At 45.9% G+C, this 72089-nt stretch overlaps 3 protein-coding genes across 3 annotated transcripts; 2 read left to right on the top strand and 1 right to left on the bottom strand.

Moving 5' to 3' along the window:
• The first annotated feature begins 32608 nt into the window (after nt 1-32608).
• LOC109778950 (late embryogenesis abundant protein D-34) lies at nt 32609-33810 on the top strand. Its single transcript, XM_020337533.4, has 2 exons — nt 32609-33332; nt 33431-33810. The coding sequence occupies exons 1-2, from the start codon at nt 32694-32696 to the stop codon at nt 33590-33592; spliced, it is 801 nt and encodes a 266-aa protein (XP_020193122.1). The 5' UTR covers nt 32609-32693; the 3' UTR covers nt 33593-33810.
• Nucleotides 33811-36525: 2715 nt separating this feature from the next.
• LOC109778954 (uncharacterized) lies at nt 36526-40952 on the bottom strand. Its single transcript, XM_020337534.3, has 10 exons — nt 40773-40952; nt 40549-40608; nt 40409-40448; nt 38967-39145; nt 38226-38264; nt 38066-38155; nt 37873-37933; nt 37295-37425; nt 37090-37181; nt 36526-36998 (listed from the first exon to the last, which is right to left on the bottom strand). Exons 1-10 carry the CDS (start codon nt 40818-40820, stop codon nt 36881-36883), a joined length of 858 nt encoding a protein of 285 aa, XP_020193123.1. The 5' UTR covers nt 40821-40952; the 3' UTR covers nt 36526-36880.
• LOC109778945 (uncharacterized) lies at nt 39152-55952 on the top strand. The gene is made up of 6 exons (XM_040390877.3): nt 39152-39683; nt 51719-51936; nt 52149-52318; nt 54347-54849; nt 54960-55032; nt 55478-55952. The coding sequence occupies exons 1-6, from the start codon at nt 39663-39665 to the stop codon at nt 55600-55602; spliced, it is 1110 nt and encodes a 369-aa protein (XP_040246811.1). The 5' UTR covers nt 39152-39662; the 3' UTR covers nt 55603-55952.
• The last annotated feature ends 16137 nt before the right edge of the window (nt 55953-72089 follow it).

Raw genomic sequence — 72089 nt, 5'->3', positions numbered from 1 at the left:
TTTTGTTGCATTGTGTGCTTATTTTAATGAATCTATGGATTGTATCGGGGGGTATAATCCATGGCACAGTTAGAATATAGTAGGTATAATGCAATTATAAAATATGAATGGGTTTGCAATAGTACTTAAAGTGGTGATTTGCTTTGTTATACTAACGTATCTCATGAAGGTTTTTTTAAGTTATGTGTGATTGAAGTTTTCATGTTTTGGGTGAGATCACGATGGATGAAGGAATAAGGAGAGAAAAGAGCCTAAGCTTGGGGATGCCCATGGCACCCCAATGTAATATTCAAGGAGTAGCAAGCAACTAAGCTTGGGGATGCCCCGGAAGGCATCCCCTCTTTCTTCTAACGACCATCGGTAATTTTACTTGGAGCTATATTTTTATTCGTCACATATCATGAGTTTTGCTTGGAGCATCTTGTATTATATGAGTATTTTCTTGTTTTTCTATTTAGTTTGTCACAATCATCCTTGCTGGACACACTTATTTGAGAGAGCCATAATGATGCTATGATTTGTTAGAATTGCTCTAGTACTTCACTTATATCTTTTTGAGCACGGTGGTGGTTTAATTTTTGAAGAAATTCTCTCATGCTTCACTTATATTATTTTGAGAGTAGAATTTTTTGAAGGAAACACTCTCATGATTCACTTAGATTAATTCGAGAGTTAGAATTTTTTTGAAGAAATATGCTCTCATGCCTCACTTATATTATTTTGAGAGTTGAAAATTTTGAAGAAATATTATGCTCTTTGCTTCACTTAAATTTGTTTGAGAGCTTGAAAGTAGCAATGGTAATATATGAAATTAGTCCCAAAGTGATAGATATCCAAGGGGGATATAATAAAAACTTTCATGAAGATCATTGGATATTATAAACTTGATTCTTGTAATAGTTTTGAGATATGGAGATAGTAATATGTGAGTCGTGTTGGTGAGTAATTATGCTTTAGTAAGAATATTGGTGTTAAGGTTTGTGATTCCCTATGCAAGCACGAAAGTCAGCAGTTATGCAATGAAGTTACATCATACTTGTGGTGCACTATTCAGTGTTAGTTATGTTTAATGCTCGTTTATGATCGTTTTTGTTTCTTGGTTGGTCGCTTCTCAATCTATTTGCTAGCCTTCACTTGTACTAAGAGGGAATAATTCTTGTGCATCCAACTCCTTAAACCCAAAGTTGTCCCAAATGAGTCCACCGTACCTACCTATATGCGGTATTTCAATGTCGTTCCAAGTAATTTGTATGTGCCAACTCTAATTTTCAAAATGAATTTTCCTTTTGTGTTCCCGTACCGCTCATGAAGCGGCAGGGGGTGACCAATATTTTCCGTGCTAGATATGTTATTCTCAAGATGAGTGGTTATTCACTTGTGATTGCACGAGAGTGTGGTAGGTAATAGGGATGCCCAGTCCCGAAATGAAAAAAATTATATGTTGTCAATAATAAATTCCTTGGAAAGTGTTGGTATGGAAGGCACCCATGGATACGGCTAGCCATGGATTGTGAAATAATGGTGGAACAAGGAATAAACTTTATTTTATGTTTGGGAACCGCCTATGATTTATCTAGCATGAAAAATATTGGAATTCTCGATTGTTTTCGTTGACAGGAAAAGCATGCCTCTCAAAACAATTTTATCTCTCAATTTAAACTATGAGCTCTGGCACCTCTACAAATCTCTGCTTCCCTCTGCGAAGGGCCTATCTATTTACTTTTATGCAAAAAAATATTGAGTCCCCATCTTCTCGTATAAAGCACCAACTAGGGAACACTATTATCATACTTGTGCATTGGATATAGCTAATATTTGAGTGTGTTTCATGAATGGATCAATGATTGAGCATAATGGGCTAGGGATAGCTTTCTTTAGTGTTGATATTTTGAAAGAAATGGTTGCTTGTTGATATGCTTGAGTATTGATGTCCTCATGTCAATTACAGACTATTGCTTTGAATCATCTAAAGTCCAAATGTCCATGCTACAAAAGAAAATAATATGTGATGAACATGTTAGGCAGCATTCCACATTAAAAATTCAGTTTTTATCATTTACCAACTACAGGACGAGCAGGAATTAAGTTTGGGGATGCTGATACGTCTCCAACGTATCTATAATTTTTTATTGTTCCATGCTGCCATATTATCAATCTTGGATGTTTTATATACATTTACTAGCATCTTTATATAATTTTTTGGGACTAACATATTGACATAGTGCCCAGAGCTAGTTGCTATTTTTGCTTGTTTTTTCTTTGCAGAATATCAATACCAAACGAAGTCCAAATGCCACGAAACTTTTTGGAGATTTTTTCTGCCCAGAAGACACCCAAGGAGCCAAAGGAGCACAGGGGAGGAGGCCCGTGGGGCCCACTAGCCACCAGGGCGCGCCAGGGGCCCCAGGCACGCCCTGGTGGGTAGTGGAGCCCACGGGAACCTTCTCGACCGACTTCCACCTCTACAAATACTCTAAAATCCCAAAAACCCTAGGGGAGTCGAGGAAATACAGTTTCCTCCCCCGCAAGTTCCAAAACCACGAGATCCAATCTAGAGGCCTTTTCTGGCACTCCGACAAAGGGGGCAACGATCACGGAGGGGTTCTTTATCACCCTTGTTGCCCCTCCGATGATGCGTGAGTAGTTTACCACAGACCTACGGGTCCGTAGCTAGTAGCTAGATGGTTTCTTCTCTCTTTTTGATCCTCAATACAATGTTCTCCTCGATGTTCTTGGAGATCTATTTGATGTGACTCTTTTTTGCAGTGTGTTTGTTGGGACCCGATGAATTGTGAGTTTATGGTCAGATCTATCTATGAATATTATTTAAGTGTTCTTTGAACTCTTATATGCATGATTGTTATAGCCTCGTATTTCTTCTCCGAAATTTTTGTTTGGTTTGGCCAACTAGATTGATTTTTCTTGCCATGGGAAGAGGTGCTTTGTGATGGGTTCGATCTTGCGGTGCTCAATCTCAGTGACAGAAAGAGACATGACACGCATGTATCGTTTCTATTAAGGGTAACAAGATGGGGTTTATTCATACGTGAGTTTATCTTGTCTACATCATGTCATCGTTCTTATTGCATTACTCTGTTTTTTCATGAACTTAATACACTAGATGCATGCTGGATAGCGGTCGATGTGTGGAGTAATAGTAGTAGATGCAGGTAGGAGTCGGTCTACTAATCTTGGACATGATGCCTATATACATGATCATTGCCTTGGATATCAACATAATTATTTGCTTTTTTGTCAATTGCCCAACAGTAATTTATTTACCCGCTGTATGCTATTTTCTTGAGAGAAGCCTCTAGTGAAAACTACGGCCCTCGGGTCTATTTTCCTATCATATTAAACCAAAAATACCTTGCTATTTTATGTTTTTCTAGATCTATTTACCAAAACCTATACAATTTAACTTATCTCAATACCGAGGAGGGATTGACAACCCCTCTTACGCGTTGTGTTGCAAGTTTTTGTTGTGTGTGTGCAGGTGTTGTTTACATAGTGTTGCTTGGTTCTCCTACTGGATTGATAACCTTGGTTTCATAACTGAGGGAAACACTTACCTTTGTTGTGCTACATCATCCTCTCCTCTTCGGGGAAATACCAACGCAGATACAAGCAATGAGAGTCCTGTTCAATTCTTTTAGGGTGACCTTCAGGATAAAGTGGCTCCTAAGTCATTTTACCTCCTCTAGTCATTACTCTAACAATATGATCATTTATGTTGCTATTCATTTCATTGAGCAATTCACTTTGAGATTTAGCCACTTGTTCTAACTGGGTTTGGACCATAGATGCATGTTTACTTACACCTTTAACATCATTAACAATTCTAAACAGTAAGTCACTCAAACGATCAATCATGTCAGCATTTCATTTCAATTGTTTCGTAACATTTGCATTGAAATGATCTTACTTAATACTAAGTTGTAAAATTCATACAAGCATTAACTAGGAGATTTATTATAGGGAATATCACCTCAAACTTTATAAGAGAATTTACCTCTACCAGCTGTGGTGGTGTGTCAAGACCATGTATTTCTTCAATAGGTGGTAAATTCTTAACATCTTCAGCTTTAATACCTTTTTCCTTCATGCATTTCTTTGCTTCTTGCATATCTTCAGGACTGAGAAATAAGATACCCCTCTTCTTCGGGGTGGGTTTAGGCGGTGGTTCAGGAAGTGTCCAATCATTATCATTCTTCAATATATTATTCAATAATTCCTCCGCTTGTTTAATAGTTCGTTCCCTGAAAACACAACCATCACAACTATCTAGGTAGTGCCTATAAACATCGGTTAGTCCATTATAGAAGATATCAAGTATTTCATTTTTTAAGAGGATGATCAGGCAAAGGATTAAGTTGATGAAGAAGTCACCCCCAAGCTTGTGGGAGACTCTCTTCTTCAGTTTGCACAAAACCTGTAAGGCGGCTTGTTTCTTATGAGCAGGAAAATATTTTTTCAAAGTAATAAATCATATCCTGGGGACTACGCACACAACCAAGAGCAAGAGTATTATACCAAGTCTTAGCGTCACCCTTTAATGAGAAAGGAAATAACTTGAGAATATAGTAATATCGAATTTTTTCCTCATGAGCAAATAGGGTGGCTATATCAATTAATTTAGTGAGATGTGCCACAACAGTTTCAGTTTCATAGCCATGGAAAGGATCAGATTCAACCAAAGTTATTAACTCAGTGTCGACATAGAATTCATAATCCTTATGAGTAATAAAAATAGGTGAAGTAGCAAACTTAGGATCATATTTCATTCTAGCATTCAAAGATTTTTCTTTCAACTTGCATAGTAATTTCTTAATATCATCTCTATCCTTACAAGCAAGAAAATCTCTAGCTGCCTCCTGATACGTCTCCGTCGTATCTATAATTTTTGATTGTTCCATGCCAATATTATTCAACTTTCATATACTTTTGGCAACTTTTTATACTATTTTTGGGACTAACATATTGATCCAGTGCCTAGTGCCAGTTCCTATTTGTTGCATGTTTTATGTTTCGCAGAAACCCCATATCAAACGGAATCCAAACGGGATAAAAATGGACGGAGAATTATTTTGGAATATTTATGATTTTTGGGAAGTAAAATCAACGCGAGACGGTGCCCGAGGGGGCCACGAGCCAGAGGCGCGCCCTGGACCCTTGTGGGCACCCCGTAAGGCGGTTGACGCTCTTCTTTTGCCGCAAGAAAGCTAATTTTATGAGAAAGATCTGGGCGAAAGATTCACCCCAATCGGAGTTACGGATCTCCGGATATAAAAGAAACGGTGCCAGGGCGGAATCCAAGAGCGCAGAAATAGAGAGAGACAGATCCACTCTCGGAGGGGCTCTCGCCCCTCCCACGCCATGGAGACCATGGACCAGAGGGGAAACCCTTCTCCCATCTAGGGAGAAGGTCAAGGAAGAAGAAGAAGAAGGGGGGCTCTCTCCCCCTCGCTTCCGGTGGCGCCGGAACGCCGCCGGGGGCCATCATCATCACCACAATCTACACCAACACCTCCGCCATCTTCACCAACATCTCCATCACCTTCCCCCCTCTATCTATAGTGGTCCACTCTCCCGCAACCCGCTGTACCCTCTACTTGAACATGGTGATTTATGCTTCGTATTATTATCCAATGATGTGTTGCCATCCTATGATGTCTGAGTAGATTTTCGTTGTCCTATCGATGGTTGATGAATTGCTATGATTGATTTAATTTGCTTGTGGTTATGTTGTTGTCCTTTGGTGCCCATCATATGAGCGCGCGCGTGGATCACACCATAGGGCTAGTTGTATGTTGATAGGATTATGTATTGGAGGGAAAGAGTGACAGAAGCTTCAACCTAGCATAGAAATTGATGCATACGGGATTGAAGGGGGATCAATATATCTTAATGCTATGGTTGGGTTTTACCTTAATGAATGTTAGTAGTTGCAGATGCTTGCTAATAGTTCCAATCATAAGTGCATAGAATTCCAAGTCAGGGATGACATGCTAGCAATGGCCTCTCCACATAAAACTTGCTATCGGTCTAGTAAAGTAGTCAATTGCTTAGGGACAATTTCGCAACTCCTACCACCACTTTTCCACACTCGCTATATTTACTTTATTGTGTCTTTACTTAAACAGCCCCTACTTTTTATTTACATGATCTTTATTATCTTGCAAACCTATCCAAAAACACCTACAAAGTACTTCTAGTTTCATACTTGTTTTAGGTAAAGCGAACGTCAAGCGTGCGTAGAGTTGTATCGGTGGTCGATAGAACTTGAGGGAATATTTGTTCTACCTTTAGCTCCTCGTTGGGTTCGATACTCTTACTTATCGAAAGAGGCTACAATTGATCCCCTATACTTGTGGGTTATCACCTCCCCATCCATAACATAACCTTCAGGTTTCTCAGGCAATTCATATCTAGGAGCACTAGCTCCAATAGGTGAATCATAGTCTTCAGTTTCAATAATTTCATCAGTTGTAGCATTCTCAATTTCTTTAGCTTTAGCAATTTGTTCATCAAGAAATTCACCTAGTAGCACAGTATTAACAAGCAAAGTACTAGGATCTTCAATAGCATCATTCCTAGCATCATGCATAGCAGAAGTGGCATCATCAATTACTTGCGACATATCAGGAATAATAGCAGGTTGTGGTGTTGCAAGCTTCCTTATAACAGAAGGTGAATCAACTGTAGAGCTAGATGGTAGTTCCTTACCTTCCCTTGTCTTAGAGGGAACTATCTTGGTTCTATCATCCTTAAGATTCTTCATAGTGATCAATAGATATAATTCCCAAGTGACTCAACAAATATAGCTATGCTCCCCAGCAACGGCGCCAGAAAAAGGTCTTGATAACCCACAAGTATAAGGGATCGCAACAATTTTTGAGGGTAGAGTATTCAATCCAAATTTATTGATTCGGCATAAGGGGAGCCAAAGAATATTTGCAAGTATTAGCAGTTGAATTGTCAATTCAAACACACCTGGAGAACTAAATATGTGCAGTAGAGTGATCAGTAACACAATAGTATGGTAAATTGGTAGCGGCAATAGCAATAGCAATAGTAGCAGTAACGGTACCAGTAGTAATTTGGTAGTAGTTGTGACAGCAGCAACAACAGTAGTAACTTATCAAAGATCAATATATGAAAAGCTCGTAGGCATTGGATCAATGATGGATAATTATGTTGGATGACATTCATCATATAACAATTATAACCTAGGGCGACACAGAACTAGCTCCAATTCATGAATGTAATCTAGGCATGTATTCCGTATATAGTCATGCGTGCTTATGGAAAAGAACTTGCATGACATCTTCTCCCGTGGCAGCGGGGTCCATAAGGAAACTAAGGTATATTAAGGCTGAGGGAGTCCTGGAATAAGGGGTCCTCGGGCGTCTGGCCTGTTATCCACGGGCCGGACCGATGGGCTGTGAAGACACGAAGACCGAAGACTGTACCCATGTCCGGATTGGACTCTCCTTGGCATGGAAGGCAAGCTTGGTGACCGACTATGAATATTCCTTCTTATGTAACCGACTCTATGTAACCCTAGATCCCTCCGGTGTCTATATAAACCGGAGGGCGTAGTCCGGATAGGATATATAGACATTACCATAGTCATACAGGCTAGACTTCTAGGGTTTAGCCATTACGATCTCGTGGTAGATCAACTCTTGTAACACTCATATTCATCAAGATCAATCAAACAGGAAGTAGGGTATTACCTCCATAGAGAGGGCCTGAACCTGGGTAAACATCGTGTCCCCCGTCTCCTGTTACCATCGATCCTAGACGCACAGTTCGGGACCCCCTACCCGAGATCCGCCGGTTTTGACACCGACATTGGTGCTTTCATTGAGAGTTCCACTGTGCCGTCGACAAAAGGCTCGATGGCTCGCCTTGTCCTTAAAGACAACGTCACCTCCGGGGGAGCTCTGGCCCCAAGCCAAACCCTCCAGCTGGGCGGCTTTACTATGATCGCCCGTTCGGCCGTTGAGCCGATGATGACCTCTCGGGCCATCGAAAACCCTCTTCGCATCAACTCCGAGCACTCCAAGCAGATGGATCCAGCGGAGTTTTTTGTCTTTGAATGAACTCCTAGATCGCATCGCCGCTTTAGGAATCACCACAGACTACGATCGGATCGGGCCTAAAACCGATCAAGGAGAAATCAAGGCTCCACCGGTCACCCACCAGATTGCGGTAGTCGTGGAGCGGGACGGCGAGTCTTCTTCTATATCGAAGACAGACTATGTTCAGATCGCCGTTCAGGAAGAGCCAGATACTCACCCGCGAAAGGATGCGACCAGCCCTCCGAACATAGCATCGGACGGCGGTCCAAAACAATCAAAAGATATTCTGGAACCGAGACTGTTAAGCCCGGAAGGTCGTCAGACTCCCAATAATCGGTCAGGTCGGGGTTCGGATTTAATACCACCCACCCACCCGGACATAGACGCTCTCATGAGCATAAAACAGCAGTCTCAGGAAACGGTCCACCACTTCCGGGCCAGATTCCTCCTTGTCAAGGACAAGGTAAAAGATTGCCGTGACGAGGACGCAATATCAGCGTTATGCAACAATTGCGCGGACGAAGGAATCCTCAACGCCATCAATCGCCGCTGCATACTAAAATTCGCCAACAATCAACGCCATCAATCGCCGCTGCATAGTACAAAAGTACAGCGCGATGGAGAGCGCCTGGAAAACTCAGGCAGCTCGCTGGGAACCGTCAGTCCCAACTCAACTCCCCCTACAGGAGAAAAGGGCGCACCCTCGTGGCACGCCCAGTCCAACAGTCAAGAAACACAAAACCGCTATGCGGCACGACACCGTTCTGGAGGGATGGCTCGATGGCCCATGCAAAATACATACAACACCAGATACCGTGGCAACCCACAGCCTTAGAGCATGCTAGATACTACGACAGGTAGCCAAGAGCGGCGAGGACATCCTTATCAAGGACGACCTAGAACGGCATCCCCCAGAAGACGACAACTCAAGAGTATTGACGGTCTTTGAGACATTCGCTTCAAACAACAAGCGCAAAAGGGCACTTCGCGAGCTCGCCGAAGTCTGCCACATTGCTGCAATAAACCCCTGGAACGACACGGCTATAACATTCAACGCCGGTGACGAACCAAAGTACAGAACAGTACGAGCGCCAGCCACGTTAGGCCTCAGCCCCATCGTGGATGGGTTTCGACTTACCAAGGTCCTCATGGACGGCGGCAGCGGACTAAACCTCATTTATGAGGACACACTCCATAAAATGGAAATAGACAGGAGCCGCATCAAGCAAAGTAACACAACCTTCCGAGGAATTATTCCTAGTCGGGAGGCGCGGTGCGCGGGCAAAATCACACTTGACGTAGTATTCGGCACGCCGGAGAACTAACTATCGGTCTGAAGAAATAACTTTCCAAGTGGCCCCTTTCAGCAGCGGATATCACGCCCTGTTGGGGCGGGATGCTTTTACACGCTTCCAGGCCATACCCCATTACGGGTATATGAAGCTCAAAATGCCCGGACCAAACGGTATAATCACTCTCGTCAGCGATCCGGACACAGCACTCTGCGCTGAAAACAAAACCGCATCCTTGGCCCTGGAGGCGCTATCCGAAGCCCTCACGGCCGAAGAATTAACCGCACTACGCTCCACGGTGGACAGGGACGACGTGATCCTCGACAAACGCCCTAAATCCACCTCCTTCAAACCAGCAGAAGAAATAGTCAAATTCCAGGTCCACCCAACGGACCCCAAGAAGACAGCATCTATCGGAGCTCAACTAAACCCAACAGTTGACACCGCACTACGAGAATTCCTGTGCGAAAACTGGAACATATTAGCCTGGCACCCTTCAGATATGTCAGGGATCCCACGTGAGTTGGCCGAACATAGCCTCAATATATTAAAGGGATTTAAACCGGTTAAGAAAACACTGCGGCGCTTTTCCAAACCCAAGCGACAAGCCATGGGGGAGGAGCTGGCCAAACTCATCAAGGCCAGATTCATTAGAGAAATCAAACATCCGGACTGGCTGGCAAACCTGGTGATGGTACCAAAGAAGGACAAATCCTGGCGCCTGTGTGTCGATTTCAAAGACCTCAACAAGGCTTGCCCTAAGGATCCCTTCCCCCTCCCCCGGATTGGTCAAATCATCGACGCCACCGCAGGACACGACTCACTGTGTTTCCTCGATGCATACTCCGGATACCATCAAATCAAAATGAAGGAGTCCGATCAAGCCGCAACAGCATTTATCACCCCATCTGGGCCATTCTGCTTCAACACCATGCCCTTTGGACTCAAGAACGTCGGCGCCACATACCAACGCATGATTCAAACATGCCTGGAGAAATAGACCGGCAAAAGGGTAGAAGCTTACGTCGATGACGTCGTCATCAAAAGTAGGCACGTCGAAACACTAATAGACGACTTACGTCTTACATTCGACAACCTCCGGGCGTATGACATTAAGCTCAACCCGGAAAAATGTGTCTTCGGCGTCCCCGCTGGAAAACTGCTGGGCTTCATCGTTTCCAATAGAGGAATCGAAGCAAATACAGCTAAAATCCGAGCTCTGCCATAGTTGGCTACACCAACAGACCTCAAACAAGTCCAAAAACTAGCTGGATGCATGGCAGCGCTAAGCCGCTTTATCTCCAGACTAGGAGAAAAGGCACTACCACTCTATCGCCTCTTACGGCGCACTGATAACTTCGAATGGACAGATGCAGCGACTGCTGGACTGGAGGAAATAAAGGCCCTCCTAGCGAGCAACCCAATCCTGGCCGCACCAAACACTGGCGAGCCCATGTTGTTGTACATATCGGCAACACATCAGGTGGTGAGCGTCGTGCTCGTCGTCGAACGAGAACAGGACGGACACAAATTTCCGCTCCAAAAACCAATATACTACGTATCAACTGTCCTCACACCGTGCAAATCCCGGTACCCCCACTACCAAAAGATAGCATACGCGGTCTTCATGGCATCCCGCAAGCTACGACACTACTTCCAGGAGTGCTCAATCACGGTGGCTTCTGAGGTCCCACTCAATGATATAATAAACAACCGCGATGCCACGGGACGGATCCCCAAATGGGCCATAGAGCTACTTCCATTCGACATGACATACAAGCCACGTCGAGCCATCAAATCTCAAGTACTGGCTGACTTCATCGCCGAATGGACAGAGGCCGAACTCCCTAAAGAGTACGGCGCATATTCCAATTGGGTTACGTATTTTGACAGCTCCAAAATGCTGGCGAGGCTAGGAGCGGGACTCGTGTTAACATCCCCCACTGGAGATGTCATCCAGTATGTACTCCAGATACTATACACAGACTCCAACAATGCAGCCGAATACGAGGCCCTATTGCATGGTCTTCGGATGGCCGTAACCATGGGCATACAACGCCTAGAGGTGCGCGGGGATTCAAACCTCGCAATATCTCAAATAAACGGAGACTTTGACGCCAAGGATCCAAAGATGGCAGCTTATCATGATGTCGTCTTAAAAATATCGGCTCGGTTCGAAGGGCTCAAATTTCATCATGTCTCCCGGGAAAGCAATCAAGCCGCGGGCGTCCTTGCTCGCATCGGCGCCAAGCGCGACCCTGTCCCACCCAACATTTTCCTGGAAAGGCTTTTCAAGCCATCCGTGGTATGGCAAGGGGAGGGCGGCAACAACAGTCCAGATCCGAACACAACCTCAAATCCCGAATATACAGACAGTACCGGGGGCTCAGCCACCGAAACAACACCGTCGGCCCATCTCATTATGGCAGTCATTGCCCCATGGACCGAACCCTTCTTGGCCTACATTAATAGGAAGGAGCTTCCAAAAGACCAGAATGAGGCTCGCCGCATTGTCCGGTGTTCGAAGGCCTACAAGGTTCACGACGGAGAGCTCTACAAGAAAAGTACTACCGAAGTACTTCAAAGATGTATCTCCGAGGAAGAGGGGCGGCAGCTTTTAGCAGAAATTCACGCTGGTCTCGGCGGACACCATGCCGCAGCTCGGGCCCTTGTTAGCAAGGCCTTCCGCACTGGGTTTTATTGGCCGACAGCCCGAGCAGATGCGCAGGACCTCATCCAACGCTGCGTCGGATGCCAACTATTCGCCAACCAAAGCCACATGCCCCCAACTGCTTTGCAAACTATCCCCATTACTTGGCCTTTCACGGTCTAGCGACTGGATATGGTCGGACCTCTTAAAGGGGGAAGCCATAAGAAAAAATATTTGCTGGTCATGGTGGACAAATTCACTAAGTGGATAGAGGCTAAACCAGTCAAAATGGCTGAGTCCGCCCTGGTGATAGAATTCATATCTGGTGTTGTGCATCGTTATGGTGTCCCACACAGCATCATCACCGACAACGGCTCTAATTTCATGACCGACGAGGTAAAAACCTGGTGCACTAATCTCGGCATTAAACTCGATTACGCCTCCGTCTACCACCCGCAAACCAATGGTTAGGTTGAACGAGCCAATGGTCTTATTATGAGCGGCATCAAGCCCAGACTAGTGCGGTCTTTGAAAGAATCAGACAAGCACTGGGTTGAGGAGCTCGACTCCGTACTCTGGGGGCTGCGGACCACGCCCAACCGTACTACCGGATACACATCTTTCTTCATGGTGTATGGCGCAGAGGCTGTTTTGCCCTGCGATATTATTCATGACTCACCTCGAGTGCGTATGTACGAAGAGAGAGAAGCCGAGCTAGATCGGCAGGACAGCCTTGATGCCCTGGAGGAGGAGCGCGACGTCGCAAAGGCCCGTTCAGCATTTTACCAATAGCAGGCTCGAAGATATCAAAGCAGAGAAGTACGGGCCAAGACTTACAACGTTGGCGAACTCGTTCTACGCCTGCCGGAGAAGAAAAAGGACAAACTCAAGCCCAAATGGGAGGGTCCCTTCATAATTGATGAAGTTCTCACCGGAGGAGCGTACCATCTTCGTGATGCATCAGACAATCGCCTCGAGCCGAACCCCTGGAACGCGGCCAGACTCCAAAGGTTCTATGCCTAGCGTCGAACTCCTTGTTCGTCTCCTTCTCCCCTGTAGTTTCCATTATTTTTTCTCTCTTTTCCGATTACTTTTTTCCTTCCCCACTTTAAAGTGTTGGTACGGCTAGACCGCACACCCCTGCCACATACATATTTAAAATATGTATGTCCATTATACCTGGGGGCTTCTTGGACAGAAGTTTTTTATTATTATTCCTCGAGCATCAAGCTCTTCACATATGAGTTCTTCCATATGTACCTTTTCTTCGCCACTATATGCATCGATATGACTTAAGTTTTGGCCAAGCTGGGTTGCCTGGCTCCTGTGCTTATGCCCTACGTTCCCGTTAGTTCGGCTAGGGCATAAAGGGAGCACCTCTGCGATTGTTACTGCCGGGTCATCTGGATGTGTACCTCAGACTGGGTGAAGCCGAAAGCTAGCGTTCTTAAGGGAATATTCGGTCGGTGAATTAAAGACGTTTTTGCAATTACTCCATTGCGAACCCCCAAAAGTTACATACACTGTGATTTTTTCCATCACAATTCGGACATGTACATTAATACATGCACACCCAGGGAAAGGAACCCTTAACGGAACTATTCTCTCTGGAAGATGTTTCTTACGATCTCAATGTAATATAACATAACTAGCAGAATACAACTTGTCTGTTCAAGCAACTATGACCCCTACGCCTAGTTTTCCAGTCATACCCCGGTCTATTCGGCCGCAAGGGTATTCGGAAACACTCCGCACCCTCGGGTCCGGAGGTTGAAGCGAAAAGGTCTGCCATGACAAATGCTATACAATTCAGCTAGAATTACATAGGGTAAGGAAAGTACATAGTCACTTGGACTCAAACACTTCCTCCTCTATACCGTCCAACAGGCGGTCCAACATACAATCCTGTTGGGAATATTTGGCGGCCACCTCTACTTGGTCATATACTAAACTAACGGGAATTTCTTCGCCATTTGACCCTAGCGGTCCAACCCGGGCCATGTGATTAGGATCCAGCATGGTATATCGCGTTTTCACCATGGCCCAGGCCTTTCGTGCACCCTCTCGGCATGCCGATATCTTCCATAGTCGGATACGCCGCCGCCCTCCCTTGAACAGCTCTACAAGCTCCTCCATACTTCCTGGAGGGGAGGTGGATGGCCATAAGGCCTTGGCAACACTCCGCATGGCTAGCCGAGCATGCTCGTGCACTTGCGACAGCCTTTGCAGCAGATCACTTGATGGTCCGGACACCTCCTCTTCAGGACGACCCGTCAATACGCCTGCAATCATAAATATATCAGTTCCATTTATCGCCGAACTGCTTTAAAAATAGTTCAGATACATACTGAATATGCCGCCCCGCAACTTCTTGTTCTCCTTTACGGAATCGGCTAGCTGGGCCCGCACATCCTTCAACTCTTCGCCCAGCTGGGTCTTGCAATCCTGGAGTTGGTTTTTCTCAACAATGACCTGCTTCAGCACACGTTCGCCCGTAGCATGTAGCCTTTTGGCTTCTTGTTCATTCGCTTGCGCGACTTCCAGCGCCTCCTTGAGTTCCACTGACAATTATGTCATGGTATAGGCAACACTGTTAGCATTAATGGCATTCAATCATATTTTCTCGATGGAGGGGAATATTACCAGGTGACGCCTTCTTGGATTTCTCCAGTTCGGCAGCGACAGCAGTTAGCTATGTCTGACACCTTTTTAGCTCTTGGGCTAACAGGATGTTCTTCTCCGTAAGAGCCTGGTTATACTACGATCCTCAAATCAGTTGTGCCAACTACTTTAAGTCTCGGGGGCTACTTGCATATGGTTATCATATTTTGGGCACAGTAAACTTACCTGCACATCTGTTAAATGCTGCTTTGTGGCTCTGCTAAGCCCGTTTCGAGCAGCTCGGATGTATGCATCAGCCGAGCTGAAGGCATTGAATGCCTCTTCCGAGAACTCGGGGTCTCGTAAAACAGCCCTGCAGCGCCGATGGTTCATGGCGCTCTCTACCTCCGAGTTGGTAACGGACATTTTTTCCGAACCCTCGGCCGAAGGATAGTCTCTGGTCCCGTACCGGCTCCCTTTTCTTGGAACTAGACAAACGCACAAAGTCACATTCGGGTGCGGGCGCTGAAAAACATATTTATGGATCCGTACCTCTTCGATGAAAGCCTGGCTATGTCTTCACCAGCCTTCCTCTTCGAAGGCTGGCCCGGTGTAGGAGCCGATCTCCTCGGAATCGCCGAACGCCTCCTCTTTGGAGCACAAGATAGTACGGTGGGTAAGATAGAATAAGAGCACTCTTTTAGAGGAGGTGTCTCTTGATTACTTACACGTGAAACAGGAAGAAGGCCAGGGTAGTCAGCGGTGATGGCCACTTCTGTGCCATCATAGCTCGTCTGGTAAAACACAACCTCCGCGAGCACCACGAATATATCCGGATCCTCCTCAAACCCAGGATCAAGCTCCCGGTTGTGGTTCTCTTGCTGTGGGGCGGGACTATGAAGTCCTTCGGTGACCTTTCGCCAGTGCTGTCATAACAACGGATTTGAAATTTATCAAAAGTGATCCGGAAGTGGAATGAGTAAAACAAAGGGGTTGAGCCTTACCCAGCTGGGGGGGTCATACATAGAATACCCATCTCTGCACTTAATGCAAAGAAATTCCTCTTCCCCCCCTTTAAACAGCTCGGCCAATATCTTGGCCAGGGCGGCGGGGGTATCCGGACCTTTCCGGCCACAACGGAAGGCGTCATCCTGTCCATTATAGTGCCACATTGGCAGCCCTCTGTATTGAAGCGGCTGAACCCCTCGCACTATGGAGGTCGCCATTACCTCGATTATTGTGAGTCCGGACTCAGCGAGCGTCTTTACCTTGCTCATGAGTTGATGAACTTCTGCGCTGTCATCCTCTTCAAGACTCCGGGGACGCCAACTGTGGCGTTTCTTCAGCGGAACACTTGCAAATTCAGGAAGACCCTTTCGAACTGGGTCGGGAAGCGCGACATCCTCAATTTAGAACCATTCAGAAGGCCATTCTTCAGATGCCTTCCTGGGCGTGCCGAACAGATATCCGGTATCGGCGATACACTATACTTCGGCTCCGCCCACTTCAAATATTGACCCCTCATGATTGCGTGGGACAAGATAGAACAACTTCCTCCATAGCTCAAAATGGGCCTCAATTCCTAGAAATAGTTCGCATAAGGCAACGTAACCTGCGATGTGTAGAATAGAGGCAGGGGTGAAGTTGTGCAGCTGGAGGCCATAATATTCCAGAAGCCCTCGGAGGAACGGATGGATTGAAAATCCGACGCCTCTTAGCAGGTAGGGGACGAAACACACCCGCTCTCCCCCGGATGGATTGGGGAAGCCCTCTGCCTGAGTCTCACCATTGAAGGAAGCTAGCCCCGCTCGAACAGGGACTAGATCTGCAGGAGGAAGAAATCCCTGCGTCTGCAGCTTCGTCAATTGGCTGTGGGACACAGAACACCTCTCCCACCCGCCTTTCTCTAGGCCGGAACGGGAGGAAGAGCTGAGAACGCTAGCCATGTTGGAATGGTTTCTCCTACCAGTCTCCGAGGATTTTTCTCTGCAGGGTGCCGAATGGATCTAGGATCCAATCTCTTTAAATAGGCGCTCTTCCTTGCCGGGGTGGGGTGCTATTTGCAAAAATACCCCGACCTTCTGCATTCGCTCGACACGTGGAAGACGAAGTTATTTGACGCGCAGAAGCCGAGGGGAGCGACATTGATCAACGGCCGAATACATTACTTGGAGGTCATCGGAGGAGGAACCCGCCTTGCAATGCCGAAGACAATTTGTGTGCCGAACACTTCATTATTGAAGACTGGTTCGGGGGCTACTGAGGGAATCCTGGACTAAGGGGTCCTCGGGTGTCCGGACTGTACCCGTGTCCGGATTGGACTCTCCTTGGCGTGGAAGGCAAGCTTGGCGACCGACTATGAAGATTCCTTCTTATGTAACCGACTCTATGTAACCCTAGATCCCTCCGGTGTCTATATAAACCGGAGGGCGTAGTCCGGATAGGATATATAGACATTACCATAGTCATACAGGCTAGACTTCTAGGGTTTAGCCATTACGATCTCGTGGTAGATCAACTCTTGTAACACTCATATTCATCAAGATCAATCAAACAGGAAGTAGGGTATTACCTCCATAGAGAGGGCCCGAACCTGGGTAAACATCGTGTCCCCCGTCTCCTGTTACCATCGATCCTAGACGCACAGTTCGGGACCCCCTACCCGAGATCCGCCGGTTTTGACACCGACAAAGGCCTCCTTTTAATAGCGAACCGGAAGAAAGCATTAACACATATTGAATACATGAACTCCTCAAATTACGGTAATCACCGGAAATAATCCCAATTATTGTCACCTTGGGGTATGCAGATCATAACACGTAACAGGTGCATATAACTTGCATGGTAGGACCAAGAACACAAATATATTGGTGAAAACATAAACGGTTCGGATCTGAAATCATGGCACTCGGGCCCTAGTGACAAGCATAGCAAAGTCATAGCAACATCAATCTCGGAACATACTGGATACTAGGGATCAAGCCCTAACAAAACTAACTCGATTACATGATAAATCTCATCCAACCCATCATCGTCCAGCAAGCCTATGAAGGAATTACTCACTCCCGGCGGTGAGCATCATGAAATTGATGATGGAGGATGGTTGATGATAACGAAGACGGAAGACCCCCCTCTCCGGAGCCCAGAACGAACTCCGGGTCTGGCCTCCCGATAAAGAACGGGAGGTGGCGGCGTCTGTGTATCGTGAAACGCAATGAAACTTTCTCTTCTATTTTTTCTCTTTGGAAATAGGAATTTGCAGTATCCAGATTTAGGGTCAACAGAGCCTCGTGGGCCCCACTAACAACCAGGGCGCGCCAGAGGGGGTGGCACGCCCTGGTGCCTAGTGGGCAAGAGGGGCCCCCTCTCTAGTGGTTCTTGGCTCCAGTATTTTTTTATTCCAAAATAATTCTCCAAAAAGTTTTGTCCAATTCTGAGAACTTTTATTTCTGCACAAAAACAACACAATAGTAGTTCTGCTGAAAACAACGTTAGTCCAGGTTAGTTTCATTCAAATCATGCAAATTATAGTCCAAAACAAGAGCAAAAGTATTTGGAAAAGTAGATAAGACGAAGATGTATCAGGGGTCAGATGAAGCACGTTGCTCAAGCATATCACGGTTCATGTTGCAAAACTCGAGTGCACACTAGTAGAAAAAGGGCCTATTGTCCCGGTTGGTAAGGGCCTTTTGTCCCGGTTTTTGAACCAGGACTAAAGGGTCGTTACTAATGCCCTAACCCTTTAGTCCCGGTTCTTACACGAACCAGGACAGATGGGCCTCCACGTGGCCGGTGCAGCGAGCCCAGGCAGGAGGGCCTTTGGTCCCGGTTGGTGCCACTAACCGGGACCAATAGGCATCCACGCGTCAGCATTTCAGTGGCTGGGGTTTTTGTTTTTTTTAAAGGGGGGTTGGGGGTTTTGGGGGGTTAATTTAGGTGTTTCATATATTGTGTTAGCTAGCTAATTAATAGAGAGAAGTGTCCTATCTTATCTCCGTGCTTGGTCGACGCTACGTACTATATACATATGGAGAGGACTAGACACGCTAGCTAGTAATCAAATGAAGGAAACAGAAGATCGTCATGAACATATGCATACAGAGAGAAGTGATATCGACCACCTCTCCTTCTCCGAGAGATTGGTCAAACAACAAGTTCTCGTATATCTATCCGACACTACCGACTACATATATACAATAATTATCTCTTACAATATAATCTCCTAATTAAATTGTAAGAACACAGGGTCCACATAGTATTGTTCGTTTTCAGCGATCACGTGGTCAAGGAAGAATGCCGCCAATTCCTCTTGAATTGCTCGCATACGATCCGGTGCTAGGAGTTCATCCCGCATCTGAAAGATCTAATTTGAAGAAGGGGTCAATAAATATATATATGAATAAATGAAACTCAACACAAATGATGGTAATAAAATAAAATTGTGAATATTATTGCTTACGCACTTCATATTGTTCGTCAGAGTAGCCCCGCTCACAGGTTGTGTAGCGGATGGACTCGCAAACGTAGTATCCACAGTAATTATTCTCGGGTTCCTGCCACAACCACTTTACAAGAAATAGAGGTCAATCAAACTGATAAGCAAGCATGCTAAATGGTATTGATGAAACTAGCGCTTGAATCACTAGGAGATGCGCGGAACATGCTACTATAGTACTTACTTTTGGGTGTTTAAATTGCAGCTTCTTCGGCAGTCCCGGAGCTTTTTTGGTGAATTTTCTCCAAACCCTGCCAGACAAAGAAAACAATTACTTGATATCAGGAAATGAACAAAGTTGCTGATAGTTTGGATAATGATCGATTTAACTTACTTCTCGAGCATTTGAGTCATGTCCGCATAGTCCTGGGGATCTTTTCGTCTCGAGTCTAAGACGGTTACTACTCCCTGCTCAAGCTTAATCTCTAGGAGAATATAGTGGAAGCTGCGCACGCATGCATAAGTCATCAATTACATTACTATAACCTGGACTAATAAGGGAAACCGAATATGCACAAGACAGTAACACTCACTTGAAGTTGTAAGGAAAGAGTATTATATCTTTGTTTTCATTTATTACCAACGATCGTAGCAAGTTGGCCTCGGTATTTTCGGCATGATATTTAACCTGAGTTGCATCTATGAGATTTGTGTTAATGAACCCAATATCACCGATTTGTCTTTTCTTCAATTCGGCGATCTTCAATCTGCATAATATAGTGAGGATAGTTATAAATACATGCAATGAAAGAGCTGACCTATATAGAGAGACTTAATGACCGAAGTAGTACTACTTACAGACAGTAGCAAGTGATCGTTGATTTATCGAGGGCCTTTTGATTGAAAAACTGGAAGAACTCCTCAAATGGAACATTCAACAGTTCAATTCCAATGAGGTCATGCTCCGGTTTAACTCTCAGCGTCAAAGTATCCCTTCCCCCAGACTCTCAGCTGGTTTTCATGTACCAATCATGTAATCTTCGCATCATCGTTGTTAGAGATCTCTCATCTTTGACGAGAGGCTTACCGTAATGGTACTTGTGTTCATCCACCTCCAAGATATCATAATGTACATCGCCGGGCAGGTAATCTCCAAGATTGCTATAACCGGGCACCATCCTCGGATCATTAGCGATGATGTCGCTAGACACCTTGAGCGGGGGGCACGATTGGTTTGCTTGTTCGCCGAGCTGGGCAATTTTTTCCCAGCTCGTCGTTCTTTTAACCTTTGATCACTGACAGTACTTCCCGACCGCTCCGCTTTGGCAAATGTCTTTGCAAGAATGCGCTCATAGTTGCCTTTCGGCAGAGACTTTGGTGGTTTTGTCAGGGCAACCAGAGTGCGCTTCGCTTTCACCGGATCTACCTTCTCCTCCGGAGGTGGATGTTTATTTGCTTTCACCCCTTCAAAGAAGTTCGTCACTTCGGCTCGCATGATCTTCGTGGTTTCCTCCTCGGTCCTCTCGTATGGTAACTTCTCTGGAGTCTTCAGAGAAGGACCGAATCTGTATTGCCTCCCGCCTGTGGCTGTACTGCTAGACGCCGGCAGAGCAGACGGAGCGGCTGCGGCTGTCTTCTTTCCTTGCTTACGAGGCGGAGGAGAAGGACTACGACGCGCCGGAGCAGCCGGAGCGGCGGCGGGTCTCTTCCGCCCTTGCTGACGAGGCGGAGAAGGAGGAGGCTGGCTGCTCTGGCGCGCCGGCGCAGGCGGAGAAGGAGGTGGAGTGCCGCCACGCGCCGGAGAAGGACGCTGAGTGCCCTAATCACTCGCCGGAGGAGGAGGCGGAGGAGGAGGTGGAGTGCCGCCACGCGCCGGAGAAGGAGGCTGAGTGCCCTGATCACTCGCCGGAGGAGGAGGCTGAGTGCCCTTACTCGCCGAAGGCGTCCAGTTTGGAAGGATGATGAGCTCCTTCCGCCATAGGCATGGAGTCTTCAGAGCAGAACCTAGCCGAGTCTCCCCTTCACCGATAGGGTGGTCAAGCCGGAGGTCCTCAAATCCCTCTGTTATTTCATCCACCATCACCCTAGCATATCCTTCTGGAATCGGCCGGCAGTGGTAGGTTGCGCCGGGTTCAGGAGGTAAAACAGAGCCAACAGCCGCCTTGACTTTGAAGTTCTGCCATTGCGTCATAAGGTGGCAATGTTGAGACTCCGTGATAGCATCCACGGGGTAGCTAGCAGGAGCCGTCAAGACATGCTCCGGCTGAAGCGGCTCGGTGGAAGCCACGCTGCTTCTCCGCTGAGATGGCGGGGTAGCTTCGGGGGTAGTTTCAGCATGTCGATTGCCGTCTCGTTCCTCTAGCGCTTGAACCCTTTCGTGCAGCTTCTGAATTTGGATCTGCTCCACTTTTTTCCTCCTCTCCTGGCTTTTGTAACCGCCTGCGTCCGGAAAACCAGCCTTCCACGGAACGGAGCCTGGCGTGCCTCGTGTCCGTCCAGGGTGCTCAGGATTCCCGAGGGCCATTGTGAGCTCGTCATTCTCTCTGTCTGGAACGAACGTCCCTTCCTGCGCTGCATCGATATACTGCTGAAGCCTCTTGACTGGTATTCTCAAAAGCTCGTCCGTCCAAACGCACCTCCCTGATACTGGGTCCAATTTTCCGCCAGCCCCGAAGAACCAAGTCCGGCAACGGTCTGGCCAGTTCATTGTCTGTGGTTCGATCCCTTTATCAAGCAGATCATTCTCAGCCTTGGCCCACTTAGGCCGGGCTTTGAGGTAGCCACCTGACCCCGTGCGATGGTGAAGCTTCTTCTTCGCAGCATTCTTCTTGTTTGTCGCTGACATCTTCTTACTCTTTTCAGATGTCTTGTGGGCCACAAATGCGGGCCAGTGATCTCTGATCTTCTCATACCGGCCGATGAATTCTGGTGTCTCTTCTTTGTCAACAAACATTTTCAGCTCATTCTTCCACCTCCTGAATAGGTCTGCCATCTTCTTAAGAGCATGAGACTTGATTAATTGCTCTTTAACTGGCTTCTCCGGATCCTCCTCTGGCGGTAGGGTGAAATTTGCCTTCAGCTCAGTCCAAAGATCATCTTTCTGCATATCATTGACATAAGACACCTCAGGGTCTTCCTTCTTAGGCTTATACCATTGGTGGATGCTGATCGGGATCTTGTCCCTAACTAGAACCCCGCACTGAGCAGCAAATGCATCCTTTGTCTGGATGGGTTCAATCGGTTGGCCGTCGCGCGCGATTGCTGTGATCTCAAACCTTTCATCCGAGCGCAACTTTCTCTTCGGGCCTCGTCTCTTTACCGAAGTTGTGCTCGATCCGGAGGGCTAGAAAAAAGAAGAAAGACGAGAGTTAATTAATATGTGTACATACCAAAACAATGAATGCATCAATTAGCTAGTCAGCACAGGCTTAACTAATATATTTACCTGGCCGGACTCTGTTCGGTCATCGGAGCCGTCACCACGGGATCCTTCTTGCACCAGCATTGGGTCACCGGAGCCATCATAATCATGTCTTTCCTCCTCCACTCTTCGATCACCGTAGCCTGCTTCTTCACCCTGTTCTTCCAGACCATCATTGCCGTTAAGATACGACAAGATATCACCTCCGGCTAAGATTATGTCCCCCAACACCTCTTCTGCTTGCTCGTCTCGTCCGTGCTCCATTGTTTCTGCAAATATTACAACATAGCAATTATTATACAAACATGACAACAGGTGGATATATTAGTGCAAACGTAGACCTAGCTTATTCCGGGTTTGGGGTGGCCTCGGCAACGCTTCAAGGGTAGGGGCGCGGCGGGAGGGGGTAGGAGACCGACTCGTTTTTTCTAGGGTTTGGGTGTCCTCGAGAGTTTTGGTCGAGCGAGAGGGCCGGGGGGTGCTCCCGTGGTATAAGTTATAACGGTCGAGAGGGGGTATAAATATCGACCGTCCATCATGTCGAAGTTATCTGGGAGGGAGTTATATATATCGATAACGACGACATACATACATGGGAAAATAATGTTATCGGGGAGGGGGTATATCGACAACGACATACCCGATAAAAAATAAGAAGACGAAGAAGAAATAAAAAGAGGAGAAGAAGAAAGGAATAGAGGAGAAGATCAAAGAAAAAAAAAGGACAAAAAGAAGACGAGAAGAAGAAAGGAATAGAGGAGAAGAAGAAAAAATAGATATATTCTTCTTCTCCTCTTCTTTTTCTTCTTTTTTCCTCTTCTTATTTATTTCTCCTCTTCTTCCTCTCCTCTCCTTCTCCTTTCTTCCTCTTCTTATTTTCGTTTTTCCTCTCCTTCTTTTTCTTCTTCTTCCTTTCCTAGCGAGATACATAAAACTTTTCTAAAAATGTAACTTTTGCATATACAAAACTTTTCCTAACTCTTTTACAACCACAAAAATTACTCCAACTTCATGACAGTACCCACACTCCATTTCACCAAAAACCTTCTGATCCATAGTTCAAAATTTTCAAATTTCATTCAAATGAAATTTGAACCAGATTCAAATTCCTTGCTGAAAACCTATTCAAATTCCTTTCTAAAAATCTAACTTTTGCATATATGTATTTTTAAAACATCATTACAGTTGAAAAAATACATACATACATACAAAAAACATGTAAAAAATACATACATACATATATAAACATACATAAAAAAATACATATATCTAAAAAATATATTTAAAACATCATTACAGTCGGCGACGGCGAGGGCGCGGGCGACGGCGACGCGCGAGGGCGCGGGGCAGGGGCGGCGCGCATCAGGGCATGGACGGCGCGCGGCGACGACGTCAGGCGAGGGCGCGGCGACGGCGAGGGCGCGGGCAACGGCGACGACGGGCGCGGGCGACGGCGACGGGCGAGGGCGCGGGGCAGGGGCGGCGCGCGTCGGGGCAGGGACGGCGCGCGGCGATGACGTCGGGCGAGGGCGTGGCGACGGCGAGGGCGCGGGCGACGGCGATGACGGGCGCGGGCGACGGCGATGACGGGCGCGGGCGGCGTCGGGGCAGCCTGGCGGCGTCGATGTCGTCGAGGGGTCGTCAGGGGCAACTGTGAGATGAAGATGAAAATTTTCACAAGTGTTGGTTATATACCAAGAGCTTTGGTCCCGGTTCGTGGCACCAACCGGGACCAATGCACCCTTTAGTCCCGGTTGGTGCCACCAACCGGGACCAAAGGTCTCTTTTCAGCAGCCCAAAGGGCGGGAAGCGGCGGCCTTTGGTCCCGGTTGGTGGCACCAACCGGGACTAAAGGGGGGCATTGGTTCCGGTTGGTGCCATGAACCGGGACCAATACACCCCTTTAGTCCCGGTTGGTGCCACCAACCGGGACCAAAGGACATGTGCTGCCCGCGTCGCGGCCAAAGTTTAGTCCCACCTCGCTAGTTGAGAGAGCTCGAGAGTGGTTTATAAGCGCTGCTGCGCCAACCCTCTCGAGCTCCTCTCCATTGCAGGCTTACGGGCCTAATCTTGCACTGCTATGCCTGTGGGCCTGCTGGGCCTTCTGCGGGCCTGAATCCTGGCCCATTGATGGGTTTCTAGTCGTATTCAGGCCGTGGTGGCCCAGTAGGTGGCATTTTTTATTTTTTTCCCAGTTTTTTGTTTTCTTTTTTGCTTTATTTATTTTATTTTGTTTCTACTTACAACAAAATACTTATTTATTTTATTTTATTTTGTTTCTAATTACTTATTTATTTTACTTTATGATAATTCTTTTTGCTATTAAAGTTTCTATCAAAAAAAGTTTTATGAAAATTCTTTTTGCTTTTAATGATTTTGAACAGAAAATACTTATATATTTTGTTTCTACTTATATATTTTAATAAAGTTTATATTATTTTGTTTCTAATTACTTATTTATTTTATTTGTTATTTTTCATGCACCATTTTTCATGCATTTACTAATTATTTTGAGTTATAAGACCCTAAAATTGAAAAGCATTTCAAATGAACTCTGAAAAGGTTGAAAGTTGGCATGGTATCATCATTTCATCCACATAGCATGTGCAAGAAAGTTGAGAGGGTTACGGCAAAAACTAGATGCACTTCGTGTACAAAACGGACAATGGTATCATACTCGTCTGTTACAAAGTTGGCATGGTATCATCATAATAGTTGCGGGAGAAAGTCTTCACTTTTTCTTCGCTTGTGTCATTTGCTTATTGCGCCGTAACCATGGATAATCTTCATCGTTATCAGGATGCTTGGGTCAGCCTTGACTTTGAAGGGAGGAATTTCATGAAACTTTTCATAATCTTCAGACATGTCTGTCTTGCCCTCCACTTCCACAATGTCCCTTTTTCCTGAAAGAACTATGTGGCGCTTTGGCTCATCGTATGATGTATTCGCTTCCTTATCTTTTCTTTTTCTCGGTCTGGTAGACATGTCCTTCACATAGATAACCTGTGCCACATCATTGGCTAGGACGAACGGTTCGTCAGTGTACCCAAGAGTGTTCAGATCCACTGTTGTCATTCCGTACTGTGGGTCTACCTGTACCCCGCCTCCTGACAGATTGACCCATTTGCACTTAAACAAAGGGACCTTAAAATCATGTCCGTAGTCAAGTTCCCATATGTACATTATGTAACCATAATACGTGTCCTTCCCCCTCTCGGATGCTGCATCAAAGCGGAAACCGCTGTTTTGGTTGGTGCTCTTTTGATCTTGGGCGATCGTGTAAAATGTATTCCCATTTATCTCGTATCCTTTATAAGTTAATACAGTTGAAGATGGTCCCCTGGACAACGAGTACAACTCATCACAAACAGTGGTGTCACCTCTGAGACGTGTTTCCAACCAACTGCTGAAAGTCCTGATGTGTTCACATGTAATCCAGTCGTCACACTGCTCCGGGTGTTTGGAGCGTAGACTGTTCTTGTGTTCATCGACATACGGGGTCACCAAGGTAGAGTTCTGTAGAACTGTGTAGTGTGCTTGAGACCAAGAATGCCCGTCCCTGCATATTATTGAGTCCGCTCCTAGCGTGCCTTTTCCAGTCAGTCTCCCCTCATACCGCTATTTAGGGAGACCTATCTTCTTAAGGCCAGGAATGAAGTCAACACAAAACCCAATGACATCCTCTGTTTGATGGCCCATGGAGATGCTTCCTTCTGGCCTAGCGCGGTTACGAACATATTTCTTTAGGACTCCCATGAACCTCTCAAAGGGGAACATATTGTGTAGAAATACGGGCCCCAGAATGACAATCTCGTCGACTAGATGAACTAGGACGTGCGTCATGATATTGAAGAAGGATGGTGGGAACACCAGCTCGAAACTGACAAGACATTGCGCCACATCACTCCTTAGCCTTGGTATGATTTCTGGATCGATCACCTTCTGAGAGATTGCATTGAGGAATGCACATAGCTTCACAATGGCTAATCGGACGTTTTCCGGTAGAAGCCCCCTCAATGCAACCGGAAGCAGTTGCGTCGTAATCACGTGGCAGTCATGAGACTTTAGGTTCTGGAACTTTTTCTCTGGCATATTTATTATTCCCTTTATATTCGACGAGAAGCCAGTCGGGACCTTCATACTGAGCAGGCATTCAAAGAAGATTTATTTCTCTTCTTTCGTAAGAGCGTAGCTGGCAGGACCTTGATACTGCTTCGGAGGCATGCCGTCTTTTTCGTGCAAACGTTGCAGGTCCTCCCGTGCCTCAGGTGTATCTTTTTTCTTCCCATACACGCCCAAGAAGCCTAGCAGGTTCACGCAAAGGTTCTTCGTCACATGCATCACGTCGATTGAAGAGCGGACCTCTAGGTCTTTCCAGTAGGGTAGGTCCCAAAATATAGATTTCTTCTTCCACATGGGTGCGTGTCCCTCAGCGTCATTCGGAACAGCTAGTCCGTCGGGACCCTTTCCAAAGATTACATGTAAATCATTGACCATAGCAAGTACTTCCGGTGATCTGCCTCGCCTTTGAAATGCTTGCCTTTCTTTCGACATTGATGGTTGGTCGGAAGAAATCGACGATGGCCCAGGTACACATTCTTCCTGCATTTGTGTAGGTATATACTTTCAATGTCATCTAAACAGTGCGTGCATGCGTGGTATCCCTTGTTTGTCTGTCCTGAAAGGTTACTGAGAACGGGCCAATCGTTGATGGTTACAAACAGTAACGCGTGCATGTTAAATTCCTCCTGTTTGTGCTCATCCCACGTACGTACACCGTTTCCATTCCACAGCTGTAAAAGTTCTTCAACTAATGGCCTTAGGTACACATCAATGTCGTTGCCGGGTTGCTTAGGGCCTTGGATGAGAACTGGCATCATAATGAACTTCCGCTTCATGCACATCCAAGGAGGAAGGTTATACATACATAGAGTCACGGGCCAGGTGCTGTGATTGCTGCTCTGCTCCCCGAAAGGATTAAAGCCATCCGCGCTTAAACCAAACCATACGTTCCTTGGGTCAGCTGCAAACTCAGCCCAGTACTTTCTCTCGATTTTTCTCCACTGCGACCCGTCAGCGGGTGCTCTCAACTTCCCGACTTTCTTACGGTCCTCACTGTGCCATCGCATCAACTTGGCATGCTCTTCGTTTCTGAACAGACGTTTCAACCGTGGTATTATAGGAGCATACCACATCACCTTCGCAGGAACCCTCTTCCTGGGGGGCTCGCCGTCAACATCACCAGGGTCATCTCGTCTGATCTTATACCGCAATGCACCACATACCGGGCATGCGTTCAGATCCTTGTACGCACCGCGGTAGAGGATGCAGTCATTAGGGCATGCATGTATCTTCTGCACCTCCAATCCTAGAGGGCATACGACCTTCTTTGCTGCGTATGTACTGTCGGGCAATTCGTTATCCTTTGGAAGCTTCTTCTTCAATATTTTTAATAGCTTCTCAAATCCTTTGTCAGGCACAGCATTCTCTGCCTTCCACTACAGCAATTCCAGTATGGTACCGAGCTTTGTGTTGCCATCTTCGCAATTGGGGTACAACCCTTTTTGTGATCCTCTAACATGTGATCGAACTTCAGCTTCTCCTTTTGACTTTCGCATTGCGTCCTTGCATCGACAATGACCCGGCGGAGATCATCATCATCGGGCACTGGTTCCTCTTGATCTTCAGCAGCTTCCCCCCTTGCAGCATCATTGGGCACATCGTCTGGTTCCTCTTGATCTTCAGCAGCTTCCCCCGTTGCAGCATCACCGTATTCAGGGGGCACATAGTTGTCATCGTCCTCTTCTTCTTCGCCGTCTTCCATCATAACCCCTATTTCTCCGTGTCTCGTCCAAACATTATAGTGTGGCATGAAACCCTTGTAAAGCAGGTGGGTGTGAAGGATTTTCCGGTCAGAGTAAGACTTCGTATTCCCACATGTAGGGCATGGACAACACATAAAACCATTCTGCTTGTTTGCCTCAGCCACTTCGAGAAAATCATGCACGCCCTTAATGTACTCGGAGGTGTGTCTGTCACCGTACATCCATTGCAGGTTCATCTGCGTGCATTATATATAATTAAGTGTGTCAAAAACCATTACAGAACATCATGAATAGATAATTAAGTGACCAAATTAATAGAAGTTCATCATCACATTAAAACCAAAGTACATACATAGTTCTCATCTAACAACATATATCTCTCCAGAGCATCTAATTAATTAAACCATACATTGAAACTATGTAAAACATTTCAATGCGAAAACAAATGCGATCATAATCGCAACCAAGGTAACAATTGATCCAACGGCATAATGATACCAAGCCTCGGTATGAATGGCATATTTTCTAATCTTTCTAATCTTCAAGCGCATTGCATCCATCTTGATCTTGTGATCATCGACGACATCCGCAACATGCAACTCCAATATCATCTTCTCCTCCTCAATTTTTTTTATTTTTTCCTTCAAGTAATTGTTTTCTTCTTCAACTAAATTTAACCTCTCGACAATAGGGTCGGTTGGAATTTCCGGTTCAACCACCTCCTAGATAAATAAAATCTATGTCACGTTGGTCGGCATATTTGTCATAAACAATAAATGAACCAAATAGTTATAAAAAGATAATATATATACCACATCCGAATCATAGACAGGACGAGGGCCGACGGGGGCGGATACCAAAACCATCGCACTATGTAATAAGAAGGAATAATAAAAGTAACAAAATTAGACAAGTATCTATCTAAAGTAAGAATTTTTTTCTTTCAGAAAGAAGATAAGAACAAGAGGCTCACCATGGTGGTGCTGGCGACGAGATCGGCGCGGGCGATCGACGGCGGTGAAGACGGGGACGGGACGTGACGGACCGCTAAACCTAGACAAATCTCGGGGAAATGGAGCTCGGAGGTCGAGTTTCGAGAGGAGAAAGATTAACTAGTGTGGCTCAGACATTTCATCGAACACCTCATGTGCATAGGAGGTGAGCTAGAGCACTCAAATGCCCTCCCCTCGCCGGCCAGAAAAAACAGAGCACTGTGGAGTGCTCTGCTGTGGCGATGGGGTATATATAGGCAACACATTTGTCCCGGTTCGTGGTAGAAACCGGGACTAAAGCTCAGCCTTCTGTCCCGGTTCGAGCCACGAACCGGGACCAATGGTTGTGGGCCAGGAGCGAGGACCATTGGTCCCGGTTCGTGCCTAGAACCGGGACCAATGCCCACGAGGCCCCGGCCGGCCCCCTGGGCTCACGAACCGGGACGAATGCCCCCATGGGTCCCGGTTCGTGACTGAACCGGGACTAATGGGCTTGCCATGCCCGAACGAAAGCCCTGTTTTCTACTAGTGGCAACATGAGTTATGTCGAAAATCCTCGAGCGCAACATGAGTTATGTTGCAAACGATAGGTCGCAGCTGAGGCGCATTGCATCGCAAGCACAACATGGTTCATGTTGCAAACCCCGAGCGCAACATGAGTCATGTTGCAAAACCTCTAGTGCAACATGGATAATATGTGTGATGCAAGGACAGTTGGCAATGTCGCAAGTCATATGTGTGATGCTACAAAGGTTGACCGGCTTCAAGGCCAACCCATGCTGCTGCAAAGCCAAATCTGTGATGTTGCTAAGTCGGACCGCCATAGTAGAAAAGTCGGAGGACGCTGCGAGTCTAGCAACTGCTATATGTTGTTCTTGTTGCGAAGTCGTGTTGTCGTGTTTCAAAAATCAGGTGATGCTCCGGACCCGTGATGTTGTGAGTCTAACTGCTACTATTTTTTCTATTGCGAAGTCATACCACCGTGTCGTAAAAATTGGGCGACGCTGCAAGCCGGACCGTGATGATGTGAGTCTGGCCATTGCAATTTTTCTCTACTGCAAAGCCTTTCTGTCGTGCTGCAAGGTCGGCCGCATGGTCCTGCAAAATTAGTCGTGCACACAGCAACCTGAGCCGCCGCAGCTGGACTCATGGGATTGTGATTCCTGGTGCAACTATTTTTTTTTCTACAACAAGATCGTACTGTCGTGCTACAAGGCCGGGCCTGAGATGTGGCAAGATTAGCCGTCTCTGTTGCAAGCCGGCCGCTAATCTCATTTTCTCTAGCAAAACCCGGATCATCTGTTGCAAAGCTAGTCGCGCAACATTACAAAACTTCTCTCGTCCTAGCCAAACTATCGTTTCCCAACATGTTTTGATCTTTTTATTGCTCCATCCGGTCAATTTTTTCTTTTTTAGTGATTCTTTTTTAGTTTGTTGCTAAAGATCAAGTTAAATGCTATCTGTGGGAAAATCAACGTGCAGTTTTCATGTTGCAACACGAGGTGAGTAAGCAGTGGCATGGGAGAGATACTCCAGCGGTGACGACACTACAGTAGAAAGTGTCGGCTTTGTTCTATTTCATTTGAGAGAGGTGTACGTCAGCAATGCTACTGGTCATGGTGGGCTGCGGTATTCATGTTGCAGAGTAATACAGAAATACAGAGGGTGGGTGAGTCCCTACTTTAATAAATGGACTAAGTAAAAGATGAAATAGAGCAGATGGACGTGGTACAACTCAGAGGGACTAATCAAACGGCTGTTAGACCGGCGGACCCATGCTTAAGATCAGCCGGCTGACGCCTAGCATCCCCTATAATCAAAGTAGGCCGTAGGATTTTACATCATGGCCCACTCCTGATAAACACGATGCCTCCTCTTACCATCATGATAAAATTATCACATCAAGACCCACTACCCGAAATTTGCCGGATTTAGCTCGAACAACTAGAACGGCATGTCCACGTCTACCGTAGACCTCAGCCCAACATGGCAATGGGTACCCGCAATCCGCGAACCCGGCGAATAAAAACCTTATTAGGGTAAGGGTTTCGGACTAATAAATACCAATGGGCTTATAAATGGGAAAAACTTGTACCCATCGGGTAAGCTGGGTATGGGTATGGGAATGCAATACCCATACCTATGCACCCACGCACCCGCATACCCATATACTTATTTCTTCTAACAGTAGGCTCCATGTGCCATTCACTAAAAGAACCTAGCCATTGTATCCTAGGCTAACGGAACTGCTAACCTTGACCCAAAATCCTCTCCCCTTGCGCATGTGCATGATTTTGTTTAAATGCGTTGATCTTGTTGTGTGAACTCACGGTTTTGTTGATCTTATTATATAGTCTCCTTCGGTTGATTATTTCGAAATAGGGGATGTAGAAGTACCTTCAATAAAAGAAAATTAGAGAAAATTGTGTCCATCCTGTTTGTCTTGTAATTGAAAAAAAAGAATAGGTGTGAATGTTTCTCTAGAAGTTCACGTACAGCCTACTCACCCATGTATATAACTGGACATTGCTTAGTGCATCTATTTCGTGCTTATTGCTATCCATTTCTAAAAATTAGTATCATTCTTTCTATTCCATCGTGCAACAAATCATCATCTATATATGCTAAAATGCCGTATATATGTACTGAAATGTTGAAGTGTGCATGCTAAAATGTTGGGTAAATATGTGTAAATATTGAGAAATACGTGATGAAGTGTGAAATTGGGTAAGATGATCGAGATGGGTATTTAAACCCGTGGGTATTACCCGCACCCGACCGGGTACAAGTATGAGAACAATTTAAAACCCAAGGTGCGGGTAGGGGTATGGGCAAAAAATAGTGAGACGGGTATGGATTTGGCGGCCATTACCCGCCCCCGAACCCGGTGGGTGCCATGTTGAGCTCGACCGGCGGCGTGCACGACCAGGCAACTGACCCCCGCGAGGAACCCACCGCCATCAATGAGCATTGAGCACGAGTGCGCTCCCGCCGCTGAGCGGCGAAAGACGATGCGAGCAGGACACGCCGGAGCCGAATTCCCCACCGCGAGAACTACGTGACGCGCGGTTCTTTTCCCATCGCAGCGGCCATCTTCTCACTGTCCCCCGGCTGCGCGCACAGTGACCCGATAAGCATCAGCTGACGCGCGTCGATCTGAATCACAACATGCAGCCGCCACGGACGCGCACGCTCGAGTGCAACTCGGCCACGACTCCACGTACCACCTCTCGTCAACCTTACGTGTCCCCTCCTCCGCCGCCGCGCCGCCCCACGCAGTCCGGATAAAAGGCCACACGCACAGGCCACAGAGCGCCGCCGGATCATCACACAGTCAGTCCGAGAGAGCAGCAACTTCCCCGTGACCAATCGAGTAACACCCACACAGACATGAGCCAGGGCCAGCCTCGGAGGCCCGAGGGCGGGGAGGCCATGCAGGCCGACCGGCCAATCAAGTACGGCGACGTGTTCGACGTCTCCGGGGAGCTGGCGGCGCAGCCCGTGGCGCCCAGGGACGCGGCGATGCTGCAGTCCGCCGAGAACGAGGTGCTGGGGCTGGGGCAGACGCAGAAGGGCGGGCCCGCGGCCGTCATGCAGTCGGCCGCCACGCTCAACGCGCGCGCCGGCCACGTCGGCCGCGGCCAGCTCACGGGCCCCGTCGCTGACGCGGGCGTCACCGTCACCGAGGCCGACCTGCCCGGCCGCCGCGTCATCACCGAGTCCGTCGCCGGGCAGGTCGTGGGCCGGTTCGTCGCGCCCGCGCCGGTGACGGCCACCGAGCCATCGGGCGCGCTGGACCAGGACGCCGTGACCATCGGGCGCGCGCTGGAGGCCGTCGCGGCGGCCGGCGCGGGGGCGAAGCCGGTGGACCAGAGTGACTCGGCGGCCGTCCAGGCGGCCGAGATGCGCGCCACGGGGTCCAACCTCACCGTCCCGGGGGGCATCGCCGCGGCTGTGCAGGCGGCCGCCGACCAGAACGAGCGCGCCGCGCGCGAGGAGGACAAGGTCAAGCTCCGGGACGTCCTCTCGGTGCGCTCCGCCGAACTCTACTGCTCATTGTTATACTCGTTTTCTCCTCCATGATTGATTCGTTTATCCATGACTCCATGGCAACCAACTGACGACAGGACGCGAGGAGCAAGCTGCCGGCGGACAAGGGGGCGACGAGGGAGGACGCGGAGAGGGTCGTGTCGGCGGAGATGCGGAACAAGCTGGACCTGACGACCACGCCGGGCGGCGTGGCGGAGGCGGTGACCACGGCGGCGCGGCTCAACCAGGAGCGCCCGTAGGCGTAGCGCCTCTCCTCCCTCCATCTAGAGTTGTACCGCGAGCGTACGCCCGAGGTGGCGCGCAGCGGTGCGGTGCAGGGTTCTGGGTTTGTACCGTACTTTGTACGAATAAAATGGTGTGTGCTCGTCTAGTCGTTTCTTGTATAGAATGTTAGTACGTGTAAGATCAGCAGTGTCAATGTGCAAAACAATAACACGGGCGTTAAACTTCAAACAAACTCTTCGGAACACGCTTATTTGTCTTTCCGAGACTGAGACGCCAAGACTGATGCTGATACATCGCTGGACATTGCTGAAGTTATGTGCAACTGTGGTCTGGAAATGCACATTTTGGGACGGCCTGATGATTTTCCTTTTGAAGTTCTAGTCAAATCCCGTGATGTGCACTGTTAATCATCATCCTCTCACATTCTTCCTCCACTGCCCTTTAACCTCTCACATTCTTCTCCAAAAAGGCCCCACGTCCTTCTTGTCCAAGGCGACACAGGCGGAAACCTAGCCCGGGCCGCCCTCCCACCCCCCTTCCTTTCCTCGCCGTCGCCGGAGGAGGCCGCCGGGCTAAGCCTGAGCGGCGGCGGGGTCGTCTTCCTCTTGTTTGGCAGCAGAAGCTTAGGGTGGGAAGGCTCGACCCCCTTCTTCTGCATAGTCCTCGCCGTCATCGGAGGAGGCCGTCGGGCTAAGCCTGAGCGGCGGCGGGGTCGTCTTCCTTTTGTTTGGTAGCAGAAGCTTAGGGTGGGAAGGCTCGACCCCCTTCTTCTGCATAGCATGACGGATTTAGGTAGGTTGACTGCATCGCTGGCAGGCCTCTGGGCTCTATCTTGTCTGCTCTTCTGCGGCGCGACGATTCCCTAGCAATGTCTCTCGCGAGTGACAGCCACGGCAACTTCAGTCAACTCTTCTCTGACGAATAGGGGCGGGTGTGCCCCCTCCCCTCTTGCTCCATGGGCCCGTATCCTGGTGGCGTAGCTTTGGTGGGATGCCAGATCTGGTTGAATCTCATTCGTCGGCGTTTGGTCAGAGGGGAGGTGTGCTGCTTGGTGACTCTCCGGTGTGACAACGTGGGGGCTCTATGAGAGGTTGGCGAGCCAACAGGGTGTTGTGCATGGGGTGGTTGGTGGTGTTAGGTTGCTCTGGACGAAACCTTGCCCAGTCTTGATGATCGACGGTATCGATGTCTGTGGGTGTCGGTTCACCTCCCTGGATGCATCATCGTGGAGTCCCGTGTCCTCCCATACCCTCGGATCTTGATCTTCGGGTGAAAGCCTAAGGCCCGCCTGGGTCGGACAATGGCGTCAACATCATCACTTCCCTCTTTGGGGTGTCGCCTTGAAGAGCTTCGGATCCCGTTTGCGCCATGGGCTAGACATTCACGACATTGTTGTCGGCAGGTGGCCGTAAGGTGATGTGGATGCCAATTTCCTGTATGCGGCAACGAATGCGGCTTCGGGTGGAGGCAGGCTTGCAGCTGTGCTCTGGTAGTTGGTCTCTTCCGGCGTGTTCGATGGGTCGCCGTGCCTCACTTTGTATGTATGAAGTCGGAGCTGCTGAGGTGGACCTTGCGGGGACGATGACCCGAGGTGGGTGGTCGGCTTTGGTGCTGGCCTGGCTCAGGCCCAGCGCATTTCTCCTTCAATGCTCCTCGATAGAGTCGGAGCTGCCCGGTCGTCGATGCGTGCAGTCGACTATTTGGCTTCGGCATGCACATGCCTCGGCGTTTGTTTTGTGGTGCGAGTTAGTTGGTGGCCGTCGATGATTTAGTCAAGTCACCCTCTCGGAGGTGTGCTGACGATGACACCGGGTTGCAACATCGACGACACTTTTCTCCTCAATGGCGTGTGTTTCTTGCGTGGGCTGCCAGGTTGCCCGAAGTGCCTTGCTTTTATGAGTGTGTTATGACGGTGTTTGCCCAGTTTTCTGTTAATTAACTGGACAACTTTCTTCTTGCTTAACGAATTTGAGATCCTTTGGGACCGATTTAAAGAAAGACATTCTTCCACCACTGGCCTCTGCCCAAGGTCGAATTGCCTCCCACGGCCAACAACACACATTGTTCCTCCACCGTCCTGAAGCACCTCCCACACCCAACGGCACCGCCACCCCGACTAACCCTCTAAAGCCTCAAACCCCACTATCACTCTCGAGCACCAGCAGTCAACCCTGAGTCCCCACCTTAACCTTTGATGAGATCAATCTTTTAGAAGACTCAAAACATGTTCAAAAATTCTCAAAATGTTTGTAGACACACAACAATATTTGATGTACAACCTCAAAAAATTTCAGCTCCTAATTGAACTACACTTAAGAGAACACAAAAAAGGCAAAAATCGGATGTGAATAGTGTCAAATACTATTCATGCAAAGCTGACACCATTCATAGTTGAATTTGTCTTTTTTGAATCTCTTATTGTAGATCAAGTTTTGAGCTAATTTTCTTGGAGTTGTACACATACATGCAAGGTCAAATATGAAATTCTAGGTTTGATTCTACAAGCTCATCTAAAGGTCAAATTATAGTCTCCCCCTCTTTTTGCGCCCCTAAGACGCCACGCTTTTTCCACCCTCTCTGGCTGCGACGCAGCGGTGAGGCCGTGGCTCGCTTCTTTCTCATGCAAAACAGTGCATGAGACTTTCATCTTGCACGACTCGAAGTGATAAAAGAAAGAGGAACAGTCTTCTCTCTTTTTTATTACCTTCCTCGCGTATGTATAGGACTAAATGCATTCTTTTTCGAAAACAATTTTGAAAAAGAACTACTAATCCTTAAATTCTTGAGGAATCCTTAGTTCTTATTGTCGCGATGGCCTCCCTGAAACCGAGAAAGATTTCGGTTGCATGAGGCATAGCAAAACCGGCACATTTTAGATTGGTACTCCGCTTTTTTCTTGCGACCGCTTCTCCCTGCCTTGGTCGCCATCCTCTTTCCAGACAGTGGATTCAGATATACGAGCTTGCAGATTGATAAGATATGGAGCACAGAAATACATCAACAACTTTATCGACCGAACGGCTCAATGGGATCTAAGTCGATGTCAATGGTAATATTCACCCTATGCTGTGCAACTTGAGCTTGCTGTCTACACACGAACAAGGGCTGCTCGTCGCAAACCATAATACAAAAGAAATCTGACAAACTTTCCACTATGTTTTCTAACAACAGCTATGCGATTTCTTCTCAGGCTTACTCACGCCCGCGACACGGCATCTACAAAGGAGGGGGGGACTTTGACTCTTCCAACTTCCAGGCAACATCCTAAGAGGATTACACCAAGATGCTCGTCGCGGCATCGCCTAAACATCCGTCAGAATTATTGACGACACAATCATGACATAGGCCAGGAAGAAGAACATGACGATCTGGATGAAGAACCTGGGGTTGTCTCTCAAGCTTGGGGCCCCCACCGATCTACTGCTTGAGAATACATGAATGAACTTCAAGTCAGTGACAAGCAAGAGGGCTGAGTGAACTGGGAAGAGATGTGTTGTCGCAGCATTCTTACCTTGCGATGCGCTGTGAGAGCCGATTGAAGGGCAGGCTCTGAATGAAAACGACGCCAGGTCCTGTGAGAGATGCTTTTAGCTGGTTGACACCCTGCATAAGATGATGCTTCTCAGTGCAACGAAACAAAGGAAATCTCAACACAAAGGAACATGCTGCTCTTCTTGAACAAAGTAATAGGAAAAGGAGAATCAGGATATACTCACCCCGAATACAAGGACTGCTCTTCTATGTGGGGTAGGGTTCTGTAACTGAAAGTTAATGGTGGTTGTCATAGCCACAATACAAGCACAATCAACAGTAATCACCTCCCGGGGAGCAAGAATTTTCTGCATTACTAACAAAGGTAGAGAGCAAAGCTCCCAAAGTTAGGACCCTGTCGAATTTACCAAAGTTGCAATATTTTGCTAGTGCCAAAACCAAATTAGCATCAGACAACAGGTTTCATGCTTGTGTGAAATAAAATAGAGATTTGGTGCTCCCAGAAAATCGTTTAACACAAAATACTGCAAGTATACTGAATCAGATGCTGTACTAAGTACTCCCATGTCAACAACATCCATATTTGAGCAAAAAGTAAAGTTTGCCGTGACATATTTCAGGTTTCAGCAATATATCGCATCAACATGTCCTAGAGCTTTTACAGAATCACAGATTTGTAATATTTAAGACCTAAAATATTCAGATCTAAACTTAACCAACATAAATAGCATTGCAGCTTTAAGCCTTTAATTACTAATATCTACATTAACACTCAACACTGCGATGTAAGGGTGAAGTGTACCTGATCCACCGCCGACAAGGAAGGCCATTCCTTGACCCCTAAGCTTCTGTTTGAGGATCATCTGTAGAAGAAAAATGTGCATCTTTCATTTCCTGGCAAACAGTTACCCAGAAGCATGCCAAATGAACTGAACACAAACTTGCAGGATCCACATGACCTCATAATCAATAAGGTAGCTCAACAATTACCCTACCTCTGCAGCAATTTCAATGTTGCGCGGCCGCTGATCAACTGTACTACTTGTGACTGACACATCATTGACCGAGCAGAGGAAAGAATCTGCCTGCAATTTGGTACATTAAGAGGTTCATGCGAATGTTTCAAAGCAGATTACAGTCTTCAAGATAATTTACCTGGCAAAGTAGTTCTCCACCAAAGTTCGCTAGATCTATCTGTAACAAAAGCAAGTAATTATGGTGAGACTAAGACAACAGCTTCGGTTGACAATATAAGTAATGTGTTTTAAGATACCATGACCACTAAAATGAGATATACATATTCGCAATGAGTGTACTAGTTTGACAAGATAAAACTGCAGCTACCTCTTTTTTAACTCAACAAAGACATTCTTAAAGCCAACATAGGCAAATAGGATAAACAAATTCATACTTAAATGTAACTTTAATGTTAATGCATCCTATTACCACCAAGAATTTATCTCGTCATTACTTCTAAAGGACGAAAATTCAATGTCTGCAGCCAAGGATATTTGGTAACTACACAGCTAGTAACACAAACAAGTGACATAATTCTATTTTGGTAACAAAGGATTTGTAAATTTTTAATGATGAGCAGAAATAATGATGTACTCCCTCCGTTCCTAAATACTTGTCTTTCTAGGCATTTCAACAAATGACTACATACGGACTAAAATGAGTGAATCTACACTCTAAAATATGTCTACATACATCCGTATGTGATATTCATTTGAAATGTCTAGAAAGACAAGTATTTAGGAACGGAGGGAGTAATTGGCATGAGCAACCTATGGCTTTGCATGGAAAGTATAGAAACAACTCAGAGCTAAGCTGAAAAATAGAAGATGAAGCTAAGACTTAAACAATGTAATGACTTCACAGAAAAGATATACTAACAGGCAGTATCCTCCCAGGAAATGGCGCAGAAATCCCCACATATCCATCATCAGGGCCAGGATTGAAGAAAACAGTGCTGGTTATGCTTTTTCCAAATATCCACTGCCACACGCCTCCATCGTTTTCAGGCAAGTAATTGTTGTCCATCTGAATGTTCCCGGACATGTAACACATTGTACCTAAAAAGGTAAAAAGTACAGCAATCAATGTTAAAAAATATCATGATTAGTTAACTGCTGCACGGCACCCTTCCGAACCGAATACCCCCTATTCGGCCCATTAACTGGGCCGGCTGATTTATCAGTCTGATAGCCAATAAAAGGCCAAATTATCGGGTGGGCGGACTAATTGCCCAAAATATAGCCTGTTTCCAACCCTTCTCCCAGCCGCATGTATCCCTCCCTTCTCCCGATCTAGGTTTAGGGCTCCCGCTCCTCCAGAGGAGCCGCCACCGCCGCTGCCACCGCCTCTGCCCCAAGCAGCCGCCAGCAACATCAGGCAGCCAGCGCCTCCCCTCCTCCAAGAGCCTCCCTCATCCGCTCGCCTCCCCTCATCCAGCAACAAGGAGCAGCTAGTGCCCCCGCCCCCGAGCTCGCCGCCTCCTCACCGACCAGCCAACGGCGCCGTCTTCCAGATTGCTTCCCCAAGCTTGCTACTCCTTCCTGCTTCGTCGCCTGCTCCTCCGCTCCTCTGTCCATGGCTTCCTCAAGCACCAAGGTAATCTCCCTTCTCCTATGTCATCTATGAAGATTGGTGTGTATGTAACTATGTAGCCCAGGATTGCATATTCCAATATTTAGTACTCCCTCCGTTCGGAATTACTTGTCTCGGAAATGGATGTATCTAGAACTAAAATACGTCTAGATACACCCATTTCTGTGACAAGTAATTCCGAACGGAGGGAGTACATTGTATGTTGCCATGTCGCCTAGGACATATCGATACGGCCCTAGTTAATCTACCAAGAAATGGGTTATCGATAATTCAGTTAATTGGCCGATTCGCCGATTAATCCCTACTCAGCTACCAGTCCAAAATCCTGAGGAAAAAAAACACACAAACAACCTCTATGAGCGTCACATCATACAACCTCTATGAGCGTCACATCATACATAGAAATAAAATAAGCGGCGCGATAAAGCACCTTGCAGTAACAACTATCAACACACGCTGATGCACAATGATTTTTCAAGGCGCTATTGAACAAAATCATAGTGGACATGCCAAATAGGTATACAAAACATTAAGATGGTTTAAGAATAATATACAATTGAAACTATGGATGTAACTTTTTAATAATTTCTGGCAAGTGCCACATGAATACCAGGCTAGCAGACCCGAGTAACTAAAAAAATGTATTCGGCATGTCACCCAAACTATACTTGTTGAGCTTGCAAGCTGCAAATTTCAGCCGCAGAACAGAAACGAGTCGGTTCAATTACCTGGTTTCGCAGTCAACTTGTCCTGCGACTTCACCATCACCTAAAAAGCATTTTGTTTCCCCACAAGTAATTAGAAATGATGACAACTCGATCCATCTGAATAAAGAACAGGCGAGTGAGAATTAGGCACCGGAAACTACCTGCAGGACCTGCACATCCCCACCGGATATCTGAAACGCCGTCACAGATCCCTGTTGGCTCTGAAAAAGGGAACCACGCAATTCAAACCGAATCAGATCATGAGAGGGGGTCCAATCGGGAGCAGGGCGCCACGGATCGTGCGGATCCAGCCCCGCGACCTCGAATCCAGACCTAGAATCTACGCGGGGACGAGAAACGTGCGAGATGAGGGAGCGGCACCGACCTGGTAGACGTAGGGCTGGAAGGGGGTGGAGAAGAAGGGCGCGGCCATGGCGGCGGGCCGGAGCTTTCTGGAAGCTTCTAGAAGCGATCAGTGGGAGCCGACTCGGAGCGTCGTCTTCGGGATCGGGGGAGTTGCCATTTGAGGAGGGGTTGCTTCGTGCTGACCTTTAATTACGAGAGGTTTTATTTATTTTGTGGTTTCCTACGTGGGGTTATCTGTGCCGTCGGTTGCGCGATGATCGGCGGCTGATGCGCGAGAGGCCACGTAGACTTTCTGCGCGCGTGGCCCTGTCCAATAGTTTGCCGTGGCTTGGGATGATGTGTCCTTGGCTGCAGACACTGACACTACCTGCGCGTGGCGGTGTCCACGTATACGGCACAAGCGGGACTGAATGCACTATGAGCAACAACAGCAGCTCTATAATAGGGCATGAAAACATGGTGGAGTAAAAAAAAATTAGGACACAAAAACCTTCTTTTCTTTTTGCACGAGCAAACGCCGTCTCCAACAGCAGCCCTATAATAGAGGAAAAAAATACCTTTTTTCATGAAATAAGACAAAACTGCTCCAATAGATGCTCTAAAATAAGACGGGAGCAGCGACAAGCCGACGGGGTTGGAGGGGCTGGCCACGCGGCCGCCGGTCGGTGGATGGATCCAAGGGTTTCTGGTCGCATGAAGGCGTCCGAAAGTAGCCTCACGTTTTTGGGCAGCCGCCGAAGTGCCCCAAATTTGTCGCACGAGGAGCCTTTTTTTGGGGCTGCCCAAAAAAGATTTTGCAAAAAAAACTAGGATCGGGCATCTGTTGGAGGCCCTTTTTTGGCTCTTTGCGCCCTAAACCCCTAAAAACGACTCGCGCCTATTATAGGATGACTGTTGGCGATGCTCTAAGATTGAAACTGCTAGTGTCTTCTACTCAGATGGAAAATAACTCTCCAACCAGTTAGACCTGGTCTGATAGAAATTTGTTTCTTGCAAGAGCGCATTGCCATGTAAAAAGAGTGGAAATATATAAGACTTTCGAATATAATCCACCTCGAGGAAATAATAAGGACATCAAAACCGGGCCCCTCCAGTCCTATCAGGCCATCAACACTTGCTCCCCTTCCGCGGCAATGCGGTGCAAGATGCAGATCCTTCCTCGGGTCTTTCTCATGCATATGCCCCTCGAGATGCCTCCCGTGGTCAATCACGAAGCAAAATCCAATGGAGCCAATCACAAGCGAGATGCCTCCGACACCTTCTCCCCCGCGACGTCATCTCTTTGGCCACCTCGCATATCCCTCGAGTGTGTGTAGGTATTCTTCTTCGTCAACATCTAGATCTGGTAGTGTTGCGCACAATCGCTTAGTCATTCGTGCTTAGGTGCAAAAGTATGATTCGCCATTTAGTTTATCCCACCTATAGTAGGGTGGTAAATCAGTATTAACCTCCAAGCTCCTCTCAATCCTTGAGATTTTATTTTATTTTGTTGCGTACACCTAGTCGGCGGTGGATGCGCGAGGGGTTGTGGCTGGTCCACATAGACTTCCTGCACGCGCGGGAGGTGTTCTACTGGTTGTAGTGGCATGGGGTGACATGTCCTAGGTAGATGTGACTACCTAGGCAGATTATGGGAGAATCGGTCAAAAGAATCGATAATCAAACTACACGACGTGCATGTACCCTTCCATCTTCGCGAGGAACCCCAGTCATCGTCGCCGCTATCATGGTCTCATTCTTCCACCTTCATTGCCGCCTTGGTTTCGTACAACCTGCCCCTTTAATCCGCTTAACACCACCACTCTCATCCCATTATCCTTCCTTCCTCTTCACATCATCGCGATCTCCCTCCCTGATTGCATATCATTTTGCTTTCAAATTCAACAGGAGGAGGGAGGGACAAAGAGATCGTTCACGCATTGTCGTCGTCCTCGGCAAAGGCGCACCACGTGCAGAGACGACTGTCTGTAGTGCCACATTATTCCCCTGAGTCGGGCTCCAAAATCCAGGTTATGCCCATCCATTTTCGTCTCATTTTTTGTGGGAAATCCATCATAGCATGCTTTGTTGATTAGGCAAAATAGTTACAACATTTATCAGGACGTTTACAAGAAAATCCGGGTGTTCATCAACCCAATTACAGAGAGTATCATGATCGTATGCATGCTTAGTTATGGTAAGCGATGAGTTCTTGGCCTTCCTCGGGTAATGCAAGAACTCCATGGTTGCTATCATGATGGCCAAAGTGCTCGACGTTAGACCATGGCATGGGTAGCCTGACCCAAAAACCCATGTCATGCCGAGTTAGGATTCGCATTCATGCCAAGCTCGAGCATCATTTTCTAGCCCAGATGATAGTTCAGGTTGGGCTCGGGCTTCTCTTTTTTAGGATTTCGAGGGCTTTCTGGCTTCAAGTCGAGCTTGCGCATGGAGGTAATGAAAAGTGTCATTCAGACTGGGCTTTCGGGCTTCAGACTTGCATTTTGGTTGGGCTCGGGCTTGCGAAGGTAGTGATTTTCAGGCTTCAGGAAGAGCTCGGGCTTGGAGTTTGAAGGTCAGGCCCGACCAATGATCAGGTTTACTGGGCATACACCGTCGTTGCCTCAGCTCAAAGTTTGTCCTGGCCGACAAAAGCATTGACCTCTTCGACTGCACGTGTCTCTCCAAATTTTGTCCTAGCCAAGGCAAACGGTTGGGCCCAAAGGGAAAAGGGCATAATCATCCTGTAGTAAAAGTTGCCCCAATGTGTCAACTCAATACCTCCGCTTGTAGTCAAAAAGCACTGGCGGAGGAACCGAAGGAGCTTAACAAGGCTCTTTTCTCATCAAGGGGGGTGGGGGTAGGTATTCGAAGTTGCACCAAGCAACTCCTCGCTATGGATGTGAAATCAAATAGTAGACCACCAAGGGAGAAAACCTTAAAACTCTCTTTATTACAGAAGGCTTAGGAATACAAAAAGAGTACTATCACAGTGGCACCCCACATAACTGACAATCCTACTGAGTTCTGGCGGCCAACCCCCCCCCCCCCCCCGCAAACAAAACAAGAGGAAGACTCGCGCAAGAGGCCGGTCGCACCATACCCGACAGGGAAGGACCTTGATCATCGTCAACTGCCACCTTGGAGGATGCCTGAAGGGTGTCAAAAGAAACCTCATGAACCGACAAGGGTACGTCAATCATTGCTATTGTAAGAAACTCCATGGACATATGCTGAACCAAGGAAGCCACGTTTCAACTGGTCCGGATATAGCCCACCAAGGAAGGGTCCTCAAAGGAATAAGGCCCTCATGCATGACTCGATTAGTGAGGAGGTCATGGAGAACGCAATACGCCTCTAGCAGCTGAAGATGAGCCATGTGGCGAGCCTAGGACTATAGTAGAAGTGCCTCCTCACCGCTAATCGCAACCATTTGGGTGTGGGCAGAACGTGCAACAACTGTGTCCACTCGGAGGGTGCTCGCCTAGGCATCCGCCTAGGTCGGGGCCGGACGATGAGACACAAGCGACTCCTAAGGGAAAAGAAAGAGGCGTGAAGATAAGTGCAGGAAAACGAACCTAAAAGGCTTATATTGGCAAGATACCTTTAATCGTCACTCAATGTGTGCGAGCCAAGCATCAGTCGGGCCATTGGATGAACTCGCAATGGTTTGGGGTGGCGACCGTCGGGGCATCCCCAACTCCGAAAGAAGGTGGGACATGATTCAATGAGCTAGTCTGGTCCCCTTCGAAATTTACAAAAAAATGTCGTCCTCTGCCAACACCAAAGCTGGAAAAGAAAAAATGATAAGACGAGCAAATTCATTAAAAGTTGCTTGTGATGATCGACAAGACGAAAGAGGAGACAAGAAAGGATCATGAGGAACCAAAAATGAAATGGAGGCACTTGTGAAGACATTCATCGATCAAGCCCATGCTATCATCACTCTTTTCCTTTGCCTGTTCCTTCTTACCCTCCTCAAAATAAAGAGAGACGAGAGATAATTAAAGCTAAGGTATGGCTACATAATGCGGGTAGAAGTTGGTGTACATATATTAGAGCAAAGAGAGAAAGTATTAGGAAGGCTCAAACTCATCGACTCTCCTAATGATGATGAAGCTCCCGTAGTTGCTACGGGTCGCAGAGCCGATGGCAAGGCTTCAGGGTCCTAGGTTGCGAGAACTCCTCCACAGGCAGCGATACAATGGTATCTAATGGCCAATCAACATTCCCCTTTATGCTTGAAGGGTTCAAAACGTTCTCTCCTCTGCCACCTAATGTACCAAGTGCCGAGGACTAGCGACTCCCACAATGATTGCTTTCTTGATTGTGTAAGTAGTTCTTCCAAAATAACACTCCCATACATCTCCAAATCTTTTACCACACCAATTATTTCATGCAATCCCAGGTCACTCCAAACTTCCTTGGCACTTTTACAAGTGAACATAAGATTCATGATGTGTCTATTTGCTAAATTCTTTATACCCGAAACAATACCATGTAGAGCATAACATACAATTTGTTGTATCTTGCCGAGAATTTGAAGTTTCCACATGATATCCCACACTAGGTTAGTTGTAGATGATCCTTGTCTGTCTCCCCTTCTAGTCTATGCTCCATATTGGTGTTGCCCTACGACATAATAAGAAGAGCAAACATAGAAACTACACGATTTTGTGTGGCCCTATGTCATAAAGTCCTCAGTCATGTGTAAACTAAGGGGAATGCAAAAAATTCTTTCTACATCCAAGCTAAGGAAAATATCCCGGAGCAGTAGTTCATCCCATTGTCATGTCTATGGATAAATCATCTCATCAAGTGTTTGCAATAATCTTTGGCCCCTGAAGTTGTCACTTTTCTAGTTGAGCTACAAGACGCCCAATGTCCCTCCCAAATATTTATGTTGTTTCCGAAACCAACTCTCAAGATGTTTCCTCTCATAAAAGTGTGTAAACAGATGTATTACTCAGCCATGTAGAAGAAGATCCCCTCTTAGGTCCAACTTTCAATAAATTTTCATTAGGGTAGTACTTAGCCCTTAGGACCCTAGAACATAAGGTTTCTGGTTTAGTGATCAGCGTCCAACTATATTTTGCTAATATTGCAAGATTATGCATGCAAAATCCTGAAACCCATTCCCCGATTCTTCTTTGGGGTCCATATTCCCCCCAAGCATGCATTCTTTTTTGTTCATTTGTATCTTCCCACCCTCCACCGTAGCAAAAAAATTGAGAGACTGAATTACAACCTTTAGTAAGACCTGTTTCCCTACAATAGATAAAAAAATCCCTCCATACTTTCAACTTCAATAATTCTTTCAAGAAGGTGTATGAAACTCTCACTCTTACATGCACCCACCATTGGAGGAAGGAGGAGATAGTTATCAAAAATATTCTCAGTCATGGTACTTAATTCAATGCAAACTTGGGACTTAACGCCAACATTAACATTTTGGACTAAAATAATTACTACATTTAAATTCACAAATCATTTGTCCAAAGGTTTTCACAATATTGATGAAGAACTTGTCTCAACGAGGTTGCACTAGTCAAGTTTTCCTTCATAAGGATCCAATAATCATTAGTAGAAAGTAAATGAGAAACTGATGGTACATTTCTACACACCCTTACACCTTCAATGCAACGAACCTATGAACCAATAAACTTGACAAACCCTCTGTGCATATTTGGAACAAATAGAGGGACACTGGATCTCCCTACCAGAGTGGGTACAAAATTTTCAATATAGATCATTAAGTCTAACCTTGTAATTAACTGACTTTACACACCCCATCAACATGTCAAGCATATTTTTACAAAAACCTAGCATGAGTGGCATCTTCTCTAGAAAAGCCCACTCATGTAGTCATAATCTTTATGTATGTCTAGTTTATAGCGCAATAACACTCCCGTCATTCTTATTTTTTAAGCATATGCATACATTCATAGGCCACTAGTATGTTATCGGTAATAAGCCAGTTCGCGAAAAAATGCACTTCAAATATGGGATATTATATCATCAAAACATGCTTTAATCTCACATAAATAGTTTTTAATATAACCTTATAGCGCACATTGCCTAAACTAATGGTCCTAAATTGGATAATTTAATCTGAACTTTCTACCTTAGGAAGAAGAATGATGGCATGGTCATTCTACCCCTGAGGTATCAAGATATCATGTTCTCACTAATTACTGCTAGAACTTTGCTACAAAGTGAATACCATATGCCAACATTTTTAAAAATATTGCATGCAAACATTCCGTAATGGGGCTTTCAGATCACCAATAGATAAGATATATATTTTAATATCATCTACCAACTAAGGTTTTTAAATTTCATCATTCATGTCCCGAGAAACATGAGGTACAACCTCTCCAAAATAACCAGTTCAACATAATCAACTTCAGTACTAAATAGGCCTAAGAAATCATTGGATTTAGATGAGCTATACCTTCTCACAAAATTCTATGCATATATGTTAGGCCCTTAATTTGATTTTGCTGCCTTCTCAAACTTGCCAAATGATCAAAATAGCTGATGTTGCAACCTCCATTTTTTCTAGCAAATTGCTCTAATTCTTTAGCCCCACTATAATTTTTCTTATTCAAAAAGATCTCCATCTCGAGCAAGGGCTCTTTCTACCGAGCTAGATTCTCGTCTCTGATGGAACTTCTTGTAACTCCCCCCAATTCTCTTTGAGCTCCTCTAAGCTTGTTTCATTTAATTTTTATGACAACTATGCCCCACATATGAAGTATTTTGTGAACTAGGGCCAATTTTCCCACCTAGCTGCCTCATTTGAATTTTGGCCCAGTCCCAGACCAAGCCGCTTAAGCCACCTCACAAAAATAGGCTTCCTTCTACTAGCAAGCCTCAAATCACATCACTTCAAACCCATGGTTCTCATCATCTTTTTGCTTCACCCTTGTGCATCAAAAGTGGTGGATTGTCCGACTACTATACTCCAAATTCTCTAGTAAAACACCAGCAAACTTGTCATTCCACTTCATATTTGTGAGTGCATAAACAAGTCGTTCAGAAATTCTTCCTCGATGGCACGTGTATCGATTACCAACATAACCAAAATATGAGAGGTTGTACTCTTGTATAACACCCCTAAATGCTTGCATGAAATTCTGTATATCTGAATTCCCATCATCTTTTTCAAAATGATACATGATTTCATTCAAGTCACCCAAAACCATCTACAAGATGTCAAAATGAAGTGAGATCTCTGAGTCTCTGCCATGACAAATGTTGTCCATCCACTTTGGCTTACCATGCATGCATGCGAATCTTTCTCCTGCCCACTACCGATTAAAACATCAATATAATTGGATGTCTTGTGCGTCAGTGAGATTCTAGAGAAGTAACAAATCACCACTTCTCCCGTCAGTACGAAAAACTTCTTTATGATTCATCTTTTAGTATCGACGAAGAGATTCGGCCAACCACGAATTGAGATGGGTTTCAGGTAATAAGATGATGTCTCCCCCCTTTGCTACCGGACGTCTAGAAGCGCAAGAATTGTCACAAGTTTTTGGAGGCCACGATAGTTCCATATCCCCCTCGAAGGTGTCAATGATGGATTAATTTCATTTTCATATGGAATCTCATGTCCTTCCGTCTTTGGCTCTTCATATCAACCTAACTTCTGTCTATGTTTTCAAGTATAAGTACCTCATTAGAGACTATCCCATTCGCAGCTGATGGTGGATGACCATCCTTCAGGAAAGTGTCATCCGGCCCAACCAACCTGCTCCTAGCTCCAGGTGCATTGTTCTAGATAAGAGGCCTATGACCCGGTGTTAAATTAATGATGCCCTTACAGATAAGGACACGAAGCCCTAACAGCAACCGGTACAACACAACACAACACTAAAAACACGTGGAGAAAACTTAAAAAACTATGGCATGATACAGGGCGCCCAGGATTAGTAGCAAAGCCCTCACACATGATCAAAGAATCGATGCCGAGAAGGAGGCCACCATGTGAAGGAGGCTAGCCATCGACAGTGGCTATGCCATCACCTGGCCGTCCAGGACACCAGCACCAACATGCTTCATTGCCTAAAGGAGCCCCCCCTGCTCCTCGCCTTGGCTTGAAGGGTGCCACACCATCAAACAATGAAATGCTCACCTCCCTAGAGCACAGCTGGACACTGACGCCAAGACCCCAAAGGAAGGCCTTCCAACACAACCACCTCACCGGACCTAGCTCCTATGAGAGAGCAACACCGTCGAGGCACGGAACAGTCACACGATGATAAGAAACTGCCATCCATGAACCCACCTTGACGGCCGGCAAAGTGGGACCTTGCTCATGAGACGGGGCCTCCAAGAAGGGAACAACGGCATGGCGCTGCCACCGCTCAGTCTGGAACAAGCCAGACAAGGGTTTTCACCCAAAGCCCAATGGGGAGGCCACCCACAATGACACCTCCAAGGAGGGGAACAATGCCCAAAGGCGTTGCTATCACTGGCACCGACACCGCCGGGAAAAGCTTTCGCTTGGGACATGGCCACCATTACCCAGGTCCATCGATCGTGGTCAACCAAGAGGAGATGCAGACGACGGCCAAAGTAGAGCGGGATAGAACCGAAGACCACACCTGGCCGACAAACGTCTCCAAAGTGAGCCACATCGCTGCCCAAACAGCCTAGGGGACACACGAGCACCCACGCCATGACACCCGCCAGAATGGTGCCATTGTGCCCACCATCTGGAGCCTCCGCTCTGGCGACCGAGGGGATCCACCCTCACCCACCACCCACTGGGCGGTGGACCGCAAGCACGTAGCCAGCCTCTCCTGGTGCCGCACTAGTGCAACTCCACCTATCGCGGCCACACCAAGCGTGTATCTTTCTCGCACAAAGACAAATCACGACCAAGATCTGCGCTGATGGACTCCCAAAATAGCAGCCACATGGGCCACCGACGAGAAGAGGGTCGTGCCCATGAAGACCATCGAGAGCCACCAGATCCAGCGGCGGGCGGGAACCCATCCGCTACCACCGGCTCCCATGCGAGGAGACGCACCACCTGGGCACGAAGGCTGCAACCTGCACCCGCCTATGGCAGCGCCACCCCCAGGCAAGGCCACAGATGACGACGGGGAGGGAGGGGGTTCTAGATCTGGGCAGGGCGTCGCTTGCGAGGAAGAGGGCAAGCCCGGGAGCAGCAGAGGGGAGGAGGAGGCGGAGGCACCCCGCCGCCGCCGCGAGCCGGCCGGAGGCCGCCAACAGTGACGACAAGGAAGGGGAGCATGGAGGAGGTGGTTGTTGGGGCGGCGGCGGCTGTCGCCTCATGAGCCGCGCATGCGACCCACGAGACGCTAGGGCTGCTTTCCCTTAAGACCCTCCTCCAGGTGCATTCTTTCCATTACCATCCTCAAACCTTTATTCTAATTTGTACCCTTATATTCTCATTCAGAGAAAAGCTTAGGCGCTGGCCTCTTCCACGCCCTCTACATCTACCTCTATCATCACCACCATGACGTTCACTTTACCAAGTTCCTCTAAAACAAAAAAAAAATCAGAATTAGCCACTCACCAAAATATTTTTTTATCATGGATTCCTTCACCACATTATGTCACAATGTGTCCCATCATGCCACAAAAGTCACAATAATTTAGGAGTTTCTTGTATGTCACCATATGCTTCACTCTTTCCTTAATCATGGTTGGAACAGAGTGAACCAGGGGAACATTCACATCCAAGTAAACACGAGCTTACAGAAACTTGGATGTATTTCTTTTACCTTCATTCACAAAAACTTTAAACGATGGGCATACAACCTTCTTTGCAACCCTCTTTTCTGGTTCCGTCTTCTTCATCAGTCCATCCGGCACCCCATGAATTTGGGCCTAGACTGGGATTTGTCCAGCTTGTACTCTAACATGTTTGAAAAGCCATCGTACCCTGAAGCACAATGGCATCTCCCCTAAAGAGCCACGAGCCCCCTTCCATCACATGTTTCCAGTCACGGAGTCATTGACATTGGACCATAAAAAATTGATCCAAGGACCTTGAAAGTTACATCTTGCATCGACTATGCTATTCACATGGATTTCATCATTGTAGTGTGGCTAAAAGTTTTGTTGTGTGAACCCTAGAAAGGGCCAACCATCTGATGTCCTTTACTAAATCATCTAATTTGGGCCTAGATTAGTATTTTATCCATCTTATACCGGAACATGTTTGAAAATCCATAGTACCCCTGAAGAACAATGGAATCACCCCTAAAGAGCCACGGGTCCCCCTTCCATCACATGTTTCCAGTCACAAAGTTATTGACGTTGGACCATAAACAAATTTGATCCAAGGACCTTGAAAGTTAAATCTTGCACCGAGGACCATGTTATTCGCATGGATTTCATCATTGCAGCGTGGCTGAATGTTTTGTTTGTATGAACCCTAAAAATGGCCAACCATCTAATGTCATCTACCAAATCATCTAATCCTCTAAGAAATCCATATTGGTTCCTTCTTCTCAGGGAGGCACAACCCTTCCAAATGATCTATAATATCATGTCTTCCGCACCTAGATCATGGCTTAGAAGAGTAGTTTGTCAATTGGCCAGATAAAGCGAGGAGGAAGAGAAGGATACTTCCATCATGGGTGAGAAGTATCGTCTAGGGGCAGGGGTGTGGTGCACTTGTTAAATGATTAGTAATTCCAAGAACCAGTTGTGCTCCAGTGGTAACAATGAAGGATGTGCCTCAAAGCCATCCGACCAGGAGTGCAAGATGTGGACTTAGGATATGAACTAGTACATCTTTGTTGTGCCACTACACTGGGAGGACATTGCCAATAGCATAGATGGTTGGTCATGATGGCCTCCTTTAGAAATTTATCATGAATGTGAATTCAAAGAATTTTCTTCATGTGATTTCTGGCAAATTTAGTGGTGGGAAAGTATATCTTAGCGTTGGTTTAGTTGAATTTGAGATACACATTTATGTAATTCTTTTTTTTCCAGGTTCACAATGGATTGGTAAAAAGAAGGAATGTACCCAAGGAGCTTTATCTATCAAAACTATGTAGAAGTGAGAATGGCCTTATTGCAGTACCCGTTGTTGCTAGCACATATGGTAGGGGTTTGCCCTATGCTCCTGAAAATTGGCCATGTAGTGGAGATGAATGGCATTGGAAAGTGGTGGGAAATAGATCTACTATGAGTGGGCACTGGTCCGATAGGTAAATGGTTTCAGCAAGGACTTAGTAGGTTCTGAAGTTTAATAGTTTTCCATGCAAAAGATGCAAAAGTATTATAAGGTTATTTTATATATTAGCTATAGCATTGCACCAACGAAAAATAGCATATGAATTATTCACGTTTTATATGGTTGATTTAAAAAATGAATCGCTTCGGCATTGCTGATTTATGTTGTGGAACCAACTTTGCACAGGTATCTTATCCCACCCTCACGTTTTTGTGCTACTAACAAAAGTATAATACTGAGAAGTAAGCAAGAAGTTATAAAGTTTATCAAGACACTATTTCTCGATGTTGAACCCGACACATTTTTATCTATGTTTATATGGAGTATCCGTGCTAAAGGGAGCATGACTCAAAGAGGTTAGTCCTTTCTATTGCACTTTGATGTTAAATGTTAAAAATATATTCACTAGACAAGAGTATGGGTAGTAAATGTTTCCGAAGTTGCTTCCTGGTATATATTGGGATATTTGCAGCTGTCAGGACATCAACAACCATAAGAACATGTACTGAAATTAATGAGTAGGTAATTCTTAAATGTAGATATTTCATTGTAGTTTACATAATGCAACAATACCAACAACCACTATAACACATTCCATCTATGGAAGCTTTTATAAATTGTAAATGTGATTTATTTTTGTATCTCCCGACCGTGTCGTTTCTTCCATATCTGGGTCCTTAGATTTTTTCTATTTGAACACATGTATTGATATTTTTGGAGGAAAGTAACATGGTAGAACTAATTAATAAACACGCATGGGGCTCTATAGATCTTCCATTTACTTTCCCGCTATGTACTAAATAACTTTATTATTAGAGGAGCACTCAATATTCATCTCCATTCGGGTATTGGCTTACTGATATCAGTATTAACATTTATATCAAACATATTTATGTTTTTGGTGGTTTGTTTCACATTTCAATCCCATCGTTTTCATGCAAGTGTATATGAATTGGTTGCATCTGATATATTGTCGTGACTCTGCATGTCCTTTCCATACATCTACACTTTGTTGGATCTACATCATTGACTTTGTTCATGTGTCCCACTTAATATACCTCCTAGATACTCCCTCTGTAAAGAAATATAAGAGCATTTAGATCAAAACAAAGGTGAACATGGTTCCACGCACACCCACGTGAATAGTAAACAAAAAGTACTAGGAAAATTGGAAAAAAAATCTACAGTTTTTGGGTAACAAACTTGGTTGATCATTCTACTCACGTGTGAAGTTTCATGAAGTATTGACACCCGTGGAATTCTAAGTGAAGAAAATAGAATTAGGACCTTACTATTCATTAAACATTGTTTTCTAATCGATTTTGTCATTTTTTCCCAGAATAACAAGGATGTAATTTCTTTGTGAAACTTTGTACGCGCGTATATCGGTTGACTAAGTATGTTACAAAAAGTATTCAGATTTTTTTATTTTTTCTAGTATTTTTTTTTCAAATTTACTAAAGGGGTGCGCGTTGAACCATGTTCACTAAATCCGCATCCCGTTTAGATCACTTGATCTAAACGCTCTTATATTTCTTTACGAAGAGAGTACAAGATAACCCATCAGCGGAAGTTGTGCATTCGATTTATTTAAAGAAAAATAATATGGGTTGGAGACACTACCAATGCAAATAAGTATACAAGGGAGAAAATAAAAAAATGAGAAAGAAGGCAACACTGGCATGTTGTCAAAGATTTCACTGTAGTTGCCATTATGCATTGAATCTCCTTTCACTATTATATCAGTTGTGAAGCCTTGGCACCTGTGTTTTTTAAGTCTACATCTAATCCGGGAAGTTCTTTAAGCCATTATTGTTCAGTGGATGCACATGCTTGTTATTTTCTACGTGTATACATGTTTGATGATTAGTTTATATACATATTGTATTTTGGATGACGTGTCAATATTAGTTTATATATATATATACACATATCAGTTTGCATAACTTATCTTCTTCCCAAATTCTAAATTCTAGCCGCCAATATGATCCTTAAATATTCACCATGTGTACTCCTACTTCCACTGGTCCAAGTGACACCGAGCTTCACTCAGCTCATTCAAGCAGTGGTTTTCACCATAGTGCTAACTCATATAAAGGAAAGGAAAACAATTTTACTCGTCCAAGACTTTCATGCAAATTTGCACTAATCTTGCTCCTTAGTTTTCTTCATATCCAACCTAGGGATTTCTTGAGAATTAATCTAGTACTGTAGAGGCATCACATAAGTAAATGAACAACTTCTTATTTGATATGTTAATTGTTTGGTGTTCTCTATGACAATATATTCAGGAAGCATCATTTATATTGCCTTTCAGTATTTGTTGTTGTTTCTGCATACATTGTCCATTTTTGTGTTCTTCTATAACAACTTAATATCTCCAGGAGCTCAACAAGTGAGGGGCCTTGAACTTGAAACTCTCACAGTGGATCCAACTGAAGAGATAAATGGAATAATTGAGCCGTCATTAGCACTGGGTTATGATAACTTCTCTACATTTCCTAATTTCTATCATGACAGTTGTTGCATTATCTGCGGTAGAACTGTTGACTATTCCTTTCGAGGTTATAACTACATAAAGTGCAAAGTAGTTGTGGGTGAGAACAACATATGTGGGCATGTTGGGCACCTTGATTGTGCTTTTCAACATTTGTTGGCTGGAACTGTTGGAGGAGGTACACCCATGGATGTGCAATACTACTGCAGGCGATGTGATAGCAAAACCAACCTAATGATGCATGTGTACAAGCTCTTGGAAACATGTCTATCCCTTAGATCAAAGGAGGAAATTAAGCCTATCCTAGATTTGGGCTTAAATATCTTGAGTGGTTCAAGACAACCACAAGCAAAAAACTTGGAGAACTACATGGGATTAGTGATGTCAAAGGTGATGTGATTTATTTTATTTGCTCTTAATAAGATAGACCCTAACTATTTCCACCCATGATTGGTGCTGACACAAGACTATGGTTGGATGGTCTATTGTTTATAATGCAGATTAATAGTAAGGTTGATCTTGCTGAAGATTGGAAAATGGATCATGGTGATGGCATGGAAATACCGTGTGCAGGTGAACTTATTGTTTAGTGAACTGATAGTATGATATAAGTATACGACCAGAAAATCTTTTTCTAGGAATTCACATGTCATCGTAAAAGGTCCCAACCTAGTTGTAATTGTTGGGACATGTAGTTTTAAATGTAATTTAGTATAATGCAACTCTATATATTATGCAAAAAAATTGATCTAGGTGTTCAAACCCATATGAGGTTTATCCTACACAATACCATATTTTAGAATGGGTAACAAAATGCTTTGGTAGCCCCGATAAGTTGTAAATTGCTGGGTTTGGCCCGTTCTGTAATAGTTGTTCTTTGCTATAAGAAATTATTAATCCTCATGTTTATTGTAATGTCAAAGAACTACTTGGATAATTGGTGTTCTGTCCTTGTTAGTTTTTCGTTCACATATTGCTTGCGCATAACTTGGTTCTTTTCTTCTTATGGCTAATGCAGAAGAATTTTTCCCACCCACAACCAATGCCACGATGCTAGGGGATGAGAAATATCCATATCAAATCAATCCACATGTTGATCATGAGCTACAAGGTGCTGCTAAAGGTGTTCCAGGCCACACTTGAACAGGAAAAGTTCAAGGACATGCTCAAAGTTTCCAAGGGATTTGGGGAAATAGTGGAAATTTCGTTAATGGTCATTTCAAATTATCAGCTGAATAGTTCAAAGTTCGAGTAGCATAAACCTAGATTCCATAGTTTATTGTAAACCATACTCTGCAATGTTATTGTACTATTGTATCTACCGTGTCTCCTTGTTGTAAGCTGCTAACACAGCATATTAGCTTGCTCTAAGAGAATTTGCCCCAGTATTAAGCAACAATCGCTCCCATATTTAGGAAAAATTGCTCCAACATTTTTAATTATTAGTTTCAGACATTAAGAGCACATTTAATGATCATTATGTTGGTAATTTTTTTGTATACTCACTACAAAAAAATACACTTCCGTGATGATACGTGTTTGTCACAGTAGGTCGCATTTTCTGTCATGCATGTACATCCATGACGATTTTATGACAGAATCAAGATAGTCATACCTGTGCTGTCGTAGAAGTGTTCCATGACATTACCAAAATTATCATCACGGAAGTGTCCACTTCCATGACGGTAAATCCCGCGTCACAGAAGTGCTTTCGTCAAGGGTGACCGACATGTGGCATCCACCGTAACGGAACGCCGTTAAGCTATCGGGTCGGGTTTTGGATCCAATAACCCATTAACAGCCCCGACCAATGGGGATTTTCCACGTGTAAAATCATCATTGGCTGGAGGAAACACGTGTCGGCTCATCGTTGGGACAGATTTCATCCACTCATTGGACATAAGGCGCCTATGATACGTCGACACGTGGCACGGCCCAACAGAGGCCCATTCCTGTGAAAAGGCCGGCCCGTTTGACTTGGTCAAAAGGTGGCGGGCCGGCCCATGTAAAGCCTGTTAACGGCATGTTCGCATATAGCCCATTTACAACCCGCTAACCCAAGGCCCGTTACGCCCTATCCAAATTAGGCCCAGTAGCGTCATCTGGGCCACCCAATATGATTCCAGCCCGTTTTCACTTCTGGCCCATGTATGGCCCATGACGTCTTTCGGCCCATATGAGGCCCTATGTAACTCTTGGCCTATTAACGACCCGTGGTGAAACTGGCCCGTAATGAACAGTGTATCACTTTACACCCATTAACGGCCCGTGGTGAAACTGGCCCGTAATGAACAGTGTATCACTTTATACCCATTAACGACCCGTTATTCCGTTGGCCGTTTCCAGCCCATGTTATCTTTCAGCCTTCTCAGAGCCCATTTATTCTTGGGCTCATTTCCAGCATTCGTTTACTTACGGCCCGTTACTGTCATTTTCTGCTTGTGGGCCAAATGCAGCCCGTGGTTACAGTCGGCCTGTTTGTGGTCCGTTAATACGTTGGGACGTTTTCATAGCGTCATCAAATACGGCCTATTAACGATGGCCCGTTATGGTCGGCCCATGAACGGACGATTCCAACTCTAGCCCGTTTACGGCCATAATGCGGCCTGTTATTGGCCCATGTTTGGCCAATCGATCATACTGCCCGTATAAGGCCCATTGATGATACGGCCCGTAGAAGGCCCATTGTTTCTACGGCCCATAGAAGGCCCACTATTTCTATGGCCCGTAGAAGGCCCACTGTTTCTACGGCCCGTAGGAGGCCCAGTGTCACTATAGTAAATATTAGCCCATGGTTATTGTGGCCTAGTTTTAAAAAATAGGTTATTGCAGCCACTAGCAAACCGCAGAAAAAGAACTGCAATGACTACAAGCAAACAAATAAACAAGACAACAAGGAAATAAATAAGCAAGCAACTTACGCTAGGCTATCACGGCTATCACACATATTACATCCACTGGGCATCAAAGTTCGCCACCAGTGCAAATAAACGCGCCGACAAAAGAATATACAAAACTGAGAGTACTTCAGAAGGCACTAGGCCTGGCCACGTCGGGCCCCCCAAACAGCTGAAGAAGCTGAGTAGACCTCAGTTGTGTCAACGATAGATGGATCAACACTAGATTTAAGGCATGATGGTGCGCACGGCAGTCCTCTGACATCTTCATTGCATCTTTGACTTCAAGTCGGAGCTGAGCTGAAGCAAGCCTTTCCGCTTTAAGTTGAGACTGAAGAAGTCGAACTGATTGAGGCAGCGACTGCACAGAGGTTGTCTCACACCTTCTGCTGAGTAGCTTCAACTCACTGTCTTCATCAAGACAGGACCTTGGGGTCATCTCGCTGTCCTCAAGATGGTTTGGCTCACTATCTTCCCTAAAGTTCCGCCTAGCGTAAGAGATACGAGTCTGAAAGAGAAAGAAGGAGACACGTAACAGGTTTCACAATTATATAAGCAAATAAATGGATCTGTTCTGCATAAGGAACATGTTTTTACAACTACAATTTGAAACTGGTAGTTGTTGCAAACATCCAATCAGATGTAAACAGCAAAGCAAACAACAGTGGAGGAAATGATGCCTATCCAAATCTATACTAGAACAAAGTTTGAAGGCTTGAGAAGGATGAACTTACATTACATGTTAACACGGGCTGGACAAAGCTCTTCTCCATGTTGATGGAAGGATAATTCAATAAATTCCCCAAAGAAAATTCTTTATAAGCGTTGCCATTATTCTACATTTTGCAAAGAGTAAATATAGATCAAATAATATTGGAAGAAACAGAGGATAATGAAGCTCAGGTGCAGACTGATGATACATAATCAAATAGCAATTAATTAAGTACAGCGTTACAAGGCAAAAGGGAGAGAGGTACTGACAAGAGCAATGCAGAGCCCATTATTGTTTTGAGATCGTATGATCCTTTGAGCAAGGAGATTCATCTGAAATTAGTTTTCGTACAAGAGAGAAGGTAAGGCAGAAGCAAAAATTTAGGAGTTCAAATTTTGAATTGATATCATAGACAGTACCTGACGCTGGGCTCCCAGCAGTTCTAATAGGGGTTTGGCCACTGGAGTAGGGGTAAAGTGTGGTACAGTTGGGCCTGTGTTTTCTGTGGCTGCTGATCTATCTGATTTAACAGGTATCACTACCTTTTGCAAATACCTAGTTTGTACTCCTTGAGGATCTTCACTCACCCTCTTCCTTTTGGACATCTATTACGAAAGAACAACATTTGACTGGAAAACATAGTGTGACGACACATGGAATAGGTACAGAAAATGGATAGGTATGGCATATACTCATATATGATGCTTAAACTAAGCAGATGGTGTAACAAAGTAGAAGTAATGCAAGAGGTCAGATGCAAAATATGTGCGACCAATACAACTTTGCAAAGTTAGAGCAAGCACCTTGATGGGTGAATAAGATAGGCCATCCTCCACCATGCCAAGTTTGTTAGCCAGTGGATCATTCCGCAATATTCCTCTCGTGCGCCCATTCTCATATTCATTTTGATAATGTTCAATATCTGACATGCATGAAAACATAAAAACAAGTGAGATTTTCTTTGTAATGCAGAAGTGATTCTAATCCAATACTGCCTCCCTGTAAACCCCTTTGTGCTATCTCTGCAATTCTTTTAAAAGATGCCATGCATGCTGTAATTTGTTGTGTGCATTAATACAATGTGGCCTACTACTCAAAATATGAGAGCTCCAGAAGTGATGACACTTCGCAGATGATAGCTTCAACATATAGTAAAGAAGAACAAGTCGACATGACCTGACAGATTCAAAATATACTAAGGGAGAACAACTCGACCTGACCAGTCGACCGCAAGAGAAGAGTATCATCTTAAAGAAGAGCAGAAGAGCAAGCAGATTGAAGATATTACAAGTCTTTCAATACAATGTCGGTTGGCCACCCATGATGAACCAGAGCGCACAGAGAAATACTATTCTTTCCGGTCTCTCCATATGTGGCTCACATGCATTTCGAAACTAAAGTAGGAACATTTAGCTAACCAATTAAAACATCTCTCAGTTTTACTAATATTAGCAATAATATCAGATATGAATTTTTACAACTAAGCTTGGTTAGCTCGATGGCTGGAGCAGTGCTATTACGACACGAACCACGTAGGCTGATTGTGGTCATCATAAAATGGGGAAAACATAAGCATGATGAGTACAGTGTTGACCGTGGCAGTGGGATGGCAGATCTGAAGCTGCAAACCGCGCAAAGGGTAGTTAGCAACCGATGTTTGCTTTGAAATAACAACTAAGATTTGGTATGGACAAGAAAGTACGGTCAACAAGTGACAAAGAAATGCAATTATGCTGTCTCTCTATATGTCGCGACATGCATTTGGAAACTGAAGTGGGACCTTTAGCTAACCAATTAAATGTGTCGATTAACTAATATCAGTATCATATCACAATCATATTTGAACAACTAAGCTTTCGAATTCTGAGTGTTGTGTTATTTAGCTTGAAGGGTGGAGTAATGCTAGTACGACACAAAGCCCCTACGCAGATCATAGTAGAGTAGATAAAAGGGGAAAACCCTAAGCATCAAGAGAAAAATCAGGAAAGTGGAACTAGCTGGACCAGTGGGTGGCGCACATGCTTTTCGAAACGAATATAGGAACATTAGGTGACCAATTAAACGTTCTCTGTTTTAGTGATATGAGCATCATATCAGATTCGTATTTCAACACGTAAGCTTTGGGTTGAGGTCTTGAGGAGCAGTGCTAGCACGACACGAAGCACCTACGATGATGGTAGTGAATATAAAGGGGGGAAACCATAAGCTTTACGAGTATAGTGCCCGTGCCATGGCGGATCTGAAGGTGCAAACCGGACAAAGCTACTTCGCAACCAATGTTTGCTTTCAACTAGCCACTACGATTTGGTACGGACAAGAAAAGTTCAGTAAACAAATTACGATCTATTTTCCCGGTGAGATCAATAACTTAAGCACATATGGAAGAGTACCACCTCTCTTGCGACGCCGTGTAGGCCTATGCTGATACGTTGAGGGTGCTGCGGGTGCGATGGCTGTCAGCGGCGGGGAAGAAGATTTTAGACGGCAGACGGCCGGGTCGGGGGATATATCCTGTTGCCGTGGACGAGGCGGTCGTAGGAGCGGCAACGACAAGGTGGACGGCGGCACCGATGAAGCGAGAGGAGGCGATGAAAGGATCCTGGTCCAACGTCGTGGATGAGAGACGTCCATCTCTTGCAGTGGACAACGAGGTAGGGGTAGCGGCTCTGGCAAGGTGGAGGATGGGGTGGCGGACGGAGGAGGCTGGCCGCAGTGCGGAGGTTGTCGTGCCGCCGACGGTGTATGAATGGGGAAATGGAGGGGGGGGGGGATCTCAAACTTTGGGACGCGCTTCTCTGAAATGGGGGAAAGTTATGAACTTATCCCCCGTTTAAAATTTCGGACATCGCGTCGGTTGGGGATAGGACGGTAATCTCGCATCTCTCAAATATTTGCCGGTAACTATTTCGGGCGAGGAGAGGGTGTTTTGCCGCCCACGGTTGGCGCCCACGGTGTATGAACGGGGCTGACATGTAGGGCGGTTGTGTCACGTCTGATGGAAGTTACATATCTGCCCCTATTTAAAATATTAGCCTACATCGATTTCGGACGAGGAGAGTTTGTTTTGCCACCCACCGTGTATGAATGGGGAAATGGAGGAAGAGACACATGTCTTTCGGACGAGCTTGAATCAAATGTGTTTTGCCGCCCACGTTTGGCGCCCACCGTGTCTGAATGGGCTCAGAGGCCGTCGTGTCACGTCTGATTGAAGTTACTAGTCTACCCCTATCGACAGCAGTGTAAATCCGGTCGATAAGGATGTCAAGTGTCAGGGGTAGACAGTAATTTCCATCTCGCAAACACTTGCTTCGGGCAGCCCACAAATTATAGTTGGTGTTTAGCCGCTTCGTTCATAACTTGGGAGAATTAGCATTCACGTTTGCCCTGGGACCTGGCAAACTAAATTCAAATCCAATTTGTATTCGATTACGAATATCCACAGATAATTATACGTTTTGTTATTTATTTCTTCAAAACCACAACAAAGATTTATTCCACCTTTATATATGATTATGATTTAGAAATGTCGTGATCTTCGAATTCAGTAGGTTGGATACATTCTGAGTCAAACAGTTATTTCATCCAATACAATATGCTCACACGAAAAACAGTTCACCTTATGTCAATCATACAAGTACTGAGGATTACCTCACCAAGAAATTCGGATCATTACAACACATGGACAACATAGGGGGTCTTGCAACATAATCGATTCAGAGACATGACACAACATGCAAGTACAATAATCTAATGACAATTTCAACTGGTATCTAAAGAAGAACCGGGATTACCTTGGGCTTCAGATAGCAGAAACAGCAGGACCTCCTCCGTCTTCAAATGCAACATTCTTACTTCCTCCAATTCTTGGGTTGCTTGCATAATGCGTGCCGCTAATTCCGTAATTTCCAGCCTCAAGATAAAGATTACCTCATTCATGGCAGCCACACCATCTCTTTCTGCCTCTAGTAGAGCCTCAAGCACTATAATATATGTGCTCAGACTGCTCTCCGGCGGTGTTGCCTCTGAACTGCTACCATTTGGTAACATGGATGGCGCACTGCTTCCACAAATAGATTCTGGGGTTGTACATTGTGTCCTAGTGTGAATGGCATCCTGAAAGGTTTCCGCTGGACATCAGTAAGAGATACTTATCGTATGATCCAGGCAGTAAGCTTACATGGTAAACAACATACGAATTATTGCCGAGCATGGCAAACTATATTTAAATGGTTCGAAGCAGCATCAGCCGAAAAGAAATTAAAATGGTAAGATGAAACTAGGGATGTAAGTGGCAAATAAACGACATCCGCCAGTCCCATCTAGTTAGTTTTTGCTACCTCCCTAGTTCATTTTCCTCAAAAAACAAAAACTCTTTTGAACTATCATACCACTAGTGGACTTTAATCTGGGATTAAACGGGACCCAGTTGACATCCCTAGTTGAAAGGGAGTGTACAACCGCTATATTTAAGTTTCCAAGGCATCTAAGCAGTTGAAATAATCTGAGAAAGCACTTAACAGTGTGGCCTCATATAAACTACGAAGACAGTCTTGTGATGAAGTTGAGAGGAAAAGTTAAGGACTCAAATGAAATAGGCATGCATTTCTTTACGATAGTACAGCAGGCACTGCTGACATATTGGCCAACTCAGGTATAGCGTAACAACAAATAAGCATTCGAATCAAGCAATACAGCAAAGCAAACAACTGAACTATTTGTAATTCGGTAGGATTACATGTTGAGGGCACAAGCCAAGAAAGCAGCCCACTCGCATTACATTTCACATGTACTAAAACACACTGGCTTACCATATGTTGCTGTGAAGCCTAGCTGCTGTTGCAATGTTCTTTGAAGATATTGTCAGCATCCCGTGGTTGCAAATCTAGTTGTTGTAGTTTATTCTGCACCATCTATTTAGGTAAAATTAATTTTAATCGCATGCACTGGTCTGAATTGATCATCAATGGTTCATCTAAACTAATGAAAGAAGGGTGTGTGCGTACACGACAATATATCTGCTTCCCTCTATTTTTATGCTTGTTCGAGGTGCCAGCCCCAAAAGAACAAATATTTTGCTTGATGGGGTTGGCAGCTCCATAATTAATAGAAGCATCAAATTAGTCATGCAACTTGGGAAGATCAAGAACACACAAACAAGTAATGAACAGAGGCTCGGAGCAGTGATGTAATAACTAGCATCAGAAAATGTAGGGTAGAACGAACAAAAAGCAGCGGAACCACATGCTAGTTTGCTGATGTGTAATTAAGCATAGAGAACATTAAGCAGTCTGATGGAACCAACAGGTGGCATCAGAACAAAACTAAAGCATATTAACTATATGTGCACTGGTATGTAATTTAGCACATGTAACATGTTCACTGCCAGAAGTATGGCCCTACAGGTGCAAGCAGAATAACGCGTCTCATGAAAAACTGAATGATTCCCTGAAGAAATTCAAAGGTGCGGTGCTTATGCTAGGAAAGTGAACGTAGGCGCCGGCCGTTGGATAATAGTACCTGATTCTCGGCGGCGTATGGGTATCGTTGTCATACTTGATAGCTAAGGATCGTCGATGGTGCTCGTGTTGCGGTTGAGTTTGGGCTGGCTGTCGCCGTCGCTGAAGCGGCTCCGGTGCTACAGTTGCGGCGCCTGTTGACATACAAGAAAGCTCATCTGTGGTAAGTGAACAGTTGCACGATAAAGAGAAAAACCGAAGGAGTACAAATCGAAATAACCTGATTAGGCTGCGGCGTCGGTAAAGCAGGGCCGGTGGAGTTGAATATGGCATCCGTGGAGCGGGTCCGGTGCAGTGGACGAAGGCTTTGGCGGGCGCGTTGTACAGTGCTTTCGGTGAGGCGGATCTGTTGCGGCGGACGAGGGCTTGTATGAAGGGCCAGCGAAGGGGCGGACGAGGGAGTCAGTGAAGGGCCTACGCTGTGGTGGACGAGGGCGCCGGTTAAGCAGATCCGGTGCGGTGGACCATGATGGCGGTCAAGGAGATCTGGAGCGGTGGACAAGCCAGTCGCTGAAGCGGCTCCGGTGAAGTGGTGAGTTCGCAGTTGGGGGTTCCAAGGTGCGGAAGGTAGATCCGGCGGGGTGTAAGGTCCACCGCTGCGGCGGAGGACTAGATTCGGTGGCTTGCCGTGGTTGGGGGGGTCGGGGAGGGGAAGGGGAGGGGCTCTGGGGAAGAATGTTGGGGGCAAAGAGGGGAAAACAATGGAGTTACCAAAGTAGCCCTTTTCCGTTCATGTGGCAGGGGTAAAACAGGAATATCGCAGGGCTAAACTTTCGGGCGCGTGATATTTCGATGTGAGCGGGAAGTTTGAAAGCTTTTGGCGCCTAAAATTATAAGTATTTTGCTCTCGTACAGCCGATTATGATATCATGGCCGACAATTTGTTTGTTTTGCACGCAAAAATAAATGTGCAAGTTTTGAAAATCAGTGTCTCCAACTCGAAACTTAGATTGTCCATTCAATTCAAATATGGATCATTGAGCCACTACAAGCAAATACCATCATACGGTCCAATTCAAATGAAATTCCAAATGTGTTTATCCTAAATATGATGACAAAAGCATAAATGTGTATGTGTATGAATAAAGTGGATGATTATAAAGTTTGAACATGCCCGTATGTGTATATCTCTAGGTTTGATATATGAATTTGAAATCACGAAATCCCGGCTTAAAAAATGTACCTCCGTTTAAATGAATTACAAAAGCTAATGATGGAGTCGAATTCCAAAATTCCAATCTTAGGTTTGTAATTCTGGTACATCAAGGTATATCACGCATGTTCAAAAGTATTGTTATCTCATAGTACAAACTGTGAAACAAATTGATCAACCATGAGTGCACAATATCTCAATTACGCTAAAGTCCCTCAAATATAGACACCTCACTCTTTATCTGAAGTCAACCCCCCCCCCCCACCACACACACACACACACATAGAGAAGTCGTTCTCTCCCCCAAACACCAACACACGAGCACATTAACACCCCTCTCTCTTGTAAAGTCCGGACCCCAATATAGGTCTCTATCACTTTGTCTCTCGGGCATGCACACATCTCTTCCCTCACTCTCTAGGTCTCCCGCTATCTCTCTTACCCAAGCACACGCACTATGTAGAGTGTATATTTCCCATACACACAAAACGTCGCCCCAAACGTCTATCTCCCTAGTTATGTGGTTCTCGCGCACTCACCTCACACACCACCCCCACTGCAAACAAGCACACTTTGTCTCCTTGTGCACCACTCTCCTCTTTCTATCTCTCCCACATGCGGACCCGCCCCAGCTCCTTCCCTGTATACATATATGTCGTGACTCTTTGCATAGCTCCCTAATGTATAATCGTTCTCGATTTCGCACATTGTTCTCTACACCATCTATTCTAGATCTCTCATGAAGTCCCTATCACACACACGATGACTCGCTTCCTTTGCGTCTCCGTTCATAGGCCAATTTCGGACAACATCAACATTGTCTCCCTATCTATATGCCATTTATGGACACAAACGACCCCTCTCGCCCCCTCTCTTCCTCTCTCTCTCTCTCTCCGTCGCTAGCTCTCTCTTTCTCTCGCTCTCACACCCCTCTCCCACACACACACTCGATGTCTCTTTCAAATAGTCTGCTCCCCCCGCCCGCACCCGTGCTATCTCGCTACTACGCATGTCACACCATTCCCTCTTCCCTTATACTAGGTTTACATCATCAGTGGTCTCTCTACTCCACATACACTCTCTCCCTCTCACACACAAACGCATGCACAAACACATAGACACGCACAAACACCCATTTATCTAGATCCTCATCTCTCCCCATGTCCGCATGTGTATCTCACACACTCACTCTCTAATTATGTATATGTGTCTCCACGTTACACAACACAAAGCCCCATGTACATGTCTCTCTCTATCCTCCACACACATAGACACAAAGAATATGTTATCCTTGCCTCAGTCTCTAACATATCACACACGCACACTGTCTCTCTCTCTCTCTCTCGCAAACACGCTCAACAAGGGTTTCCCCGTGAATAACTTACCGTCTATTCATCAACAGTCGTGGCAGTAAGGCGAACACGAGATGTGAAAAAGAATAAATCTACACGTGCTTAGACCACCTAGTATGACTACTAGGACTAGAGCAAGCCAAAAAGCGCGCCGCCGTCACCCCCTCCTTGTCGGCGACGGGAAAATCTTTGTTTTACACATTCGAGAAGTCATTGTGCTAAGGCCCCACATGCCGAGGCGTTGAATAGAATGTAGATGCTAGTTTACGGAAGCAAGTATCGATAATACATTTGTATCTCCATACTTATATTTCTTCTCTTATAAAAAACCGAGTTGGTGATGATGGTACGTGTGCCATCTTGCAATATAGACCGTCCGATCTATATCTGACGGATGGAAATTAAACTAAAAGATACCCGCACCCCTCTCCACATTTGCAGACAAGGCCTTCCCTCGTTCATCCTTATCTCCAACAAACCTCATTGTTGAGCAATTAAGAAAGGAAGCCTCTGGAACAAACTAGCCTGGTGGCCGCTGCCGGCGTCGTCAATCCCCATGCCTCTGCTCAGTCCGACCACCGACCACCACCACACCCCACTCCTCTTCACCTTATCTCATATTTCTCGAGATATCATTAGTTTTTACACATGGGATTACTCCCGCAAGGGTCAATCACAACAAGTGTTTTATAAAAAAAATGCATCTTGATGTTCCGTGCAATGCATGGATCTTGCTAGTACTCCTACACAAGACTAAGTTGGTGATGTTGGTGTGTCTGCCATCCGTCGTTTCTGACCATTAGATCTAGATCTAACGATTGTGAGGTAAGTTGTTGCCTTTTCTCACCAACATCCCACTTGTCTACCAATTTGCAGAAAAACCCATAATTAGTATCTTGAAACCAACCACATCCCTCCCTGACCTCACCAAAACAGCCCAAGGAATATATTCTAATTGAAACATAATATATCTCTAGTGACATATGTATATCAAAATTAGAGTGTTTTGTACCAATTTTGTGAATAAGTATTATTCTAATTATGATTCGTTGCAACGGACATGAACATTGCTAGTATTTCCAACCATGCATTTTTTTCCTAGTATTCCATAGTTTCGAGTTTTCCATCAAGATATTAGTCACTCATGGTTGATATTTACTTTCAATTATGTACACATATGCACTATGTAACTAGCCTTGCTTATTGGCTTCCAAAGCTTAACTTTCACTCCTACTTACAATATGTAGAGTATTTAACAAAAAACTACCACTTTCAACCAGCCCTAGGAAGAATCTATTGTACAAAAAATAGCAAAAACATACCCAAAATTTCTTAATCCACGCCAAAAACTACCTAGTACTCCTATCGATTAGGTTCGTTTAAACCCATTTATGACAGGGTTGGCCCACACGTTCGTGCTGACGAGGCAGCTTAAACCAACACATTTTGTTTGACCGTTGACACGAGGGACCCATATCTGACCTTCTATCCTGTTATTCCCCCTCAAATCATTATTTTTCCTGAACATTACTTCAAACAGTACTGATGCGTGTTCGTCGGTGGCGCCGATGATGAGCGAGTTTGTGATGCCCCGAGACCGATGCTCCAGAAGACTAACATATATTTCGTGTTCGCCGTGTGTTTTATTTTGTTGTTGTTGCATTTCATCATGTCATCATGCATATTGCATCCGCATGTTTTCATAAAAACTCGTAGTCGTTCACAGTGTCGCTTCTCTCTGTCTCCGTTGACCTTTTGTCAGCCCCCCTTGTCTTTCTCGACCTCTCTCAAACCCCCTCACGTGCGCGTCTGAATGCTTCCTGAACCCGACCCGCACGGTCATGACCAACAGGTCCGGATCATCTTCAAACATCCCCTAAATATCATCGGTTTATTTATTGAACTCACCTAGTCTATTTTTCTCAACCGCCCGATTTCGATCGGAGGGTCCGAATGTACCCTAAACTCCCCCTCTTTCCTTATATAAGACACTCCTAGTCTAAATCTAGACAAACCCTAAAATTAAGGACCCGTGTCCCATCCAATCCTCCTCCCCGCGGCCACTCTCTCGGGATCCATCCCGCAGCCACCTGGATTTCAACGCCGGCCAATCCCCACCGAATTCCATCGATCCATCCATCCAACCGCATCTCCCAGCGCCCACCTCCTCACCCCGAGCAGCTCGCGAGGCACTGGCCTCCTCAGCTCCTCTGGCCCTGCAGCAACCTCGCCGGAGCTGCACCCGCGTCACCGTCGGCGACCACCTCCATCAGGCGGGACCCCGCACCCCTCGTTGCTTCTCCTTCTCCCGTTCCATCTGGTTCCCTCTCTCACTTGCTCTCTGTCTTCTCCATGGAGACCCACAGGAACATCGCTACCATGGTCAACCTCGACGTGCCTCGCCGCTGTCGGGTATGGAAGGATCGACCTCGGTTTTGCGTCCCCGCCTCCTTCGATGCACCACCAGGAGCCCTTGAAGCCTCGCGCCGCCCCGTCTTGCGCGCACACCGGCGCCTTGGACCGATGCCACCAAGAGCCCCGGCGACCCCTCCTGGACCTGCTGCTGCCGCCAAGTTCGCCACCGCACGCAGACCCCTCTGCTCTCCCGCGCCTCCGCCTCGACCTCCGCCTCGCCAAGTCCAGCCGACGACCGAGGCCGTACCCTCAGCTCCGAGCCGACCGCCGCCCTGCGCCTCGTCCGCCTTGCCGGGTTCCTCGCCAAGTCCCGCGTCGGCCTCTGCTTTGCCCTACCGCCGTGCCTTCGTTCTGTCTCCTGGTGAAGGAGACGACCAGCAGCCAAGCCGCATCGAGCGACGACCGCCTCGCTGCGTTGACCGCGCCCTTCCTTCGCCTACGTGGACCGCAGCCACGCCTCCGGCCCAGCGCCCCCTGCCGGCCTTCCTCTCCATCGCGTGGGCTCAGCCCCTCTGGTGAGCGCCCAGTCCGCCCAGATTCGGCCCGTAGTGTTTTTTTCCGCTGCTGGGAATTTGTCTAATTATCCAGAGTTGGCAATTTTGCAGAAAAACCCTCATGATCATGCATTTAATAACTCCAGAACTGTGCATCATATGTAAATAATTTATACATGTAAATGCTTAGAATTTTGATCTAGTTTCATAATATGCCACTTTCATCCATGTTAAAAATGTTTAAATGTGCTGTTTGATTTAATTTTCTTAAATGCCATGTTAAAATGATTTAATTCATAACTAAATAACAGTAGCTCCAAATTTAATAAACTATATATGTAACTTGCTTGAAAAAATGTCTAGTTTAACATGGTGGCATTACTTTGCATGTTTAACAACTCTAAAATATGGTTTAGGGCAGAACAGTAGCAAATTCGAAATATGCATATGAGGATTTTCCGGAACTGTTGTTTCGTATTTCCGGCCTCATTTAAACTTGCCTAAATAGTTAGTTTAATTATGCTTCACATCTTGCCATGTTTAACAACATTTAATATTGTTGGGTACATAAACGGGAGAGAACTAAATAATTGATGTGGTGTTTTGTCAATATGCAACTCGTTGCATATTGAGCTCCACTTAATTTGTAGTTTTGTTTGTTGCATTTTGCCATGCCATGCCTCATTTAAACCGGACATGCATCATACTTGTTTGTGCATCATGCCATGTTTATGTGATGGTTGTTTTACCATGATGTTTGCTTCTTTCCGGTTGCGCTTCTCCTGGATAGTTCCGGTTACTTTGCGATTGTGAGGATTCGTTCGACTACATCGGTTTGTCTTCTTCATGGACTCGTTCTTCTTCCTAGCGGGATTTCAGGCAAGATGACCATCACCTTGGATCTCATTACTATCATTGCTATGCTAGTTGCTTTGTTCTATCGCTATGCTGCGCTACCTATCGCTTGCTCTTCAAGCCTCCCAAATTGCCATGTCAGCCTCTAACCTTTGTCACCCTTCCTAGCAAACCGTTGCTTGGCTATGTTACCGCTTTTGCTCAGCCCCTCTTATAGCGTTGCTAGTTGCAGGTGAAGATGAAGTTTGCTCCATGTTGGAACATGGATATCATGGACTTTGTTGGGATATCACAATATCTCTTATATTATTAATGCATCTATATACTTGGTAAAGGGTGGAAGGCTCGGCCTTATGCCTGGTGTTTTGTTCCACTCTTGCCACCCTAGTTTTCCGTCATACCGGTGTTATGTTCCTTGATTTTGCGTCCCTTACGCGGTTGGGTGATTTATGGGACCCCCTTGACAGTTCGCTTTGAATAAAACTCCTCCAGCAAGGCCCAACCTTGGTTTTACCATTTGCCTCACCTAGCCCTTTTTCCCTTGGGTTTCCAGAGCCCGAGGGTCATCTTTATTTACCCCCCCGGGCCAGTGCTCCTTCGAGTGCTGGTCCAAACCGAGCGATGTCCGGCGCCCCCTGGGCAACCAGGGTCTATGCCAACCCGACGTCTTGCTCATCCGGTGTGCCCTGAGAACGAGATATGTGCAGCTCCTATCGGGATTTGTCGGCACATCGGGCGGCTTTGCTGGTCTTGTTTTACCATTGTCGAAATGTCTTGTAAACCGGGATTCCGAGACTGATCGGGTCTTCCCTGGAGAAGGTTTATCCTTCGTTGACCGTGAGAGCTTGTGATGGGCTAAGTTGGGACACCCCTGCAGGGTATTATCTTTCGAAAGCCGTGCCCGCGGTTATGTGGCAGATGGGAATTTGTTAATATCCGGTTGTAGAGAACTTGACACTTGACTTAACTAAAACGCATCAACCGCGTGTGTAGCCGTGATGGTCTCTTTCCGGCGGAGTCCGGGAAGTGAACACGGTTTTTGGGTTATGTTTGACGTAAGTAGGAGTTCAGGATCACTTCTTGATCATTACTAGTTGACGACCGTTCCGTTGCTTCTCTTCTCGCTCTTATTTGCGTATATTAGCCACTATATATGCTTAGTCGCTGATGCAACCTCACCACTTTACCCCTTCCTTACCCATTAAGCTTTGCTAGTCTTGATACCCATGGTAATGGGATTGCTGAGTCCTCGTGGCTCACAGATTCCACCAAAACAATTGCAGGTGCCGACGATACCAGTGCAGGTGACACAACCGAGCTCATGTGGGAGCTTGATGAACATCTTGTTCGTTGTGTTGTTTCGTTTTCCTGTTGATCAGTAGTGGAGCCCAGTTGGGACGATCGGGGACCTAGCATTTGGGGTTGTCTTCTTTTATTTTGGTTCCGTAGTCGGACCTTGTTTGTACTCTGAATGATGTATGTTTAATTTATGTATTGTGTGAAGTGGAGATTGTAAGCCAACTCTTTATCCCATTCTTGTTCATTACATGGGATTGTGTGAAGATGACCCTTCTTGCGACAAAACCACCATGCAGTTATGCCTCCAAGTCGTGCCTCGACACGTGGGAGATATAGCCGCATCGTGGGCATTACAAGTTGGTAATCAGAGCCATCCCCGACTTAGGAGCCCCCTGCTTGATCGAATCGCTGGCGTTGTTGAGTCTAAAAAAATGTTTTGAGTCTTAGGATTATATATATCGGAGTGTAGGATTCTTTTTACTCCTCAGTCCCTTCGTCGCTCTGGTGAGGCCCCCTGACGTAGAAGTTTCGACTCTCCTCTCCTCAAATTTCACTTAAAAAAATTTAGGATCACGCGTGTATCTTGGAATCGTTCCGATGGTTTTGTGACGAGAACATTGTTCTTGGTGCCTCCTGACATTTAGGGGTTGTGGCAGTGTCCCGGGGAGTTGAGCTCCGAGGTGTTGTTGTCACAATTTTATCGTTGTAGTTCTGGAATACCTGAGTTTCGCCGACATCGAAAATCTCTTTTATGCAGTTGTTGGTGAGATCACCTCGACGCCACCCAGTACTGGGGCGGGAGTTCGGGAGTATTGCCATAACTCGTACAACGGATGCTTTTCGAAGGTTGAGGTACACGATTTTCGAAGTTTTCTTGGTTATGTGTTGACGGATGGATACAACTGGATCTAGGGATTGTTAGTTTGGGTGAGATATA

This window comes from Aegilops tauschii, chromosome 5 (assembly GCF_002575655.3).
Source record: "Aegilops tauschii subsp. strangulata cultivar AL8/78 chromosome 5, Aet v6.0, whole genome shotgun sequence".
In the NCBI taxonomy this organism is placed as follows: Eukaryota; Viridiplantae; Streptophyta; class Magnoliopsida; order Poales; family Poaceae; genus Aegilops; species Aegilops tauschii.
This window is presented reverse-complemented; position numbering and strand designations above follow the sequence as displayed.

Bases quoted from the DNA above. Each gene is read 5' to 3' on its own strand.
- LOC109778945 (XM_040390877.3), top strand. From the start codon at position 39,663: ATGGCTTCCTCAAGCACCAAG. The intron at 51,937-52,148 runs GTAAATGGTTTC...AACTTTGCACAG, and splicing joins AGTGGGCACTGGTCCGATAG to GTATCTTATCCCACCCTCAC. The intron at 54,850-54,959 runs GTGATGTGATTT...TTTATAATGCAG, and splicing joins TGGGATTAGTGATGTCAAAG to ATTAATAGTAAGGTTGATCT.
- LOC109778954 (XM_020337534.3), bottom strand. From the start codon at position 40,820: ATGGCCGCGCCCTTCTTCTCCACCCCCTTCCAGCCCTACGTCTACCAG. The intron at 40,609-40,772 runs GTCGGTGCCGCT...TCCCTTTTTCAG, and splicing joins TCCAGCCCTACGTCTACCAG to AGCCAACAGGGATCTGTGAC. The intron at 38,265-38,966 runs GTTAGTATATCT...CTTTTGTTACAG, and splicing joins TTCCTGGGAGGATACTGCCT to ATAGATCTAGCGAACTTTGG.
- LOC109778950 (XM_020337533.4), top strand. From the start codon at position 32,694: ATGAGCCAGGGCCAGCCTCGGAGGCCCGAGGGCGGGGAGGCCATGCAG. The intron at 33,333-33,430 runs GTGCGCTCCGCC...AACTGACGACAG, and splicing joins AGCTCCGGGACGTCCTCTCG to GACGCGAGGAGCAAGCTGCC.